The sequence below is a fragment of the Vulpes vulpes genome, chromosome 15 (assembly GCF_048418805.1).
Source record: "Vulpes vulpes isolate BD-2025 chromosome 15, VulVul3, whole genome shotgun sequence".
NCBI classification, from domain to species: domain Eukaryota; kingdom Metazoa; phylum Chordata; class Mammalia; order Carnivora; family Canidae; genus Vulpes; species Vulpes vulpes.
In genome coordinates this window covers 2,767,701-2,834,445 of record NC_132794.1, presented here as the reverse complement: position 1 = coordinate 2,834,445, position 66,745 = coordinate 2,767,701, and the positions used below count along the sequence as shown (strand labels likewise).

At 60.4% G+C, this 66,745-nt stretch overlaps 1 protein-coding gene and 1 long non-coding RNA gene across 3 annotated transcripts; both read left to right on the top strand.

The window, feature by feature from the left end:
• The first annotated feature begins 13,599 nt into the window (after positions 1–13,599).
• Positions 13,600–16,430, top strand: CRYAA (crystallin alpha A). The gene is made up of 3 exons (XM_025983385.2): positions 13,600–13,795; positions 14,802–14,924; positions 15,984–16,430. The coding sequence occupies exons 1-3, from the start codon at positions 13,607–13,609 to the stop codon at positions 16,191–16,193; spliced, it is 522 nt and encodes a 173-aa protein (XP_025839170.1). The 5' UTR covers positions 13,600–13,606; the 3' UTR covers positions 16,194–16,430.
• A 4,063-nt stretch (positions 16,431–20,493) lies between these two features.
• On the top strand, positions 20,494–62,351 carry LOC140595694 (uncharacterized). 2 transcript variants are annotated; one of them, XR_011997506.1, is made up of 3 exons: positions 20,494–20,606; positions 51,354–51,575; positions 58,074–62,351. It is a non-coding gene; the product is annotated as an uncharacterized lncRNA (long non-coding RNA). The 2 variants fall into 2 exon arrangements; XR_011997507.1 differs by lacking the exons at positions 51,354–51,575; positions 58,074–62,351 and adding exons at positions 34,825–35,139; positions 35,235–36,605 and having other exon boundaries at positions 20,524–20,606.
• Positions 62,352–66,745: the final 4,394 nt, after the last annotated feature.

Here is a 66,745-nt window from a genome sequence, read left to right as displayed (position 1 = left end):
TGTTTGGGTCGTCCACCTTTTTCAGGCTTTGTGCGTACTGCCGTGGGGAACATGGATGTGCATACGTCCCTGTTTCTAGAACACCGTAGAACAGGGGTGCTCAGGTGGCTCAGCGGTTGAGTGTCTGCCTTCAGCCCAGGGCGTGACCCCGGGGTCCTGGGATCGAGTCCCGCATCGGGCTCCCTCCAGGGATCCTGCTTCTCCCTCTCCCTGTGTCCCTGCCTCTCTGTGTCTCTCATGAATAAATAAATTAAAAAAAAAAAAACAAAAACAAAACCCCTGTAGAACATTCCGAGCAGCTGAGCCCAGTGTGCCTGCGGGCATTGGGGGGCCTCAGAGTTGTAGCCTCAGGAGCTGCAAAAGTCGGGTTTTCCAAACCCTGGCGTGACTGTCGCGGTGGACAGCAGGGGGCACAACGCTCCCATGTTTGGGCACAGAGAAGGCTCAAGGTTTTTTTTTTTAACCTTTCAAACTCCATTTATTTAATATATCTTTCTATTGTGACATGTAGATTCACATTATTTTATTTTATTTTATTTTATATTTTATTTTATTTTATTTTATTTTATTTTATTTTATTTTATTTTATTTTTTAAATAAATTTATTGTGGGAAATATCAGAAAGGGAGACAGAACATGAAGACTCCTAACTCTGGGAAACCAACTTAGGGGTGGTGGAAGGGGTGGAGGGGAGGGGGTGGGGGTGACTGGGTGACGGGCACTGAGGGGGGCACTTGACGGGATGAGCACTGGGTGTTACTCTGTATGTTGGCAAATTGAACACCAATAAAAAAATAAATTTATCAAGGTTTCCTTCTGCCGCTGCTCACTTGCATGACAGTGACCAGACTCTCCTACGAGATGACAAATCGGTGTCTCCTAAGGGGAGGCCACACGGAATCTGCTGATGAGGTTTCGGGTGGAGAACGAGTATGAAAGGTGGAAAGCAACATGGGGGGGCACTTAGGGACCTCTTTCCACGTCTGGCTCCCAGCCTGCCCTGCTCTTCAGCCTGGCCTCTCCCTGGGCGTCAGGTGCTGAGCCCACGGGCTGCCACCTGCATGTTCTTTTAAACAGGTGACGGCATATCTATTTGTCTCAACTCAGTGCACGGTGGCCTTGCTGCAGGGTGCACGTGGCCCCCGTCTCGTGCATTGACTGGGACTGGCACTCAGCCCCGCCTTGCTGCGGCTCCTGGCCTGGGTCCGGTGGGGACGTCCTACCTGGCGGGGACGTCCTCTGGGGGCCACAGCCCTGCAGGGAGGCTGCGGGAGGGGCAGCTTCTTCCTCCCCCGAGGTCACTAGGGGCCAGTGCAGGCTCTCTCCCGCTCCACCTGCCAACACGGGCAGGGGCCACCCTCCCACCCCAGGGCTCTGGGGCTCCTAGGTTTGGGGGTGTTTGGAGGAGCCCAGAGGGGGCCAAGGGGTGATGCCCAGGGGATGGGCTGGGTGGGGGTTGAGGGGTGAAGAGGCAGGGGTGGGGTGGGGCCTGCAGTGAGGATGACAGGGCTCCCTCCTGGCAGGGCTCCTGGGTGCCCGATCCCCCATCCACAGTCCGCCCTGTGCAAGGGTCCCAGGCAGTCCTCGCTCACCCAGGCATCCTGCCTCCCTGGTGTCCCCTCAGCACCAGTGTGCTTCTCCGCTTCTCGCCAGGACTCTGCAGAAGCCCGGCGCCAGTCACCGCTGCTGGACCAGCCGTCTTTAAGTTTTTGTTTTTTTTTTTTTAAAGATTTTATTTATTTATTTATTCATGAGAGACGCAGAGACACAGGCAGAGGGAGAAGCAGGCTCCCTGCGGGGACCTAGATGCAGGACTCGATCCCAGGACCTTGGGGTCATGCCCTGAGCCGGAGGCAGAGGCTCCACCGCTGAGACCCCAAGGTGTCCCCGTCTTTATGCCTTGATGCAGGTTTGCGTTTGTTGAAGCCAACCCCGCGGCTGCTCTGTCCCCGTCCTGCGGCCGGGCTGCTCTGTCCAGCAGGCTGCCTCCTGGCGGCCCAGTCTGCTCGCCCACCGCCCTCGCCAGGTGCCCAGGTGGCGCCCCCACCGGTGTGCTGCCCTCCCCATGCTGCAGGGACACCCCGCCTGGCGGACACGCAGCTGATCCCTGGCAACCCGGCTGCAGCACCCCAGCACCCACCGCACCACCACCCCTGCAGCCCCTACCTCCCCATTTGGGGGAAGGCACCCGAGTGGGCTGGTCCACCTGTGCTGACGGGGCAGGGCCGTGACGCACGGGTCCTTCGGCCTGAGCTGTGTTGTGATGTGGGTGCTCTCTGGGAAGGGAGGGGGGGCAGCGCTGCTGCGCTCAGAGCACAGAGGTGCAGGCCCTGCTCAGACCCGGGGACACGGATGGAAGGGCCCTCGAGCTGCCCATGTGGACCCTTGTTTTATGGAGAGAAGACAGAGACCCAGAGATGGGGATGGAGCCTGCGCAGGCCGCTGAGCTGCCACCTGGCGGTGCGGGCGGAGCTGTCCCCTCCGGGCCAGACGCACGTCTCACGGCAGTCACTCCCGGGGCAGAGGGGCTTCGGTGGGTGTTGGGGAGCCTAGCAAAGTGTCCCGGACTGGGAGGGGCGTCAAACAACAGACCCTGACTGTCTCACACACCTTCCCCCTGCCTGTGTCTCTGTGTCCGAATTTCTCCGTGAGGACAGCCGTGCCGAGGTCAGCGGCCCACCCCAACCCAGCACGGCCTCGCCTTAACACGATCACACCCGTAACCTCCCTATTTCCAAGTGAGCTCGCCCTCATGGGTTTTGGAGGGGAACCCATATATTTTGGGGGACCTGATTCAGCTCAGTACGGGGCCTCCATAAACTGAGCGGGTGGTGTAGACAGAGGCTCTCGGGAGCCGTCAGGCCTGGGGACGCAGAAATGGGAGCTTTGTGGAAGTTTCAGGGCGATCGTTTATCTGAGGTGCCTTTGTGGGTTCCCAGAAGGGTTTGGAGAGGTCGGAGGTGGCTGTCGAGTGTGTGGGCATCTGTCTGTGTGGTCACGAGTGGGGAGGAGGCTGATGTGGGCCTGCGGGTGGCGGGGGCGGCCTTCCCTAGCCACTCGCACATGGGGCATGGCCAGGGGAGCGCGGCACAGATTATGATGGGAGCTGTGGGACTTCGGAGTTAGCAAGGACGTGCCTGTGCCCCCCGCACCGCACCGTCCCTGCAAGCCTCTGGTTGGTAGATTGACAGGCACTGGCGGCTCTGCTCAAACAGCCCCCAAGGGTGAGCCTCTGGCAGAGGTGGGGCAGGTGGATAAAAGCAGAAATGACCCTCGCAAATTGTTGACCACGCCTGCTGGTGTCGGCCAGAGCCTCCTCTTCCGCACCCTCCGGGTTTTGTGGGAAGGCTGAGGTGTGAGCCTGGACTCAGAAGGGAAGGAAAATCATTCACTCATTCGCCAAGAATGGATTTACTGGACGCCTGCGGTGCGCCAGTCCTGGGGGGTGGAGGTGGGTGGAAGTCAGGCTCCAGTGAATTTCTCTGCCCAAACTTCTTTATTTTTAAAGACAGATTTATTTATTCATGAGAGACACAGAGAGAGGCAGAGACACAGGCAGAGGGAGAAGCAGGGTCCCTGCGGGGAGCCCAATGTGGGACTCCATCCTGGGACCCCGGGGTCAAGCCCTGGGTCGAAGGCAGATGCTCAACCACTGAGCCCCCCGGGCATCCCATCTCTGCCCAAACTTCTTAAATTTGCAAACATGGTGATGCGAGAGCACCTGCTCCCTAGGCTGCCCGGAGCACTGAAGACCTTGGTCAGCCCTTGGCTTTTGAGAGGGCTCGAGATAGAGGGAGAAAGTGTATTCATAAAGCCCTAAAACTTGTTTATTCATAAAGCCCTAAAACTGTGCCCTAGGGAGGGTCGAGGACTAGGGCTGGCCACCGCCTACCAGCCCAGATCTGTCCGCCGGGAGCTGTCAGAGCAGAACGAAGGTGCCAGCTTTGTGCTGCTGGCCATCGTGGGGCTTTCCTTTATTTCCCTTCTAATAGGGGAAGCGTCTTGGAAAACCCCACAAAAACCATTAGAGATAATCTCATCTATTTCAACGGGTGATGGACTCTTCATGCGTGCCTAACTAGATTTAGGGAAAGCCACGTTGTGCAATTTCCTCTGGAGGAACAAGAGGACATAAACATTGTACTGGTTGCCTGTATATCCGCCTTTATGCATTTATAGAGAGGAAGGAGCTGCAGCTCTCATCTCGGCGGGAATGTGGTGATTTGACCCGGCAACTTCACTTCTGGGAATTCACTTACAGAAATGCTCATACGGGAACGTGTGTGCAAAGTGTAAAGGCAGTTCCTGGGATGTGATTTGCAGTGAGCCCGACTGGACGCACCCGAGCGTGGCTCCCGAGGCAGTGCCTGGTCACATTCCCGCACACGCACAGAGTGGGGTCTCCACCGGCTCTTAGGAGGAGCAAGGGCCTGGCAGTGAAGAAGCAAGATGTTCTGCCGGGTGAGCTCTCCCCTCCGTGGGACCTGAAGTCACTGTAGCCTCACACACTCTGTCAGTGGTCGACGACGTGGCCACGTCCCTTCCTCTACCCCATTTCCCGGCACCCCTCAGCCCCAGTGTTTCAATCTGGATCTGCACATCACACCATCTCATTCCCCACATAGCTTTTTTTTTTTTTTTAAGATTTTATTTATTTATTCATGAGAGATGCAGAGAGAGGCAGAGACTCAGGCAGAGGGAGAAGCAGGCTCCCTGCGGGGAACCCAATGTGGGACTCGATCCTGGGTCTCCAGGACCATGCTCTGGGCTGAAGGCAGATGCTCAACCACGGAGCCCCCCAGGTGCCCTCCCCAACATAACTTCTTAACAACCTAATGGTCTGTGTTCAAATTTCCCCCATTGTCTCAAACATGTCTTTTTTTACAGAGAGTTTATCTAAGTTAGGATCTGCACCTTGGATTCGGTTGGCAGGGTTGGCAGGAAACGTCGTGCCGGGCACATCCGCGTCGCTTCCTGGCGGCTGCTGGGACAAGTTACCACGAACGCGGTGGCTTAAACCCACACAAACTGTCTTACGGTGGAGGTCAGCTGTCCAAAGTGCGTGTCGCGGGGCGCAGGTCACGGAGTTTGTAGACGTGCGCTCCTTCTGGAGGCTCTAGGGGACCATCCTCAGCTTCTCCAGCTTCCAGAGGGGGTCCCCATTCCTTAACTCACGGTCCTTCCGCTCTGACCTCTGTCTTCTTTCTCGGACCCTCCCGCCTCCCGCTTTTCCGTCTAAGGGCCCCAAGAGGGCACAGGGCACACCTGGGGGGTCTCCCCACTCCGGCTGCTTGACTCCATCGCATCTGCCAAGCCTCGTGCCGAATAAGCATATATACAGGTTCTCAGGATTAGGAGTCGGACATCCGGGGCGGGGGGCACAGTTTGGGGGGCGTCACTCTGCCCACCACAGTGGCTGATTAAAGCCCAGGAGGGAGAGTCACAGTGACCCTCGGACGGCCCTTTGAGCCTTGCAGCTGGAGTGGCAGCTGGTGCTGAGCTCGTGCTGGAGGGCAGGGGTGCCGCACGCATGGCCGAGGGCACGGGGCCGCGGGTCAGCCCGAACACAGCTCAGCTGCGGCCGCAAACCCCGCTTTGCCGACTGCAGCCTCTTCCAGCCACAGCATCCCTTGGTGGGGGTGTCTTCTGGGCCTCCGGGTGAAGTTTGTCACACGTCCTGGGTGGTCTCCAGGCCTGGGCATTCACACAGATCGGAGCCTTTGATGGTCAGGGATCTGTGCGCGTGCACGTGTGTGTGTGTGTAAATATATGTGACATAAAATGTCGTGTCTTTACTGGTTTAAGGGGCAGGCAGGTCTGTGGCACGTCCATTCCCATGGCTGAGCAGCCACATTATGGTCAGTTTTCTGGGTGACTGAGGCAGGCTACGGTCTCCGGGGATTCACTGGGACACCGAGGGAGGCGTTGGTGGGAAGGTGTTCTGTAGGGACACGTAACTTCCACCATTAGTTGGCTTTGAAGGAGACTGTTCTAGGGATCCCTGCGGTGGTGGTGGTGGGGGGGCTCAGCGGTTGAGCATCTGCCCTTGCCCCGGGGCATGATCCCGGGATCGAGCCCCGTGTCGGGCTCCCTGCATGGAGCCTGCTTCTCCCTCTGCCTGTGTCTCTGCCTCTCTCTCTCTCTCTGTCTCCCATGAATAAATAAATAAAATCTTAAAAATAAAAAAAGAAGGGGAGGGAGACTGTTCTAGATCATATCAATGGGCTTGTTCAGTTGAAGGGACTGCGGAGCAAACCGGAGGTTTTCTGGGGGGGTGGGGGGGAGAAATGCCGCCCGAATCCTGCAGCATCCCTTCTGCCTGGGTTTCTGCTCTTGGTTCCGGTCGAGAAGGTGAAGCAAAGGTTGGGGTGGGTGAGAGGTCTGACCTCTGATGATGGCGATTGGCAGTGAGGCGTGATTCATCCAGAAAAGCAGAGGTAGGCATTTTGCACAGAGCCCGAGAGACGCAGAGCAGCAAAATGACTGGGCCTGCCCTGCCTCGGCCTCTGCCCTGCAGCCTGTGGGGTTCTGCGGGTTCCCCGGTATTCCCCTCGCCCTGGCTGCCATCCCTGCAACCCCCGGGGATTAGGACTGCCCTGACCTCAGAGTTTTGTTTTTTAATTTTATTTATTTATTCATGAGAGAGTCTCCCTTACTGCCCCTCATCAGCGTGGGCTCAGGATGGGGAAAAAATAAGCACATAGCAACGTTCCCTCGAGCCTCAGGGTCTCACCACAGACTCGTCGGTGTGCAGCTTGGGGGGTGAACAGGGGCTTCCATCCCACCGTGCTCACATGAGACGCGAAGAAGACACCGAACAGCTAGGTAACCACATCAAAGAAAATAAAAATTAATAGTAGAGTAAATCCAGGAAACATGGAAGGGAGCACGTAACCACACGAGCAGAAATGCATGAAACAGAAAACAGTGTATCCTAGAGAGGGTCAGCAGAGCCCAGAGTTGAGTGGCAAAAAAAATGTGATGAGATTGAGAACGGCCCCAGATGAACCGAGGGAAAAGTCGAAGAGAAGGAAGGAGACGACGATGGGACCGGAGGAGAGCTCGTGAGCGTCTCTGCGTCCTGGCGCTCCGGGAGGTTAGAGCCGGCAGGTGCGGCGGGTGGCCTAGCCGAACGGTGTGCGGAAGAGCGGGAGCTGCAGCCCGCCATCGGCTCAGGCAGACGGAGACCCGAGTCCTAGAACCGCTACAGGAACGGAACTGGGGGGATCCCTGGGGGGCTCAGTGGTTTAGCGTCTGCCTTCGGCCCTGGGTGTGGTCCCGGGGTTCCGGGATCGAGTTCCACACTGGGCTCCCTGCAGGGAGCCTGCTTCTCCCTCTGCCTGTGTCTCTGTCTCTCAGGAATAAATAAATAGAATCTTAAAAAAAAAAAAAAGGAACAGAATGGGTAGGAAAAATGTCCCCAAATATGAAACTTCTGGCCTGGATGTTCACAGGCATTTTACTAACATTTAAACAATTATCTTAATTTTTTTGGAAGATTTTATTTGTTTATTTATTCCTGAGAGACACACAGAGAGAGGCAGAGACCCAGGCAGAGGGAGAAGCAGGCTCCATGAAGGGAGCCCGATGTGGGACTCCATCCCAGGACCCCGGGGTCACCACCTGGGCCAAAGGTAGACGCTCAACCCCTGAGCCACCCAGGCGTCCCAGCAATTTCAATTTCACAGAAACTCTTCCAGAGGAAAGAAAAATAGAAGCATGACCCCCTGCCCCCACCCCCCACCTGCCCTGCCCTGTTTTGTGAGGCGATCACAGCTCTGATAGCAAACCCGGGTGTGGACAGATCAAGAAAGAAAAGCTACAGGCAGGCCTGTTGCATTTGGAGAAGCGATGCAACATCCTAAATGGGACTGAGCCGCTAACACGGCCAGAAGTAGGGGGTCGTGGGCTCCCCCAGCGTGGTGTGGGTCGTGGGGGCACCTGCTGGGCCACCCTGCCTGGCCTCTAGGGGCTGTGCTTCTCCAGCGGCTGCCTGGAGGAGGGGGCACATAAAAGGCGGGTCTACTGGGTGGGGTGTCGGCAGGAAGGAACCCACCATTACATCGTGGCTCGGAGATGCACCTGCCGGGGCTGTGGCCAGTGGCAGATCGCGTCCGCCGCATCGCGTGGATTATTGCACGCTGTGTCCTGGGTTATTCACTCCCTGGATTGTATTTTTGATGCCTCCCCGGGTCACAGCCCCTAGCAGGACGTTGGGCCCTCGCTTTGCCCCGAGATGCTTTCTGAGAAGCCAGGGTGGACCCAGCCAGGTGGACCCCGGCCGCTGCGTGTGTGGGCGCGCGCTGTACCATCCTCTCCACTTTTCAGAGTGTATGAAAGATTTTTGCTGTAAAAATAATAAACTCCGAGAAATAGCCCTTTATTCCCAGGCAAAGATGACTGAAAATGCAGAGTGCTGGCGAGCAGACGTGCCACCACTGTCCCCGGCCCCACAGCCCGCTGAGCCAGGACGGCGTCTGCGTCCTGGTCACACGCAGTTTGGGGGGCTCTGCAGCGCCTTCCCTCCCTGCCCCGGGGCCGTGGTGGGGTCGACCCCGCGGAGAGTCGGCCGAGGGCTCAGCCCAGGTGCCTTCCCGCTGACGCATGGCCATGCCCGCGGGCCCGCAGCGTATGGATTTGCGGGTGGGCCCCGCTGGTCCCTGAAGTGGAAAATCGGGGTGCCAGGGCTTTGTGAGTGCGCCGGCAAACTGCTGGTGCGATGGGAATCCTGTAGATAAAGCAAATACCAGCCTTTGTGTGCGCCGGGCTGGCATTCAGCTCGAGTGCAGCGGAAAGCAGATTGCTGAGGACGGGCTTAGGCCGGCCGCCGACAATGGGGGGGGTCACCCCGCAGGCCGCGGCGGCGGGCAGCCCTGACAGCGCTCCCGACAGGGCCCACCGCGCTCGGGCGTCAGACACGGGGGATCTCGGGGCCCGTGGCTCATGCTCCCCCAAACACGAACACCGCACACGGAGACCCAGCACGCTCCTACGGTCACGCAGACGCCGACGTGTGCGAGCCTCTCCGGGGGGCCTGCCCGACACCCATGGACCCCACCCAGCCAGAGCCCAGGGCGTCGGCGCGCACTGCAGGCAAGCCCACCCTAGGGCGCCCCTCCCGCCCTGCCTCGGTGGCCGCCCAGTCCCGGCGTCAGCAGTTTCCCTGGGAGGTCTGGTCCCGGGCGGGACTGGGCCTCGGCAGACGTCCTGAAATAAAGAGAATCGTCTCAGAGTCCAGTTTCCTTCCTCGGCTTTAGCAGATACACACTTTTCCTTTCTTTGAATTTTAGAAATTATTTCTTTTTCTCTGCAATGTGGGTCCAGCCTACGGGAGACCCTTGGCTGAACAGGAGGAGCAGGGGCTCCCGGGCAGGGCCAGCCTGGGCCTCACTGGCTGGAGCCGGCCTGTGGGGGTCTGCGGGGGTCTGCTGGGGCCACCATGACTGTGCAGCGGGGCCATGACCCGGACTCCAGGCCTCTGGGCCTCCGTCTACTGGCTGAGCACCCGGGGGGTGCACGCTGCTCCTGGCCTGGCTGAGCCGCAGGGTGCACCTCATGGTCACCTGGTGCCCTCCGTCGGCTGCCCACCTGCCCTGGCTTTGCAGCCCCCTCCCCACCCCATGGCAAGGTTACCTGCCTCTTAGGCCAAGACGGGCCCCAGGCAGTGGGCGGTGGGCAGGGGACAGCCTTGGGCCAGTCGCACTCTCCTTAGAATCTAGTTTCTGGTGCACAGGTGGAGGTTGACACTGACTCTCCGGAAAGCTGAGGCTGGAGAGCCGTGGGCAGATCTGAGAGACGGCCAGGGGAGAAAGGCCACGGTCAGGCCCACGTGTGCCAGCCTTGCACAGGCTCCCGGGAGGAAAGCATGGCTCAGAGGCACCGAGTGTCAGCCTGGGGCCACCCATGAGTAAGCCCCTGTCCTGCTCACTCCTGCCCCTGCCCGGCGACCTGGGGCCTGGTCCCCCCCTCCTCCCCGGGAGCTCCAGCTCGGCCTCTGCCCCCGCCCTACACAGACTGGGCCCAGAAGTCAGAGCCACACACCCATGCACTTCCTCTTCTTTTCTCTCCTGGAGGCCATGGCTGGGCACACCTCTGCTGGGGTCTCCGGGACGGGCCAGAGGGACACAAACATCAGAGCACAGCCTGTCCTGGTCAGCAGGGCTTGCACAATGCCGCAGTCCAAGGCCTGGTGGCTGGGCGTGACTGGGGATGGTCTGACTCACTCCCGCTCAGTGCAAAGGCAGCGGGGCTCTCTGCCCGCCTCGGAGGCAGGGGCCTCTTTGTCACAGTGAGGATGGGTGGCTGTGCCTGATAGCTGGCACCCAGGACCCCCGCCTCCTGGTGGTCCTTGCCCTGGCCCACCCTCCACGGCTCCTGGTATTTTGTTGGAATTTCGTGGCTCATCTTTTGGGAACACCTTCTGGTTGGCTCCCAAGCCCCTGAGCACCAGCCCCCGAGCCAAACGGGAAAGACTGGCTATTTCCTCTCTACAAGTACTCGGAGTTTGCCAGGATGATGGGTGCTTCCCCCACTGTTGAATTTATTTATCCGTCCAGATTCTGAACAATGGCAGAGTCTTGCTTCTCTCAAGTAAGAGCATTATTTGAAACAAACAAAAAATAAAAATCAAAGTCCAATGGGCCCATCAGTGGTCTGTTGAAAGCTGGGTTCACAAAGAACTTTTTCAGAAAGCATCTCATCACGGAAGGCCTACTTTCAGGTCTGGGACTCGTGGGCTGTGCCGTCCCCAGGCTGGCTCATGCAGGTGGCTCTGCCTCCAGGACTCGGCACCTCGGCGCTGTGACATCCTAGAGCGGACTGTGGCCTTGTGCACGGTCTCTGGCGACCAGGCAGGTTGCAGCTTGGAGGCTCACAGAGGCAGGGCCCGAGAGCTCTGAGTGTCATGTCCACCTGTGGGGGGGGCGTGGGTGGGCTTCAGGTCTGCCCTGGTCAGTGATGGGGTCCAGTGCACTCTTGTAAAGTTTCGAGAAGCTTCTGGGATGCCCACTTGTAGCCCAGGGGAGCCCAAGGCCCGTGGGCCTAGGCAGGATGCTCAGAGCAGGTCTCTTTGTGAACGTTCCCTCTGCACAAAGAAGCACAACTTTGCTGCTTTGTTCTTTTTTTTATTTAAATATTTTATTATTTATTCAGGAGAGACAGAGAGAGAGAGGCAGAGACCCAGGCAGAGGGAGAAGCAGGCTCCCTGCAGGGATCCCGATGCGGGACTCGATCCCAGGACCCCGGGGTCACGACCTGAGCCAAAGGTAGATGCTCAACCGCTGAGCGACGCAGGTGCCCCACTGCTTTGTTCTTTAAAACAACTAACAACAAACAGGAAGACTATAGGTCCGTCTTAAAGATACTACTCAAATTCAGTGAAATATTTAATGTGCAAAGTGACACTTGCCCCGAAATATGACACCTTGCAGCTTATACAGGCCACCAGGGCACTGAGCCGTGCCCCAGAGAGACCGAAGTGACTCCAGGTCTGAGTCCACCTGTGGGCGGTCCCGACTGACTTGAGATCTTGCGGGTGTGGCCGTGGAGGTTGGCGCCAGTTCCCGGTCCTGGAAACCGGCTCCGGGACCTACGCGAGCCCGCAGTCGGCCGGCCGGGGGGCCAGGGGTCTCGGGGGCGGGGGGGGGGGCGGGGGTTCACACAGCAAATGTCTGCGAGGGAGTGAGAGCAATTCTGTGCTAATGTGAAGGCCACGTAAACACGGCCGCTCCTCGTTACTGGAGGGTTCTGCGTGGTGTCAGGGGGCACGGCTGGTGACCCGCCCGGCGTGGAGGCCTCCTCACTGCCCCGAGGCTGCAGCCCGAGGTCCGGCCTGGGCAGGGCTGCTCCCTCCTGAGGCCTCTCTCCTGGGCCCGTGGATGTCTTCTCCGTGGGTCCCTTGGTACGTGGCCAACCGCTCCTTCCACTGCCACCGTGGCTGTGAAGGGACCTCTTCGCTGTGATTCGAGGGGCCTCCCGGCCCGGAGGGAAAGGGTCTTCTTTTCCCAGAATCCAGGGCAGTGAGGGGTTGAGGTGGGGGTGAGTCTGCACACATGGGTGGGCAGCAGCCAGGCCCGTGGCTTCCTCTCCCTGCGGCCTCGGCTCATCGTGGAGGCCACGGAGCCCCTGCCCCTGCCGGCTGCTGCAGCACGTGGGATTCCGAACCCTGGAAGGGGCAGGCACGTGAGGGGGGTGAGTGCCCGGGCACCCCTGCGAGTCTGCAGGATGCGGGCAGACCCTTGGCGCTTAGCACCGGGTGGGCACGTCTGCCTCTGTCTCTGCCTGCCGTCGCTGGCTGCTTGAGCCACCCCACGGAGGCCCACGGCTGGTGAGCAGAGCAAGGCTCTCCGCTCGGTGACAATGCCAGGGGCACCAAAAACACGGCCATTGGGACAAATCCTTTTTCTTTTTTTTAAGATTTTTAATTTATTTACTCATGAGACACAGAGGGAGAGAGAGAGAGAGAGAGAGAGAGAGAGGCAGAGACACAGGCAGAGGGAGAAGCAGGCTTCCTACGGGGACCCCTGATATGGGACTCGATCCCAGGACCCTGGGGTCACACCCTGAGCTGAAGGCAGACCCTCAACCGCCTTGTTGCCTGATGCCTGGGGGTGGGTAATGGCTCCCCCAAATCATAAACTTGCAGAGCAGAGGTTGGCCCTTTAGCTTTCTCGGAGCCCTTTCCACCGGCTGGCGGTACGCACCTAGCAGGCGCTGAGAGGCTCGGGGAGGAAGGATTTGGTACAGGCCGTGTGTGCGGGGTGCTCTGAGTTCCCACTGCTAACACCGACTCCACCTTAGATGTGTGGGGTACGGCCCTACCCCAGTGCTCCTCCGTGACCGGCCGGGCCCAGGGGTGGGAGGGAAATGCCTAAAGAGGCCCGAGTGCTTTGAGGAGGCACTTAGCTCCACCAGCCTGCCGCGAACACCGGCTAGAGGCCGCACTGGGAAGCAGAGGCATAAAGACCAATAAGGGGGCGCCTGGGTGGCTCAGCGGTCGAGGGTCTGCCTTCAGCTCAAGGCGTGACCTCAGGGTCCTGGGATCTAGTATCGGGGTCCCCTGCATGGAGTCTGCTTCTCCTTCTGCCTGTGTCTCTGCCTCTCTCTGTGTCTCAGGAATAAATAAATAAAATCTTTAAAAAAAAAAAAGAAAGAAAACTGATGAACTGCCCCCCAGGAGCTGTGGGATTTGGGGATCCCATGCATAGCCTCTGAGCCCAGCATCTCATCTGGGGCATGGGGACAAGTGCCCACTCACGGCCATGGAAGCAGGTGGGAGCTGCCTTCCCCGGCCCCCAGGAGAGGGCAGGGGCAGAGCCCCGGGGAGAAGCTCCTTGGGAACGGCGTCCCCCTGGGGTCCAGGGCCCCATGCCGGTCAGCGCCCCAGGGCCCCGGGGTTGGGAGCGGCGGGCGCCCAGCGCAGGCCACATTTCTGCTGACCGGGCAGCCTTCCTCCTGAGCTCACGCTTTCTGGACAAATCCCCCTAATGCTTCCATTGTGTCGCGGCATATATAGGGAGGCCTCACCCCACAGCTCCCCAGTGCACTGCCCAGAGGCCCCTGCCCGACTCCCCACCAGCCCCGGGTCCCTGCATCGCCGACGCCCAACATGGACATCGCCATCCAGCACCCCTGGTTCAAACGTGCGCTGGGCCCCTTCTACCCCAGCCGGCTGTTTGACCAGTTCTTCGGCGAGGGCCTCTTCGAGTATGACCTGCTCCCCTTCCTGTCCTCCACCATCAGCCCCTACTACCGCCAGTCCCTCTTCCGCACTGTGCTGGATTCTGGCATCTCCGAGGTAAGACCGGCCGGGGGCGGAGGAGGGGACGAAGGTCCTCCAGGTGCCTGGTCCTCGGCGCGGGGTAGGGAGCTGCTTTCCTGCTGCGCCCTGCCTGGGCCCAGCTTGACCGTCTGGAGGGGGACCCCGAGCCCGACCACTGTCTTTTCCTCCAATGAGCTCACGACCCGCATGCGGTTTGTGATGCACCAACTGCGCTGTTGGGAACCCCAAGGGCAGCCCCACCGAGGCAGGTTTGAGGGCAGATGTCGGTTTTGGGTCCCCAGCTCTCCACACTCTTCCTCCTGCCGGGAAGCCTGGGTGGGCGGGCTGTGCCACCCCCCGGCCCCAGGGGGGGATCCCCGGGAACAGCCAGTGGAGCTGCAGAGTCGGCTCTTTGTAGGCCCATCCTGGTGTGCAGGGCCGGGCCCGAGGGGAAGCGAAGAGACCGCCGGCCTTCCGGCCTTCAGCCCTAGGGCAGACCCTGGGGTCCAAGGTCTGGAGCGGCTAAAAGCAGAGGCCAGCCGGGCTCGGGTGCAGGGCCGGTCAACTCCAGAAACGGAAGGAGCCCAGCTGAGCGTTCCCAGCGAGTGCAGCGAGGGCGGTGGGGAGGGACGGCCTGTGGGCACGGTGGGCAGCTCTGCAGGCCGCCGGGCACATCACGTCCACGGGGGCTGCTCATGGTGACGCTAGGCAGGCCAGGAGCTGTGACCTTCCCCGAAGTGCTAGGTCCAAGCAGCCAGCCAGCCGCCCCGGAGCCCCGTCCTGACTGTAGCCAGTCACCCCGCTAACCATAGCCAGCCTCAGTTCATCAGCAGCCGGGCAGTCGGGGGACGCACCACCGCCTTGGGGCTAGCGATCACATGGTCCCCCGTCAGGTCCCCCCTCAGGTCCCTGGGACTCTGTCCCCTGAGTGTGTGGAAGGCGTTTCTTCCCTGATAGTGGGGACCCAGGGGCTGGCCACCCCCAACTCCTCGGCCCCCCGCCCCCCACCGGGAGGCCCACATGACGAGCGTCTGGGTTTCAGGTCCGATCTGACCGGGACAAGTTCGTCATCTTCCTGGATGTGAAGCACTTCTCCCCGGAGGACCTCACCGTGAAAGTGCTGGAGGACTTTGTGGAGATCCACGGCAAGCACAACGAGAGGCAGGTGAGCCCGACGGGGAGATGCCGCCGTGCACCTGTCTTCTCGGGGCCCCGGAACCCCGGGAGGGGTGGACGGCCTCTGCCCTCGCCTGCCCGCTCTTCCCGGAGGACCCAAGCCAGCGGCCTCCCGGGACAGGAGGTCACAGCTCAGCCCCTGCAGTGCGGGGCCTGCGGGGAGCCCCCCTTGGGTCCTGCCCGCTGTCCCGGGCTCCCTCCAAACCTCTCGAGTGATGGAGGGGGGGTGTTCTAGGAGGGGGGATGCCAGGAAACGCCAGGCACCGACGCGGCGAGCTCTGAGCCAACTCAGATTTTCACAGGGTCCTACCTTGGGCGGGTGAGCCGTGACAGCAGGGCGGCTGGCCGTCAGCGGTGCCCCCAACACCGCGTGTGTTCACGCGTTCACCCCACAGGGGCCCCATTATCCTGATCTGGCAGGTGGCAGAGGCAGGCTCGGGGGCGGGGTGTCGGTGGCCTGGCTGGCCCACAGCTGGCACAAGGTGGGGTGGCCTCTCACCGGCAGTCGGAGACCGGGTTTTCCCGTAACAGTTGGAGAAGCGTGTGTGTGTGTGTGTGTGTGTGTGTGTGTGTGTGTGTGTGAGCCCCTGCCTCCGCGGCTCCTGCCCCTCCCATCCTGGGCCCCGTACGGTGGGGTGACCCCCAATACCGCATCGGCGTGGAGGAAGAGGTCCGGCCCGGGGGCCTGGGCCCAGGGCCGTCAGCCGAAGGGAGAGTTCTGCAGACCTGGCTTTCTGACCCTGCTCGGTGGACAGCAGACGCCCCGAGCCTGGGGGGGGTCACGGGTGGAGGCCAAGCCTGACCCAAGTGCAAAGCTGGGAAACAACCATTCGGGTGACTGTGGACTGAAGTGAGTCTGAGGAGCCAACCCCACGGCGCTGAAGGGCCCCAGGCTGGCCTGGATCCGCTGGGGGGGAGGCCCCGAGGCCAGGCGGTCACTCAGCCGGAGCCCTCCACGTGGCACTGTGCCTCCCCCCACTGCCGGGTGGGACCCTGGGAGGCCCCGAGGGCTGGCGTCCCCGACTGCAGCCCTCCCCGTGCCCCCCAGGACGACCACGGCTACATCTCCCGCGAGTTCCACCGCCGCTACCGCCTGCCTTCCAACGTGGACCAGTCTGCGCTCTCCTGCTCCCTGTCCGCGGACGGCATGCTGACCTTCTCTGGCCCCAAGGTCCCGTCTGGCGTGGACGCCGGCCACAGCGAGAGAGCCATCCCCGTGTCGCGGGAGGAGAAGCCCAGCTCTGCGCCCTCGTCCTAAGCTCGGCCCCGGCCTCGGCTGCCACCCGCTGCTGCCCCCACGGCCCACCGATCTGGGGGGAACCCTAGAACGTGGGGTGTGCGTCTCCCTTGGCCTTCCCTGTTTCCATTTTTCTCCTCCTCTCCGAGGGAACGAGGGTTTGAGAGGGCAGCCTGGAGGGCTTGGGGCCTCGGCCTGAGGTCCTGCGGCCTCGGGGGGACCCAGGTCCCCATGCCAGCCAGCTGGCGAGGGCCCTCGCCATCCCGGCAGCTTGAGACCACAGCCCCGGGCTCCCGGAGGATGCAGCCTCTGGGTGACCTCCGGGTGCACCTTGACCCTTGTTGGTGGGCGCCCGCATCGGGACCCGGCCGCGGGTCCCACCCACGTTTTCTGGGTGCCCCAAGGTCCGTCTGGCAGAGGCGCCTGTGTGCCCGGGCTCTCGGCAGCCTGCTCCTCCCAGACCACCTTCCCTCCACCCCTCCTCTCCGTAGTACCGCCCCCGGGGCACCCGGGCACCCTTGACAATGCAGCCTGTGGCAGTCAATAAAGAGCAGGTGACACAAGCAACTTGCTGACTGGTAGTCGTGCTGTCTCCTTTGGGGAGGTGTGGAGAGCCGGGGACTTGGACTGGGGGTGCGGGGGCAGCGCTGAGGGGTGGGAAGGACCCTGTGCTGCATAGGACGGAGGTTTGGGTGGAGAACACGGGCCTTGGGGGAGGACGGGAGGATGGAGAAGATGGGAGAGACTCGGGGCTCCCTTCTGCAGCCCGTGGGAGTCGGGGTGCAGGGGGCCTTGCCTCCTCTGGGGGGCTTCTGTCCTGGCTCCCCTGGGGTTGCAGGGCATGGACCCTGGCCCCGTTGCTTCCTAAGGCCTGAGGACGGGCAGTCAAGCGTGGTCAGAACATCTACCTCCCCCTCGCCGAGCGGGAGTCGCGGTGCTCAGGGGCCCCCCTCCCTGGAACAGACGCAGGTGCCCTCGGGGGGCTTCTGGTGACCGGGGCTGGTGTCCCGGCAGCCTGCCCCAGCCCGGGCGGACGGCCTTCTCCGCGTCTGTCCAGCCTCCTGCCAGTGGGGAAGGCGACCGGGTCTGGAGGTCCACTGCCTCCCGGGGCAGAGGCTCCCCCAGCGGCACCATGCAGAGGGTCCCCTGGGGGCTGGTGGGTCCCCAGATGCATCTCTAGGGGTGGACGGCGAGGCGATGGTGAGGCTGCGTCGGGGGACGTCTCCGGGGCAGTAGAGGTCGGGGATGCTGGGGACCCTGCTGGGGCCCCGTGCGATGGTTCTGGGGGGGCACCTGTACTCCTCCAAGAAGGGTGGACACACGGGAGAATTTCCTGGGATGTGGTCCGTGTTCACAGGCGGTGAAACACTGTGCCGCCACGTTAGGTGGCAGGCGGCAGGTGAGGGGTGCACACAGGTGTGCACACACTGGGCACTTATCACTCTGGGCTTGGCTCCATCTCAGGAAGTCTCACGCCGGCGGGAGGCTCCCAGACTGTCCCACCCCCACCCACCCGGCTCCTTCCTACAAGAGGCCCCCCCTGCTGTCCTGTCCCCTAATCCACATTTGTAAGGAACGTGGGGGTGCTCCGTGCTGGGTGGCAAGGATGGCCACTCCCCTTGGGGGCTGGGGCTGGGCATTTGGGAAAATCAGAGCCTCTGAGGCTCCCTCCACCTCCCGGTCCTGCCCGAGACTGGCCGTGCTCAGAAGGCGCCTGCGCTTTTGCCCCAGGTGGCGTGAGGTTGCCTGCCTGGTGGATTGGGGGGGCCTGTGACCTGTCAGGTGCCGGTGACCCTGTGTTCACTGCAGGCCTCGTAACGGGCTCAGCCGTGCCCCACCCCCCAGGGTCCCATGTTGAAGCCCAGGCCCCCTGTCGCCTCCGAGCGCGACTGTATTTGGAGATCAGGACTTTAACGAGGTCGCTAGTGTGGGCGCTGATCCCAAATGACCGGTGTCCCTGGAGAGATGAGGACACACGTGCACAGAGGGACGAGCACGGGAGGACACGGGGAGAAGACGGCCATCTCCACGCCCCAGAGAGAGGCTCGGGAGCAACCAGTCCTGCCCACGCCTGGACCCCAGTGGACGTCCAGCCTCCAGGATTGAGTGTTGTCCGGGCTGCCCAGCCTGTGGGACTTGTTGCGACCACCTGTGTGGACGACCGCGGCCTTGGACCGGGCCCTCTGGGGCGGAGGCTCACGCTCCTCGGGGCCGGGCAGGCGGCTCTGGGGCCCAGTCCAGGCCGGGGAGCTAAGAGGACGTGCCGGAGAACTCCCCAGCCTGGACTCTCTGGCAGCAGGCTCTCGGGGAGCACGCCTCCCCACCGGGGGCTCCGCTTGCGTGGCTCCCGAGACGGGCACTGTGGCCACCCCCTTCTCGGCTTTCCATCCTGCCTTGGCGTCGCTTGGCTGGGGGGCCCTGACGCTGCTGCTTCCTGAGCTGGCCCTGGGATCTGGGGTAGAACAGACGCCGGAGGCCGTTCACAGACGCCCCCCGCCCCCTCCCATCTGAAGCTGGCCGCATCAGCAGGTGTCCCGAGACCCCTCCTCCAGGGCCTGCTCTGGAGCAGCCTCCTGTGTCGGCCGCCCTGGGCGGTCTCTCGGCCGCTGTGGCCCCCTGTCCACCCCCACCGGTCAGGGAGCCTCTGTGGGCTGTCAGCCCCCTCCCAGAGCACAGAGGGCAGCCCCAGGGGCTGCGCTCTCCGCACTACGGGTTGCATCAGCGTGGCCTCCTTCCGGTCAGGCTTTGGGCAGGCCGGGCCTGGGCTCTAGGGAGACGGCGGTCGGCGGGGCCCTGCTCAGAGTCCCTGCAGGCTGACAGTGAGGGCTGCCGGGCTGCACCCCGGTCCTCCTGACCTCAGGGCAGGACCCTGTCTGCCGTGCTACCCACTGCGCGGGGCAACTGGGAGGCGCTGGGGAAGCCAGGGGGGTCCCGCTCTGTGGGGCGGCCTGCTGTGTGACCGGGGACGGACTTCCCAGCCCCTCCGAGGATTAGGCCACGGTCCTCGGTCTGGTCCTCGGCAGGGTGGTTGCTCAGGGTGCTGAGCCCCAGGATCCCTGTAGACCCCCCCACCCGCCGCCACCCCGCCCAGGCCGCCTGTAATTCTGAGGTGCATCGCCAGGTGGCAGCAGAGGCCTTGCGGGCCCCCAGACCGGGCTGGGCCCAGAGGTCACCTTCAGGCTTCCAGCCCCGGGAAGCAGCTGTCGCCGCACACCTCCGCAGAGGCCCGGCGCCAGCAGGCCGGGCTGGGCGGCTCGGAGCGTCAGGAGCCCCCACCCTGACCCCAGGCACCGATGTCCAGCAAGGGGGGCACGAAAGGCCGCACAGGGGGCCAGTGGTCTTTGTTTCATTGGCTTGTTTGTGAAATCATTTGAAGAAGGAGCAGCCCCTGGCGGGCGGGGGTCGGGGGGGCAGGGGGCAGAGGGGTCAGCCCTGGGCCGTGCGTCCCCTGAGGTCCTGGCGGGGTGGGTCTCCGCCCCTGCAGAATGACGCAGCGTATCAGCCCCCTCATCCTCCCTGCCAGCTCCTGTGGCCACTCCTAGGACGCCTTTCAGGAGGGGACGCGGCCCTGGCCGGCAGCCCAGAACCTGACCCAGGGGAGTGGGTCACGGGGCCCCAGATGTCGCCAGCCAGATGCCGCAGGCAGGGGTGGTGCATGCACTCAGGGAGCACAGCTGAAAGGGCAGAGGGCACACCAGAGCCTGGGAGCTAAGGGGTGAGGTCGGGACCTGCTTCCTAAGGGCAGGCGGCCTCTTCTCTGCAGCACAGGTGCCGCCATCCACGCCCCCGTGGCCTTCGGGGTGGGAGTGGGGCGTGGGCGGTGCCGGGGGGGGGGGGAAGGATGCGTTTGGGGGTGGCCTAGCTGAAGACTGCAGCTCCCACATGGCCCCCAGCAGGGCCAGCTCCCCAGCTGCGGGGCGACCGGGCTGGAGGCCTTGCTGCAGGATCTCCTCCAAGGGCTTGGGGTGGTTTGGGGGGGAGGGGGGAGGGGAGGAGGGCGAGCCCTGCACCCACATGGAGGCTGCTCTCATGAGAACAGAACCAATAGGAGATGCACGCACACACAGTCCCATGTGCACACACAAAACACACATGCACGCTCACACACAACATGGGCACACACAGACACACACGTGCTCAATGCACCACACACGCATGCACGTGTGCACGCAAGGCGCATCCCCACACGTACAGGCGCACAGGTGCACAACATCCACACACCCAAGCAGCGCGCACACACGTACACGTGTTCACGTGCACACAGAGCCGCCGGCAGCAGCCGCGGGCAACCTCCAGGCTTTGTTTCCCGCCTCTCATCTCCTCGGCGTCCCTCTGCGTCTGATTTGTACTTGAACTTGAAAGACACAATCGCACAAAGACACTTCCCGCCCGTGTCTCCGCCTTGAGGAAAAGCCTCCCCCCGTGCGTGTGCAGGTCAGCAGACCCTTTCCTATCAAGGAGCTTCTCGGGGGACCCGACAGCCTTTGTGCTGCTGGGAGCACCCGATTGCCTTCGGGTGCTGGAGATGGGCAAGAGAGAGGCTGGGCGGCGCTCAAGGGCACCCCAAGGGCACCAGGAAGGAGGGGCCGTGAGGAGCAGGGGCGGCTCGTTCTTCGTTCTTCCGTGGAGCTGTCAGCCACCCGGAGCCCGGGAGGGAGCGCTGTGCCTTTACCCCCACTGGGAGCAAGAAATCAATAAAAAAAATATAATCTGGCTCCGGAGCGCAGCTTTCCAAAGCCAGCGCAGGCCTCTCCAGAGCCCCGTAAACCTCGAAGGGTGGGCTTGCTGATCCCTAGCTGCTGGGTGCACGGGGCACCAGCAGGGGGAGGCCAGTCAGACCTGGAGGACCCAGGTGGGTGACAGGTCACCCCTACGTGTCTGAGAATATGGAGACTGCACGTGGGCCCCAGTGACCTTCTGATGCTGAGGACAGGGAGTGCCCCCACCCTGGCCCTGTCCCTAGAAGCCAATTTCTTTCTGGTGTTGGGATAGGCGAGCTTTGGGGTTCTCTGCTGGTCTGTGCCAGGTGTGGGCGCCCGGCTCACTCGTGGGGACGTACAGGGGCTGCTGCTCCTCTGCCTCTGGAGCCATCTGAGGACGTGTGGCCTCTTGGGGTGGGGGTGGGGGCTGGGGTGGGGGTGGGGGCTGGGATGGGAATCCCAGCTGTCTCCTGAGTCCTGTCCTGGCTCTCTTACCTGCCCATCCCACGGCTGTGGTGGGGACAGAACCTGTGTCCTGGGACCTGCCGCCGTGGTTGGGGTGGCTGAGTGGCTGGGTAGGTGGGTGGCTGGGTCGCTGGGTGGCTGCATAGGTGGGTGGTTGGGTGGCTGGGTAGGTGGGTGGCTGGGTGACAGGGTGGCTGGGTGGCTGCATAGGTGGGTGGTTGGGTGGCTGGGTAGGTGGGTAGGTGGGTGGCTGGGTGGCTGGGTAGGTGGGTCGCTGAGTGGCTGGGTAGGTTGGTGGCTGGGTGTCTGGGGTGGCTGGGTAGGTGGGTAGGTGGGTGGCTGGGTGGCTGGGTCGGTGGGTGGCTGAGCTACCATAGGGGAGGACCACACACTGCACAGCTCTGAACAACAGGAGGGTATTTGGAGGCCGGAAGTCAGAGACAGGTGTGGGCAGGTGTGCTCCCCTGAAGACTCCAGCGGGAGACCCTCCTGCTTCCTCCAGCAGCACCCCCACCGCTCGTGCTGCCGGCAACTCCTGGCCGTGCCCGTGTCACCACAGTCCCGGCCACCAGGGTCACGGGCCTGCCTCCCCGCGTGCATCTCCCTGTCTCTTCTCCTAGCGACACCACGCACCTGGATGATCCGGGATGACGTCATCTTGATACCTACCTTGGTTCTGTCTGTAAGGACTTTCTCCAAATAAGGTCACGTTTGCAGTTCTGGGGTTTACGTCCGACCTCTCTCCTGGGGGCCCTTCGAGGCAGGGCTTGCCCACCTCTGGCTCTCCTGGGGCGACCCGTGTTCACGCGCTCAGGCCTGTTTCTGTTTTGATGTCTCCATGGCGATCCACGGTCGGCCGCCCACGGATGACCCGATGTCTGGCGTCCATCAGTGATTCACCTCGTAACGGACGCTGACCCGGCCCAGACACCGCTGCCCAAGGGGCTCCGAAGTGTCCTGTTGCTGCGCGGGCGCCGCGGGTCACGGGTTCTGGCCCTTGCCTGCCCCCCCCCCCGCCCCCACCGCTGGCCCGGCCGGGCGCCCTCACTCACCTTTCCCTCCTCTCACTGGCGGATGTGATTTAGGGCAAACAGACGCACTCGTCCCCCGGAGGCGTCGGAGGCCCACTGGGTAGGAGGACTTCCGCTTTAGAAAACAGGGAGCCTCCAGTCCTCGCCCAGAGCCGTGCCTTCTCCCAGGCGGGCAGGTGAGCTCCCGGTGCCGGCGCACTGGCGGGGGCAGGAGGGGTGACGCAGCCCTGCGCCCGGCCTCCCCACACCCTGATGGAGCAGTCCTGCGCCCGGGGGCTGTGGGGTGCCGTTGACACCAGGTGGCTTTCAGGGGCACCTCCCACCCCCAGGGTGGGGGCGACAGGAGGGGGATGGAGACACAGGTGTGAGTGGATTGGGGCACGTGCCCCCAACCCCGGGGCTGCTTCCTGTGTCCTGTGTCCATGTCCTGCCACCTGAGCCAGACCCGGATGGAGGCCGCCCTTGGGGTGGAGACCTGCCTCCCCCTCCCCGTCTGGGGGCTGCTCCCCTGCAGCCCTGAGTGCAGAGCAGCGCCCGGGGGTGGCAGGTGGCCGCGGCAGGGTGCCAGGGCAGGCTGGGACCGCACTAGGCCGCCTCTCGGCCTCTCCTGCCGGCGCCCTCCTCACCCGTACTGCCCCGAGACTGCGCTCCGGGATCGGGCCCCCGCACCCTCCATCCGACAGGCTTTCTGGAACAGCGGTTCTCAAATGAGAATGTGCACGCAGTTGCGGGGCCCCTTCTTGTTGGTGGGTGCAGGTGGGGGTGTGACCTGCCTTTCCAACCAGCTTCCGGGGACGCGACGCTGCCTCAGGGGCACTTGAGCAGCCGGGGTGGCCTCTGTGAAGTGGCCGGTCCCTCCAGCTCCGAAACACCCAGTGCCTCGGGTTTCCCGACCATGCGGTTTGTGTTGGGGGGATGAGGGTGGTGTCCGTGGAGCAGCCTGGGGGCGGGGAGCTCATGCGTACCCTGTGGGGGGACTGGACACCCCTGCTCAATGTTGGTGATCCTCTGGCAGAGGGTGGGATGGGGCAGGGCAGGGAGCGAGGGCAGGGCAGGGCACGCCGAGGACGACGTGGGGGGGTCCCGGGCTGACCAGCTTCTGCTGTGGCCCCAGACGATGCTCTTCACGCCCAGGCCCCGGAAGCAGGTCATTGTCACTTACAGCCCCACCTTACTGACAGGTCTGGAGAGGGCAAGGAACCTTCTAGGCTGCATCCAGCTGGGGGCTGTTGGGGTGGCGGTGAGCCCTTGCTGCCCTGCCAAGCTCCCAGGGCTCCTTCTGAGGGGCCCGGTTTGACGGGCTGGGTATTTTGTCCTCTGAACGTGGGATGGCCGATGACTCAGTCCTGGTCTTGGAGAGAAATCCCCGAAGCCCCGAGCAGTGGGGGGGAGGGGGGGAGGTGGCACCCCAAGCTGCCCACTAGGAGGGCCCTGGGGACGTCACTCAGCGCTTTTGTCCCTGGGGGTGTCCCAGGGACATACAAGGAGCAGCTTCTCGTGGCCCTTGTGACCTGGGAGGGCAGCGGTCACACTACAGCCCTATTTCCTGCCTGGGCCTCCCCTCCCGCCTGCCCCTCCTGGGAGGAGCCCAGGGCTGAGCTTTGTGCCTGGGGGTGGTGGTGAGGGGACGGGGGTGGGGGGGAGGAAGCAGCCTTTCCCCAGCCCCCCAGCCCCCCAGCCCTGCCAGCAGCTGTCACGGGGGCTCCCTGTCACCCGGGGGACCGGGGGTGGTTCGAAGCTGGGCCAGTCTGTGCTGTCGGGACGAGCGCTGGGGGCCTGTGGGCAGGGACTGGGGTCCCTGCAGCGAGGTGATGGGGGGAGTGGGAGAGCCAGGGGCCCTGCTTTCAGGGCCGGCGGGTCTGGGCCAAGTCCCAGCTTGGAGCTTTGGGCTTCTCGCCTCAGTGTCCAAATCCGTCAAATGGGACACCGACAGTGACGTCTGGGGCCTCCTTCACCCTGGCCCTGCTGTCGCCTGTCTCCACCCAGCGGCTGGAGCGACTCCCCAGCAGCGCCGCGGGGTCCCTCACCGTCCACACGGCTAACACTCGGGCACCTGCGCCGCGCTCTCCAGTTGTGTCCCCCACAGTCTCGAGGTCAGGACGCAAGCCCAGGGCACGTCCAACAGAGAGGCTGGACGAGTTTCCGGAACACGGCCAGCACGGTCAGTGTTTGTTCAAGGAACCAGCCGGTCCTGCTCACCGTGAGTGGGCCCAGCATCTTCCGAGGCCCCATCTGATTCCAAGGAGGAAGCAAGCAGGTTCTCAGCCCTACAAGCCACCCGCCCGCCCGCCGCCTCCCCCACACACCAGTAGTTCTCGAGGCCAGAGGTGGCCCTACTGCCTCCTGCTCCAAGGGTGAGCCTTCCTGCCCACCCCGAGCTCCTTGAGGGGCCCTGGGCCCAGGCGCTCAGCCCCTCCCAGACTGTGGGATCGACATCCCCGAAGCTGCTTCTGACCCCAGAGACCCAGGGGAGCCCCAGCTCTCGCACGGCTCCATCTGCCACGCCCTCCCCACCCGCGAGTTGACCTTCCCAGTGACCCTCGCTGTTTCTCAAAGCGGATCCGTGCACCAGCAGGGCAGTTCCCGAATCCGGGGGCCGGGCTCCCTTGATACTGCAGGGGGGGGGGCCGGAGGCTCCGTGCCCACTGGTCTCAGCTCTGCGCCCCGGAAATGGGCACGAAGGCCTCACGTGAGCGGACATTTGATCTTTGATTCCTGGGTTCTTTCTCTCGGGGTTGGCTGACGGTGGTGGCGGGCATGCAGGGCTCTCCTGCCGCTGGGGGCCGGCCTGGGTGGAGGCGCTGGGCCCTGGGGCCCGTCCTCTGGGGGGAAGGCGGTGTGGCCCCGGCGGCGCCTGGGCTGGGATGGGAAAGAGCCTGTGCCCATGAGAACCACCGGAGCGGGGGCGCCTGGGTGGCCCAGCGGGTGAGCGTCTGCCTGCCTTTGGCCCAGGGTGTGATCCCGGGGTCCTGGGATCGAGTCCTGCGTTGGGCTCCCCGCATGGAGCCTGCTCCTCCCTCTGCCTGTGCCTCTGCCTCTCTCTTAGTGTCTCTCATGAATAAATAAGTAAAAGCTTAAAAAACAACAACAACCAACACTAGAAGGAACTCCCTCCAGGCCTGGATGGTGGTGAGCGCTTTGCTGCAGGCAGGGTGGGGACCTGCCTCCCCCATGCGCGGGCAGGGGTGCCGGGATCTCTAAGGTTCTACAGCTACTTCCCGCAGCAGGTCTGCGGGACCCCAGGGCACCCAGGCCACTGCAGGTGAATGCAGGCCTGGGGGTCAGGGGTGCCCGGATGGGGCAGGTGCAGACTTGGGGTCTGAGAGGGCCAGAGGGCATCTGGACGTCCGAGCTGTGCTCCTGCCTGGGGCGGGGGCGGGGGGACAGGGGGAGGTGGCAGGACAGGAGAAGGCGCTGAGCCCGCAGAGCAGCAGCAGGTGCTGGGAGCAGCTAGGAGGTAACGCGCATGAACCCGGAGCTGGGATGCGGGAATGTAATGTCCCACGTCTGGGAGAATCCCGCTGGGTGGACACATTTCACGGTGCTGGTGGAGGCATGGGGGTGGGGGGGAGCCGAGAGTGACCGGCCGGGGGCCTGGGGTGCAGGGCATTCTCTCTCTGCGCCCAGACCCACTTTTCCAGCAGCCCCGCAGTGGGGAGGCGTCAGGGTGGGGTGGGGTGGCCTTCCCCAGCTGGCGGGTGGCCTGGGTGGCGGCGTCAGTCACACTCTGTTTACTGATGTCTGTGCCTGGGTCGTGGCCAGCGGCAGGCTCTGGACTCTGGAGCCCCACCCCCCAGCGGGGACAGGTCGGGGGGGGGGCAGCCACCTGTCCTGTCACCACACACTCCGGCACCGGCAGGCCAGGACCCGGCCCCGTCCGGGGTCCCCACCCCCAGTGCCCCCCCTACATGAGCGGATTTCTTGCCTCCAGTCATGACTCCTGCAGGCTGGTCCTGTCCACCTGGGTCTCCCGAGCTGGGGCAAGGTTGCGACCCTGCTTGGAGGAAGCACCCCGCGTGGTGCCCACACAGTGACTCAGGCACATGCCAGTGAATGTCACCTCGATACTGACCCTCCTGGGGAGGTGACCCTGAAACCAGCCCAGCCTGGGTGCCCTTGGCGCTGGCACGTGGTCCACTCTTGTAGCTGCTTCAGAGTCAGGCTCTTCATCTGATACCGAGTCGTGGGGTTGTCAGGGGACCAGATGGATTGATTGCTTTCCCGGGGCCAGAACAGGAGGTGTAGACACCAGGCTGGCCGTCCTGGGCTCACCTGTGCTCTCACCTGCCACAGGGGGTGGAGCGGGGGTTAATGTCCACGGCCCTTCCTGTGATTTCTCTTGTCCTAGGACCCCCGGTGTCCCTGCCCATGTCGGTATGGATGACCCACAGCCCAGGAGACAGCATTTCTGAGGTCCTGGAGACTCAGTCCCTGGTTCCTACTCCGTCCTGCTCCTGTCAGCCCCACGCAGACCAGTTGGGCCAGTCCCGGAGATGCAGGGACGCACCGTGTATTGAAAACCAGATAGAGGGAGGCTCCCACTCGGGAGAGGCAAAGTCATCCCCACGCAGCCGCCTGTGCCGCAGGTTCCCCAGATCTGCGCCCACCGCTGCTCCGCAAAGTTGTCACAGATCCGCTTCTGGATTAACAAAGCGGGGGACGTCCGGGTGCCTCAGCGGTTTAGCGCCTCCATCGGCCCGGGGTGTGATCCCCGGGTCCTGGGATCGAGTCCCACATGGGGCTCCCTGCATGGAGCCTGCTTCTCCTTCTGTGTGTCTCTCATGAATACATAAATAAGATCTTAAAAAAAAAACAAAACAAGAAAAAACATAAGCGAGAGCTGACGGGGCCAGAGACTCACAGGCCGCGAACACACCCAGCAGTCTGCAGGGAGAGGCAGGGCCACGGCTTCCCGTCCACAGAGGTGCTCCCCTTGGGGCCTGGGATCCCGAGTGTGTGCACCTGCCCACAGACACTTGTGTGCGTCGCCTCTGTGCACTCGTGCACCCCTGCCCTGTATGCATGTGCGCACATGCACACGTCCCGTGGGTAGAAATATGCTCAGGACAGCGACCCAGCCTTGCTTCAGAGCTTGGTGCCAGGACTGGCTGCAGCCTGGTTTTCACCTGGAGCGGCCCTGACCTGTGGGTCCCCCCTGAAGCCAAGCCCGTGTTTCTGAGTATGCCGTGGGCCTGTGCACGCGAGGCTCCGTGTGCTCAGGGCGCGCAGGGCGTGGTCAGCTGGGGCACGTGCGTGTTGGTCACCTGTGCGCCTCCCACCGGGAACAGTGTGTTCGGCCCAAGGCGGTCTGGTGGACTCGTTCAGGGCTTGACCTGCCGGGTCGTGCATCTACGATTTATTTATTGGGCACTTGCTGCGTCCTGGGCTGGCCTGGGCTTGGGGCGGCTGTGCCTTGTCTTCAGGAAACGCTCTGCTGGGGAAGGGAAGGAGGGAGGGGGGACGGGGTAGGTGGGACACGGACGGGAACATACAGCAAGCGTCGTGGACACGGATGCCTCAGTGAGGCCTGGGGTGGGAGCGTCCAGGCCTCCCCAGCGTCCGTCTGTGCAGCTCGCAGGATAGACTGGTTTGTGCTGCATGACTCACGAGCTTCCATCCCAGTGGCCTGGCACAGCCTTGTCCCTGACCCCGGGGCCGTGGCTGGCTGACCTCACAGCGAGGCTTCCTGTTTGTGGCTTCATTTTTGCTGCCTCTTCCCGAGAAAGGGTCAGGCTGGTGAGTGACAAGGAGGGAAAGTGGCACCTGTTGAGCCCCTGCACAGCCTGGAGTCATGGGGGGCACTCGGATGTGCTCAGTCCCCAGGGTGCAAGTGGGGAGGGGACGCGGCCTGCACCCACGCCCTCGTTCAGGCTGAGCACCGAGCCGGCCGTCCTGGTCTCCCCGGAAGGCATTCATCCCGAAGTATTTACGGGGTTCGCCGTAGTCTGAGCCCACATCAGAGGCCCAGTAAGTGGCAGCTCTGGTTATTGGTAGAGCCGAGGGCTTGAGTAGGCCCAGCCTATAAGTTTGCACGGCCGCACTCGGGCCACGGACACGCGTGAACATCCCCGCCTTTCTGTCGGGAGGTTTGGACGGGTGGCAGCTCGGGTTCCGGACTTTTCGTTATGCTCTTTTTCTGCATCATCTTTCACTGGTGCCTCAACGGATTCCCAGGGACGCTGCTCGTGACAGTCAGCTATTGCCGTGCGACAAGCTAGACAAAGCAAACGCCAAAACAATTGAGTTAGCATGTGGTTGTGCAGGTCGGGAGCTGCGGCTGGACTCAGTTTGGCGGTTCTGCTGGTCTCAGGGGGGCTCCCCCACCTTCTGGGTCCCTCTGAGTCAGCCCTGTGGTCTCTCTTCCTCGCGCAGCCGGCAGGGCGTGTTCCCAGAGTGCAGGTGAGGACCAAGAAGGGGGAAGCGCTCAGTAGGGCAGTGGGGGGGTCTCTTAAGGTCGAGGCTTGGAGCTGGCGCGGTCCCTCTGGTGTCTTCTGCGGGCCGCAGGAAGCGGCGGGTGAGCACAGGCTCCAGAGGAGCTGCCCGGAGTGTGGGCCCGGGGGGCACGAGGGCACGGTGGGGCGGGCACGGGACACTGGGCTCCGTGTGCCCGCCACGCAGAGCACTGGGCCCTCAGCCCCGCCTCCCTCGGTTTTTGCGGCTGCCCAGGTAGCCTGGCCTTGCCGGACTTCCCCGGCCTCGGGGGCACCGTAACTCAGGGCTTTTTTTGTTTTTTGTTTTTTGTTTTTGACTCAGTTTGAGAGGAGTCCGTCAGGGGCCCTCCAGGCACCCACTCCCTTCCCTCCCTCACGCGCTCATTATACTAACAGGAGAGGCTTGTGTTTGGGGGATGCAGGTGGATTTTCCTTTTAATGTAATCAGTGGGGTGGGCCGGGGGACACCTGGGGGTTCAGTCGGTTGAACCTCTGACTCTTAATTTCGGCTCAGGTGGTGGTCTTGGGGTCGTGAGATCCAGCCCCGTGTCAGGCTCCCCGCTGAGCATGGTCTGCTTGGGATCCTCCTTCTCCCTCTGCCCCACCCCTGCTCGCTCGTGCTCTCTCTCTCTCTCTCTCTCTCTCTCAAAAGAATAGATGAATGGAGTCACCCGTGTGCATTGAGTGCAGCTGGATGGAGTGGCCCCCGGGCCCTGGCGGGGCTGGAGTCTGAAGCACGGCTCCGCTGGGTTCTGTTTATCCGCGCCTGTTGGCCAAGGGCCTCCGGGCGTCTCTACACAGAGGTCTGTGCTCACGGCACTTGGGGACAGTGCGGGGGGGCGGGGCGGGGAGAGGGCTCGGAGGTGGGGAGCATGGTTCCTGATGGGCTCTCCAGCCCCACCCGGTCGGATCGTGCTGAGCTTGACAACCTCCCTCCCGTCAAGCAGGTGCCTGGGGGCGCCTCTCCCAGTGGGTTCTTGGGTCGAGGCCTCCCGTCCTGGGCCCTGCCTCATGGTGGGGAGCCCTGGGAGCAGGAAGCTGGGTGGGGAGCATCTGAGCCCCCGATGCTAGCTCAGAGCCCTGGGCTGGCCCTGCTGTGGGAGAGTACCGAGAGTTGCCAGGTGGGGCAGATGGCGAGGCGGGTCCTGGGTGCCCGTCTGTCGGGGGCGGGGGGCCACATGGCTCAGGACAGGCTGCTGGGGAGGGGACGGCATCTCGGGTTCTGGATCTTGCAGCTTCTTTGCTTTAGACATAGGTTATGGTGATGGGGCCCTTGGTCCTGGGGGGTAAGGAGTCTATAGGAGGGATGTTCTGCTCTGTGGGCTGCACCATGACCCCTGTCACCCCGTACGACCCTGTCCCACGTCTAACCAGGGGGACCCCCTCACCACTGCCGGGACGCATGGTGGAGGGCGTGGGGTGGGAGAGGCAGGAGAGCCGAGAGCGGGGCTCTGCTCCTGGACTCCCTGGGCCGGGGGCTCCGCGAGGGCTGGGGCTGCTGGGCCACCGACCCCGGAGCCCTCCCTTGTCCTCCTCTTCAGGATGCAGAAACGGGCTGGAGGGAGCCGGCCTGCTGCGAGGGAGAAGGTGAGCGCAGCTGTGCCCCCGGGGGCGGCTCTGGGGGGCTGACTTGGGGGGGGCTGACAGCACAGGGCGGGGGTGGGCCTCGAGCCAGAGGTTGGAAGTGGCAGTGAGTCGTGGAGCTCTCACGCACAGCACGGTGATCGCCGTCAACACGGCGTCACAAACTTCGAAGTTGCTAAGAGACTAGATCTTAATTGTTCTCACCGCAAAACCGTGACAGTGACGTGCCACGATGGAGGTGTGGGCTGCCGCGCGGTGGTGATCGTACTGCGCCGTACAAGCGTGTCAGATCGACACTCGCACAGCCTGAACTTCACGGTGTTATAGGATGAGTGTGCCTCAATTTACAAAAAGTAAGCTGAGCGTGTCTGGGATGGGGACAAGGCAGGGTCTCCAGATCAAGCAGTTCCACTGGGACCCTGAGGTTCCGTGGGGTTTCCTCACATAGGGGCCTCTCAGCCCCCCACATTTCCCCAGGAGCGCGTTCCGGGGCTGCTCCTCTGGGTCCTCCAGGCCACATCCCGGCCTCTTTCCATGCAGCCGGGCAGGGGCGGCACTATGAGCATGAGCTTTGGGGGCAGACAGGCCGGGGTCCTGTCACTAGTTCTGGGGCTTCAGCAGGTGGTTGAAGTTCTGTCTTGATTTTCTCTTCTGTCAAATGGGTCTAATAATGTCTACCTTATCATTGTTTTAAAGATTAAAAGAAGAGGGGCACCTGGGTGGCAGAATTGGTAAAGTGTCTGCCTCCGGCTCAGGTCATGATCCTAGGACCCTGGGGTTGAGGCCCATGTTGGGTTCCCTGCTCAGTGGGGAGTCTGCTTCTCCTTCTCCCTCTGCCCCTCCCTGCCCCCACCCCACTGGTGCGCACGCTCTCTCTCTCTCTCAAAGAAATAAAAATCTTCAAAAAATAGATTAAAAGTAGACACTTAGCATATTTGCTACTTGATCCAGAGTAAGTTGTCAATAAATTGTAGTGACATCATGACCACTGTCACGATCATCATCACCATCACTGCTGTCATTACCATGATCGCCATCATTACCATCACCATCCTCACCATCACCATTCCCATCATCCCCATCATCCCCATCCCCATCATCACCATCCTCATCCTCACCATTACCATTTTCACCATCACCACCCCCATCCCCATCATCCCCATCCCCATCTTCACCATCACCATCCCCATCCCCATCCTCACCACCCCCATCCCCATCCTTACTACCCCCATCCCCGTCATCACCATCCCCATCCCATCCCCATCCTCACCACCCCCATCCCCATCATCACCGTCACTGCCATCACCACTGTCATTATGATCATCAGCAAAACCAGTACCATCACTGCTGGGTTGTCAGATTACCTGAATACTTCATACTCCCTTGGTGGTCTAGTCCAGGGTGCAAGAAGGAGACTGCAAAAGAGGGGGGGGAGAACCAAAAACTGCCCTCTACAAAATCTGACCTCAGACTGATCATGCAGTGGGGTGTGGGGTGGGTGGAGATGAGGAAGGAGGAGGTGGTAGTGTGACATGTAGGGTGGATTCTGAATTCCATCACCTAGCAGGGACCCATGGTGGCTTTTTAAATGTTAGGTGACAGCACATTCTGAGCAAGCCCATCAGAATCATGGTTCCCTGAGCTGGAACATGGTGAGTCAGCAGCACCAAGGAGGGCTGGGCTGCTCAGGGGTATTGCAGGTGGGAAAGACTCCTTTATGATGAAGTTCTCTGTTCAGAGTGTCAGCCTCAGAGCACAGTGAACTGGCTGTGTGTGTTTGTATGAGTGTGTGAATGTGTATACGTGTGACTGTGTGTCTTGGTGTGTGTATGTATGTGTACACGTGTGAGGGTCTGTCTCCCTGTGTGCAGGTGAGTGTGTATCTCTGTGTGTGGTGTGCATGTCTCAGGGGTAGGGTCTCGGGTTAAGCCCACAGAGAAAGGGACAGGGATTACAATGAAGCGAGGCAGTCAGAGGGATAAGGAGGCTGACCCAGGGGAATGGCCGAGTCAGGGCTGTGGGTCCTCAGTGGAAGGAAGGCTGGTCCAGGAGGCCTATGGGCAGAGCCAGGGGCTGGGCTGTGAGGAATGCCGACCGGAAGACAGAGGGATGGCCCGAGCTTGGGGGGGCAAGGACCCCAGGAGGGTGCAGGAGGGAGCTGGATGACACCTGTGCATCCAGTGCATGGTCCAGTAGCTGACCCTCCCTGTGGCCCAAGCTGCCTGCCTGATGTGAACATGTGGATGTGTGTGATTGTGCGAGAGCAGGTGTGTGATCATGTGTGTGCATGTGTCCATGAACGTGTGAATGCCTGTGATTGTGTGTGAGAGCAGGTGTGCAATCGTGTGTGTGTCCACGAGCACGTGAATGATCGTGTGTGCATGTGATCATGTGTGAGTGCATGTGTCCATAAGCATGTGAATGTGTGTGTGAGGGAGTTTGAGCGTGTGCGTATCTGTGAACGGACGGCAGGAAACAACCCAGGCTCTGGGTCCCTGCGGGGAAATCTCCACGTTCATGGGTCCCGGGTGGCAAATATGCAACAATGACAGAGGCAGCTGGGCCAGGGGCCATCTGGGAGGCTTTCTCAGGGGGTGCCCGTGGTGGGTCCTTTCCCCATAGGACACATCTGGGGGTGGGGCACATGTCGTGATGGGGCATCTGGTCCCCCGGTTCTGCATCAGTGCAGAAGGGCTGGCCTTGTCGCCCTGTGGGTCATCCACATGCAGATTTGCTGGGCGGTGAGGGCTCCTTCAGGGGCCGGCTGGTCTGGCAGGTGGGAAGGGAGTGGCAGGAGGGCACTGGGGCCCCGTGATGAGTGGGCCGCCGTGGACAGGCTCTCCTTGCTGCTGGTCGTTGGCACTGGTGCACGAAGTGTGGGCAGCGCTCGTGGAGGTTAAACATGGGGCAGGCGTGAGCAGGGGGTGCTGCAGCCGTGCGGCCAGTTGATTCACAGGTGCCAGCGCTAAGTTTGACTGTGGCGTCCGTCCTTGGGGTTGTGGGTTGAATTCCTAGGTTGTTCTGGTTCTCCTTTGGTGCTGACATGGGGGGGTCCCCTTGGGCCCTGGTGGGGTGTTGGGTAGGCTGCACCTGCTTCCAAGGCCTTGCTGGTGACTGCTCTGGTGTGGAGTCAGGGCGGTGGCCCCAGGGCCCCTGGGATGGCCCAGTGCCTGTGTGCCATGGCTCCGTGGCCAGCAGTGGCATCCAGGGAGTCTCAGCCCCGAGCTCATGGAGGGCAGAAGGCACCCCCCTGCACACTCATAGCCCCTCACTGGGTGCCCCGGGCCCGCTAGGTAAAGGTGATGATGGGGACAGCCCTGGTGGGGGGCGTGTTCTTGTGCCTCACGCTTCTATGTGTGGGTGGGCTTGCTGCACGATTTGTGCCAACCACAGACAGGCGGAGGCCCTTTAAATGAATTCCTGGGCACCCCATGGTGGGACCTGGCTGATGGGGCAGGTCGCTGCTGGAGTTGCACCTGTTCTAAATTGCCATCAGGCGAAATTAGATGGAAAAACATGCAAATGCACTAGGAGCTTTCTGGCAAATTAGCATGCAAATGGGCAGAGGTGAGGACGGCCTGGGAGGGCGCGCCTGGCACCGCCTGACTCATCGCTGAGGCGGTCAGACTTAGCGGGCTCCCCACGAGTGCGGTTTCTAAAGGGGGAATTATTTCAGCTACATTTCCTAGATTCCTGAGGTTGCCTAGAAAAGCCAAGAAAAGATGCTCTCCTGCTGTTTCCTCCCCTCACATCGAGTGGCTGAAGGCGAGCAAGCCTTTCCACACTCAACACTCTGTGCAGACCTGGCTTGGGCAGCCCTTGATTGCTCGCAGGGCACTGGATGCCAGTATGTGTTAAGCTGGGGTGGTGGTGGTGGGGTAGAGGTTATTTTGGCTAAACCTCTAGAAGACGGAGCTGTCAAGGCCTTGAATCCATGGTCATCGTGTTTGGGAAGCAGTCGTCAGGCTCCATTTGCATGCAGAGCCACCCTGGGTGCTGGAACCTGCCCACATTACCCCCATCCTCTGCGACCCCATCCTTCCTCTGATGTCCAGGGCACTCCATCCCCATCACCCACGTAGCACTGTGATTGTCCATCCTTATGGTTTTTAGTGTATTTTTCTAAGCTTCCCAGTGGAGGTACTTTGTCTTATGCCTTCCTGTGTTTTGACTTTCCCTTCTCTCCTCTTGGCCTCAAGGTCACCGCACACAGCAGTGCTGGAGGGGTGAGTTCGCCCTCGTGTGGTTCAGGGTGATTTCCAAGGGGAGGCACCCTCTGTTCTCTGAATGGCAGAGAGTGACCCACCCATTGTGGGAGACACAGGGACAGGACACCTGGTGGACCCGTGGTCAGTCTCCCAGTGGGTCCCACACATCACTGTGTGTCTGCCCTCTGACCTCAGAACTCAGCTAATCTCCTTTGACTCATGCTTGTTTCCAGACACAGCAATGGCAACGTTTCCTGAATCCCTGAGGATATGCACACCTGTGGCAGAGGGGCCGCCCAAGCAGGTGCCTTTGGGAAGACAGAGCCATCCGATAGTGACCTCCCCTGGCCTGGCCTGTACCTGTGCGTACCTGCTGCAAGCAGGGCCATGCAAGTTGGCGGTGTTCAGCATCTTGCTGGTGGAGGGGCAGGCTGAACCCAAGAAGCTTTTTGAAAAATTCTCTGGGATGGAATTTGGAGGTGGAAAAATCACATACAGATTAGTGTGGTGGATGGAAACAAGTGACCAGTTCCCATTATTTTCAGCAGGTGAGTAGAGGCTAAAGCAGCAGCAACAGTAACAACACACAGCCCAGACCCTGGTGACATGTCCTTCCTGTCCTCAAGAGCTTGACATTTTTTAGGTTGTCCTCCAGGGTTGCTGCCTGGTTGGAAAGATGCCCTATATCAACTATCAACTCTACAGCCAGCCTAGACAACTGGAAACCTGAGACTCGGGGGTGAGGCTGGAACCAAGACGTCTCCAATCCTTGATGATGATGATCCACTCACCCTGTGGGTCCCTTGTGGTGCTGGTGCACCCAGGTACCTTGTCTTGTTCTTGGGATGTTTTGGAGCTTTGAGCAGCGTCAACTGGGGATATGTTTTAGGATCTGTGTCTTTGAGGGTTTTGCTTCCTTTACATACAACACATCTTTTCCCGTTCCTCATTTCCTGGGGAACGCGCTAGTCCTTTCCCAGCACTGGGCATTGAGAAGAGAACAACGAGGAGCTGGAAGAAAAGACCTGGCGAAGTCTTCTTTGGGTCAGTTCTGAAGTTGTGCTGTTCCGGGCATTGCCCTGGGATTGCATAATCCACCCCAGTGCTGACGAAGTCTCACCTGGCACCACTTCAGGTTAAATAAACTTGGCCCAGGACTTCCAGCTTCCAGAGAAATTTTGTTTCACTAGTCTTCCTGCTGCTGAACTTCAGACAGAATTGAAACAATAATTATTTGAAGGCATTGGGAAGTGACCTGAAGCAGATGAAAAAAACCCTCGAGGTACATGAGCTTTGAGAGGAGTTTGAAAGAAAGCTTTTCCCCTGAGGGCTCCCTCCAGACCTCACAGTGGGATGGGCTCTAGCAGAAGGCCGCAGTATTGGGCAGAGAGGTCAGAGGCTAGAATTCCACATTGCCAGGATGCCTGGAAATCTAGGAAGAGATCTCCAGAAAAGCCCCATAGGGAGAAACCCCTTAACTTGGGCACAATATCTGCTCCAGTCTTTGAGGGATCCCCGAGGTGTGCATGTGCAGAGCAAGGCACCATAAAGCCTAGGAAGAAACAGCAGCTGGATGGGGGAAGAGCTCGTGGAGAGTCCGGCATCTGGCTGGTGCTGAGAAGACCAAGTTTGGAGTCATGTCTCCCCAGGGCAGAGGACCTTCTAAGTGCTGGAATAAAATGACTTCATTATGCAGCCAGAAGATAGAAAAATACTCTATTTGAACTGCTTGAGAAAACTATTAACCTAGAGTCCTATACCCAGCTAAACTGTCTTTCAAGAATGGTGGCAAAATAAAGACACCTCAGATACACGCAAACCATGAGATTACTAACAAGACTCTCATGGAAAGATTCTACTTGGTGGTTTCAAAAAAGATATAAGATGTTGGTCAGAAGGGATTGAAGTGGACCAGGTTTCTGTGCTACTCAGGAGCAGGGGAGAGAGGGGTACATGCTAAAATTTAAAAAAAGGTAACTCAAAATAGATGGAATAAAGGATGGATTTGTAAAAATCTTTTACTAGATTTCTACAAGATTTTTTTTTTAGATTTTAATTTCTTTATTCAGAGAGACACAGAGAGAGGGAGAGGCAGAGACACAGGCAGAGGGAGAAGCAGGCTCCCTGCAGGGATCCCATGTGGGACTTGATCCCAGGACCCTGGGATCAGGTCCTGAGCCAAAGGCAGATGCTCAACCGCTGAGCCACCCAGGCGCCCCTGATTTAACAAAACTTTTAACCCCAAAATGACATAGCAGAGAGTCAGAGAATAAAGGCACAGATTAAGAGGACAAATAAATCAGAAACATGATAGCTCTGAATTGGCCCAACTCTGCAATCTCATGGGGATCCAGGGCAAAGACCACGCCCCGGGGGGGATGAGGTCTCTCAAGCTGTCGCTGATATTGCCCACCAATGGTCCCCCGCAGAGGTACATTTTGGGTGGGGAGTGAGGGTTTTGGAGGCTTGTTTTGCCTGCAGAGGGGAGGGTGGGGGGAACTGGATTTGGAGATGGAGACGTGCTCAAGGCACTCTTGCTGGCACAACTGGGCGATCACCGCCGTGGAAGGCAGACAGAGCTCACATCAGATTCCCTCTAAGCATCCAGGCCTTCAGAGAGATCCCATTGCAGGTTTTCTAGATTCCTCCAGACACTCCCATCCCTGAAGGAAACTGAGGGAAAGGTCCATGCCCTCAGGTGTTACAGAGGGTGCAGGAGAAAAGCAGGGGCTGACACTGAGGTGCTCACAGGGGACCTGCACAAGCAGACAGCAGCATCCCAGGCCACGTGGGCCAAAGGGCTCACCACCCAAGGGCCCAGCCACCCTTGGAGCCACTTTGTGGAGGAGCAAGCCTTTTCCAAGGGCCGGGAGAGCATCTGTAAATGGGTAGGCCCAGGATTTGGGGATTTGGGCATCAGAGGGCAGATGGGCTTGCAGGCTGGTAACGTCTGGGACACTTGGGTCCAGGAATGTGGGAAGTCATCATTTGGTCTGTGTCCTGTGTCCTGATGTGGCACTGTGTTCCCAGCACTCCCCATCTCAATATTTACCCCATGGAGAGGTGGCTGTGTGGTTTTGGATCTCAGCCCCTGTGCTCTGGTTATGGGTTCAGGGCTGGCACCCTAAGCCAGGACCTGGCGTGTCCCTGCATTAAGCCTGGATCAGGACCAGGTAATCAGTCCAGGCCTGTGAGCTGTGGGGAGAGGTGTCCCCGGCTTCTTCTTGCCCTTGAAGGGCACGTCCAGAGGTGACCTTCTCCTTCCTCTTTAGACATCAGCACCTACGGCCTGGCTCATGGCAGCTGCCTGGCTCTCAGTGCGAGGACAGAGCCCACACACAGAAAAGGGGAGAGCTGGGGCCACCTTGGAGAAATGCCTGGCCTCCTCCTTCGCTCTTGATTTCCCTGGCCCGCATGAGCCAGGGGGTTGGCTTCTCTGTGACTCGCAGCTGAACACTTCCCACCAGGTGCTCGGACATGAACGCGTGCGTGTAGTCTATTGCTTGGGGCAGCCTGACCTTAGGTTCTCTGAGGGTTTCCCATTGTGACCTCTAGGAATTGTGATCAAAATAATTAAACTGGACCAGCCAGGTGGCAGGTCCATCACTTGCTTGGCCTCAGGTCCCTTTGCCATAATCCCGGTGGTCCCGCTGCAGGATCCTGCGTGGAGGAGGTGCGGTGAAGGTGGACAGGGGACTGACATATACTGATCCCGAGTGCTGGCGGGGTCAGGCCTTGAATGGGCCGGGTAGGTGTCAGTGTCGCCACACTGTGCCCCCAGACACAGGCTCCCAGAGGCTAAGGCCACTGCGCCAGGGCAGCGCTAGGGTTCGGCTCAGAGCTTCAGCAGGTGTTTGGGATGAGGGCAGCCCTCTGTGGCTGTTGGTCGTTAATCAGCCACTCCAGTGCGCAGGTGCTCGGGCTCAGGTAACCAGAGCTGTCCCTGTGAAGACCTGTTGAAATATTCATGCGCTTGGCCTGGGGCTTCTTGGACTGTGGGCCTCCTGTGACGTGCATGTGCCCTTGCCCCGCCAGTGTAACGGCTGCAGTCCTGTGTGCATGTACCCTGCCGCTTTACTTCTGGGGGCAGTCCTTTGACTCATCATCCTGCAGCTCCAGCTCCCGCTCCACCCCCAGACCGTCCCCAGGCTGGGGGTCCCACTCTCTGGGTCCTTTGAGGCGCTCTAGGCTGCTGTGTGAGGGTTGAGTTCCACGGAGAGTGTTCGGCGTGGGGCCAGCTTCTCGGTGCTTCCATGCGATGACGGCCTACGTGGAAGGTCCTCCCCGGCCCGGAGCTTGCCTGGAGCCGCTGGTCTGGCTGTCGCGCGGGGCCCCAGAGTCCGAGCAGCCTGGCGGGTGTGGTCTGCACGGGCAAAATGCAGGTTTTCTAAGGCAGACCCGTTTGGTCTGCCTCCCCCCACAGCACGGGTGGCCGTGCACTTGCTGGGCACCTCCTGGGAAGGGACAGGGCTCAGCCCTGGGCAGGAGTCGGAGGTGGGACTTCTGTCCCAGCAGGGACTGGACACGCTGTGGACCTCGGTGTCTTCGCCTGTGACACGGGGACTAGGGTGCGTTCAGAGGAAACGCAACTGAGAGTACGAACTTCTTTTCAGGAAAACTACACACACACTCAAGCTTGTGCACAGACCCAGACACAGACACAGAACAAGTGTTTGCACACATGCACACTCACATGCAAACACAACATGCATATCCATGTGCACAATGCTCACATGCACACTCAGACAAGCTTGTGCACATACACAGACCCAGACACACAACAGGTGCTCACACACAAGCAAAGACAACATGCACACACCCATGTGCACACACACTCATACACACACACTCCAGGGAACTTGGGCTCCCAGCTTGAAAACCCTGAGGAAGACCATATTTTTCAGTTGGGGTCACATGCTACTTGCAGGTCATGAAAGTAATGAGGTGAGTCGGCACCGGCATCTTTTGAAAAGAAATAGAGTGGCTGCAAGTGGCACGTACGTGACCCCGGCCAGGGTCAGCAGAGGCCGCACACGCTCACGTGGTGCACGCCGGATTGCTGTGTAAAATGCGTTTCTCCCTGGGTCATGGTCTCAGAGTTCAGCAAACACGAGCCAGGCCATCTGATTCTCGAGTCCCCCGGAGACCGGGCCCGCGGGGAAGAGCATGCGGCCTGTAGGGCTGGGCCATGAGCCGTCGGGGGCTCTCCTGGGGCCTGGGGCAGGGAACCCCCCTCGCAGAAAAGTGACTTTCATTCCCCGGTGTGTAAGGCACAGGCTGTCCTGCTCCCTTTTATCTAATTTTTTTCAATGAGGCGACTTTTGTGGGCTACCTCTGTCTCCCCTGTCCCCGCTCTGCTGACACGTTAGCCAGAGGGGCCCTCCCAGCCTCTCTGGTGACCACGCTAATTAGCACAGGTGCCTCCTTCGCTGTGGGTCAGGACTCCCCCTCGTTTCTTCACCCCCAGGACTGCAGGGACCCCGCATCTCCCTGAGGGCGCACGTGCCAACCACCCTCCGCCGGCCCACGGTGGTTCTTCTTCCCTTCTGCCAAAAACTGGAACAAAATCCAGCTGTGTTTCTTGAGCTCTTCTGGGACTCAGAAAAGAAAAATGTAATGATTCCATTATTTCTTTCCTTGGACTTTCTGGCCTCATTTTGTTCTGATAGATTTGTCTACATCTGCGCTAAAACCACAGTGTGTTATTCTATATCTCCAGTGTTCTGAGCAAACTTGCCCTTGCTACTATTTTTCCAAACATTTTTGCGATTTATTTATTTATTCTTTTAAAGATTTAAAAAAATTTATTCATGAGAAACAGAGAGAGAGAGAGGCAGAGACACAGGCAGAGGGAGAAGCAGGCTCCATGCAGGGAGCCTGACATGGGACTCGATCCCGGGTCCCCAGGATCACGCCCTGGGCCGAAGCCAGCGCTAAAATGCTGAACCACCCCAGGCTGCCCCATTTTTGTGATTTAAAACATTTTTATTATTATTATTGTTTTTAAAGATCTCATTTATTTATTTGAGAGAGAGAGCGAGAGAGAGACAGAGCACGAGTTGGGGAGAGGCAGAGGCAGAGGGAGAAGCAGATGAGCAAGGAGCTGAGCAGGGAGCCCAACGTGGGACTCGATCCAGGGCCCCGGGATCATGACCTGAGCCGTAGGCATCGCTTCACTGACGGAGCCACCTGGGCGCCTCACAACGATTTTATATTTTTATTGTGAGCTACGCAGGACGTGTAGAGGAATATACTCGCATGTACATTTTGAAGACTGTAGCCTCTTCCAGACTAAGAAGCAAAACGTGGCCAGAACCGTAGAAGCTGCCTGTGCATCCTCTGGGGTCATGTGTCATCCCCCTTCTGCGTCCTTGCTGTGTGTCCCGTGTCAGGCATGGTTCTGGGTGTCGGGGACCCGCAGTGAACAGCACATCACCCCCTGCCCCAAGGCCCTGACGCCTGCGCCTGCAGGAGGACATGTGTGACGCTCCCCACCTCACTTGGCCGTAGTGCCCGCTGACGGGCGTGCAGCCCTAGACCTCACGGTGCAGGGGTGCTGCCCGGCGAACGTCCCGCCAACCGGATGCTGCATGCGCCTTGAGGGCCTGGCTTCCCTGGTCCACCTGGTCTGTCCTCGTCGGCCTGCGTGGCTGTCGCCCGCTGCCGTGCGTGCCTGTGCGGTGTTGCGGGGTGTGACCCGTGAACTTGTCCCCCCATTCTGCAGCTGGGGGTTGCCTGAGTGGTTTCTGACTTGTGGCTCTTACAGCAAATGCTGCTGTGAGCAAGACCGTTGGTGTCCCTGGGGCCCCCAGGGATGGAGTCGCTGTGGCGGGGGGTGGGCCATGCTCAGCCGTGCCGGGCGCTGCGGCTCCAGCTGTGGTCCTGCCCGGGGGCGCCGGGGCCGGAGCGCTGCCCACTGGTCAGGGTTTCCCCGGCTGTTGGCGAGGTGACATCTCTCTCCTGGGCTCCGCGTCCTGCGGTCGTTGTCTCTGATCGTAGCCGCGTCCTTCGCATCCCGCGTTCTCTCTGGCTTCCTGCCTTCTTCGCTTGGCGGTTCTGAACGGGGGCAGCTGTGGCCCCTGGGGACACTTGGCAGAGCAGCCCTGATGGCCCCAGCCCCCTCAGGTTCCCAGGGCTGCAGCTGTTCTTGTGAGTGCTCACGTGCCCAGATGTCCCCAAGCGGGGCCCCCGGCAGCCCTTCCCCGGGGCATCCAGGCCATGGCCGCGGCCCCGGGTCACTGCTGGTCTTCTTCTGCGTGCTTACCCTCGACCGCAGGGGAGGGACTGGGGTCACTGGCGCATCCCCCTTCTCAGACCAGCTCAGCCTGCACAGGTGGGGGAGAGGCAGCCTCTGCCAGGCGACCTGTCATCCTGTCCCTCATCCCTCGGGTGCCTCTGCTGGGGCACAAAGGAGTGTCCCCCACCACCACCCACCGTGCCCACCCCCCAGAGGAGGGCTGGCAGCTTCCCAGGCCAGAGTCCTGGTTGGCCTCCCGGAAGGCCTGCACCCCAGTGATCTCCCCGTGGATTGGGGACTGCCGCCAAGGCCACGCCGGGGGCCCGTGGATGCCAGTACGGTACCCCGGAGAGCACGATCCTGCTTGGGCCCCATGGGGGGCGGCGTGGCTCTGACCGGAGATGCCGAGAAAGGGCGCTGGGGGCTGCAGTCCAGACCCACTCCTGTCCCCCAGACTGTCTTTGAAATGAGATGTGGGAGCTCACCAGCATGGGCATGTTCTTGGAGGCGTGGATTTCCCGATGTGGTTTTGCTGACAGTAGCGTTTACCTCGTAGCGATCCATGAGGGATGAGGGACAGGGAAGTGGCCAAAACATCTGTATCAGGTCCAAGGATGCGTAAGTCGATAGGAAGGAGCCGGGAAAGGAAGATGGGAGAGCATAGGGACTCTCCCCAGCCGGTTGGGGGGCTTCTGGCACCTGGGGGCAGGTGGCCTGGCCTCTGGTACGGGAAGCACCTGGGGCCCCTACTTCCTGGGCCACCCCGTAGCTGCAAGCATCAAAGGGAAGCTGGCAGGGGCATGGGGCAAACGGTGCATTTGTAAAACAGCAGCAGCAGAGTAAAGGTTTTCTTTTACACCTTTGAATCATTAGCCATAAATTTTCTCCCAACAGCAATTAGTTTTATGTTAGTGCAAGAAGTGTTAATTTTTGCACCGTATAAAACTGCCACCCAATTAAGTTTTGTGCAAAAGAGTAACAGCAGACAGCAGGACTGAGCGCTCACCCTCTCTTTTTGGAATGACCCCTGCCTCGGGCTTTCCAGAACCTTCCCGGCAGCCGTCCTGCAGGGCCCCGGGCCCCAGGGAGCCCAGGCATCTCTCCTCCCACCCACAGCTCACAGTCTCCCGAGAACCACCCCTGGGTTTGGGAGCTCACAGCTGCCGAGCCCAGCTGTGGCCCTGACACCATCTGCACCTTCCTGCACAGACCAAGGTCATCCCTCGCTTGGGGCTTCCCTGGGAACAGAGGTGAGGGTGAGTGCGGGAAGCAGCCCCTTGTCCGCAGGGTGATGGCGGGGACCCTCCTTCCATCCCCATCCTCGCAGCCTCGGTCTGCTCAGGCTCCCATCATGAGCACCACACGGGGCAGCCCGGGCAGTGTTTCTGCAGGTTCTGGAGGCGGGAAGTCTGAGATCAAGGTGCCCACTGACTCGGGGTCTGGGGGGGACCCGCCTCCTGGCTCGCTGTGTCCTCACCGTGTCCTCATCTCTCCCTCTTCTCCTAAGGCCCCATTAGCCTTTGTCACTCCTCATAGGCCCCGTCTGCCCTTCACCGCAGTGCCCTTCCCAGGTGGGGCAGGGTACCTGGCGGCCGGGCTCCTGGGAGACAGCTGTGGGTCCGTGAGGTCAAGCCTCGCTCCAGCCCTCCTGCCTGAAGGACCCCGCAATCACGCGCAGGGGGTGGGCATGGTCTCTGAAGTGGGGGCTCAAGCACTCTGCAAAATCGCAGAGCCTGGGGGCATCACGGGGGCGGCCACAGGCTGGAGTCCGGGCTTCAGGGGGAGGAGCTGGTGGGGCGGGGGGCCCCTGATGTTGCTCCACATCCCCCGAGGCAGGAGACCCGGGGAGAGCAGAAGCCCCGTGCGTGTGTCAGGTAGGAAGCACCTGCGGACTATGGTGAGACTCTATCGGAAGGGCGGGCAATGGGCAGGTGCCGGCAAGCACCTGCGAGGCCAGGCTTCTCTGTTGTGAGGAAGCGTACACGGAGTTAGAACCAGGCTGGGAACAGGGGAAGGGGGCGCCTGCCCCGAGGCCAGCTGGTTCGGGGCTCCCGCTGAGAGGAGGGGCTAGGAGCTCAGCCGAGTTTGGTTAAGGGCAATTTTGATCCTGTTGACCAGTGGGGACCGTGGGTCAGCTGATCCGTTATGAGGCAAAGAATGGGAATTTGGTGGGACTCTATGGGGTCTGTGCCTGGCCTCATCCTGAGTCCTAAGTGAGCAAGGGGGGGCCTTGGTGAGTCTCATCCGAATTGTGAGCCACTTCCAGAGCACAGGGTGTGGGGGTTTTGCTTTACCAGGGCTGTTTCCCAGGGTCCCGGGGCTGGAATCAAGCTGGAGATTGTCTGAGGGCTCTGTCTCCCCGGCACTGAGCCGGCCTGGAGGGTAGGTGACCGTTGAGGTCACACGCAAGCCTGAGGCAGAGCTGGTGCGGGAACCCAGGGCGCCGGCCCCCCACTCCGGTCTCTCTGCGAGGTCGGCTCAGGAATGTCGCCAGTGCAGGTGCGGAGTGGATTCCCCCTGAGTTGTGGGTCAGCTGCCGCGTGGGGGGCCCTCTGTGAGGGGTGGGGACCCAGCCACACTAACGGGGGTGCTGCCTCTCAGCTCCAGGTGACTGCTGTCTGGGGGTGTGAGCTCACAGGCTCGTGGCATCTTCTGGTTTCTCAAGGGGAACGAGACATCGGGATTTATTAGTTTACATTTTTAAATCACTGTACAAACGAAACAGAACGTGTCTGGGATTTGGATACAGCCGCTGGCCACTGGTCTGAGATTTCTGCCAGAGTCTTCCCGGCCCTGCACCCGCCAGACCAGGCCAGCATGGTCGGTCTCGGCATCCCTGCGAGCGATGATGATCATTTTGTTTTGCATTAGAGATCTCCGGGTGCAAATGAGCTCGGGACATGGGGGCTTATTATAAAGACAACACAGAAGCATACAGGTGGCAAAGCCTCCGGAGTCCGCGGTGGGAGCTGTGACAGCGAGACATCTCAGGGCGAGGGCAGCTCTGGGGCGCCCCCAGGGGCCTCCGCGGGAAGGCCGTGCAAGTTAGGGAGGCCCACGTCATCTCGTGGGCTTGCCCTGTCCCTGTGTGTCACCCACCCACAAACGGTTCTCGTTTTCTTGTCTTACAGCTGTCGTGTGCAACCTCAGGAGGTCTCTGAGGTCCCCTGTCATGTCCCTGTCCCTGCAGGGCCCCAGAGTTGCCTTGTGCCTCATCCCTTTAAGTGCTTCTTGAGTCTCTCACTACCTAGTGTCTTGTTCGTGTGGTGCTTATTAGTTCATTGTTCTTGAATGCAAAGGAATCTTCCTGGTGGGCCGCCCCCCAGGTCACTAGCAAGCATGTGGACTTGTTGCTCTGGTCAGGCGTCCCCTCGGATCCGGTCAGCTCAACTGCAGGAGAAGGGCCGGGCTCACCGGGTGCAGGACACGGGATCCCGAGGCCTGCCCACCCGGCAGTTCTGTGGGCCAGGCCGAGGCTGCAGGTGACCCTCCAACACAGTCCTCTGGACGGCTAACCCAACTTTCCTGCACGTTGGTTTTCCGAGGAGCTATGGACTCAGAGGAAAATCTTTCACCTGGAAATAGGAAGCCCCGTGGGCCAATGCTGGGGACGATGGCCCAAGGTCCCTGTACTCAGGCACGAGGCTCATCTGGGAGTATCACCAGCTGGAAATCCCAGCTCACCCCACTTTGAGTACAGCCCTGTGTTGGCAAATCATGCATTTGACTTTTTGGATGTTTGGAAGCACGAGACATACGTTCACGCCAAGATCAACACCACAGCTGTGGAACTAGCGGGGGCCCGGCTGGCACCCCTCGCTCCAGCTGCCCTGGACTCCACGTGGCCGCTGCTCCTGGGGGACCACGCCCTGGTGTGCCTCCCTCATCCCCAGTCTCGGGGACTCCCAGTTAATCCAATCAGCCTTCCCGGGGTCAGGCGCTGGCGGGTGTTTAGAACACATCTGTTGTGGTCTCTTAAATGGTCTGTTTGAATCTTCTCAAGCTCATTTTCTGAGGAGTCTCAAGGAAGGGAAATGGTTTCAAAGCACCAGAAACCGTTTGCAGACTTTCTGCAGCTGGTGATGGAGTAATCGGCGTGGAAGCTGTGCTAGCTCTTTTTCACCAAGAAGGACCTAGAAAGCTGGACAAAATATATGGAGCAGGTGCATTTGGACATCGGGACAAGAGCCAGCGTAGAAGAACGGGAACAGATGAAGTGAGTCGTCTGATCAGCTCGGTTTCTCTCCTGGAGGTGGTGTCCCTGCTCCGGCGGGGAGGGCATTGCCTGGGAGCCTGCAGGACTGAGGAGGCAGGGGCTGGGCTGTGCGCGCGGGAGATGCCTGGAGGCGGGCAGGGGATGGTGAGCTGGGGCCTGACAGCTGCTGGAACCCAGGCCGGGCGAGGAGATGGGCAGCAGAGCTCCGGAGCCCGGGGCCGTCGATGCGGACCGGAGGGCTCATGCCTGCGCAGGGGGGGTAAGTGAGCTCTGGAGGGAAGCCTACTTAGATGCTTCTCAGGACATAACCACGGACCTCAGACTCGAAAGTCAAGAAGGCCTCCCTGGATACAAATGTAACCAGTTCCCTTGTAGTTATAGGAAACATTGTTCCCTGAGGTCTTTAACGTTTTGCTCAAGGGTTTGATGTCTAGAGAACTACAGACACATGTCACCAACCTCTCGTTCACCCGGAGTGAATAAGGCCGGAAACTACCGCAGCTTTACCTCCTTCAATATCAGATGCGTGTAGCAACGAGACCGCACGCTGGTTTTTCCCGGGGAGGACTCTTTCTAAAATATATTTTATTATTTCTACCTGCCTTGAATCTTTGAGATCTGATCTTTTCTGGAATGCTCTTCATGGGCCACTGTTGTTTTTGTCTGCTTCCCCCTTAAATTCTGGTCCATGCCTGCCTTTCCCTCCTCCTGGGACTCACCCTGGGCCATGCTTCCAGTCGGAGCACCTGGCCTGCTCACAGGCACGGACATCTGGTCGGAGTCTGGCCCGTCACGGCACTCCATGCCCGCAGCCACAGAGGGTGATCCAGGGATGGGGTTCTGAGTCCTTCCTTTACTCTGTGGGCCACACACAAAAACATCACTATCCAGACATGTGTTTTCTGGAGGTGTTTACCTTCTGCAGTCTCGATGGCTCCAGGCTTCACACTGGTGGTGAGGGGAGAGGGGAGAGCTACAGATGGCTGCATTTGGTCAGGGTTCTGCAGAGAAACAGAACCAATAGGACGTATATATGAGGAGATTTATCACAGGATCGGCTCAGCAACAAGTCCCACGATCTACCACCTGCATGCTAAAGAGCCAGGAAAGCCGTTGGTGTGATTCAGTCCGAATCTGAAAGCCTGAGAACCAGGCGCTCTGGTGTCCAAGGGCAGGAGAAAGTGGACGTCTGAGCTCAAGCGGAGAGCGTGGAGTGGTCCTTCCTCCACCTTTTTGTTTTACTTGGGCCCTCGACAAATCGGGTGACTCCTACCTGCACTGGTGAAGGCAATCCTTACTCAGTCTGCAGACTCAAATGCTAATTTCTTCTGGAAACACCCCCACAGACACACCCAGAAATAACGTTTTACCAGGTGTCTGGGCCTCCTGGTTAAGTTAACACATGGAATTAACTTTCCCGTACACTGTATAAGCTCCCACTTAATCGCCGTTGCCAGGCTCCACTCCTGACCTCTGGACTTGATGTTCCTGGCTCCAGAGACTTGATGCTTTAGTCTTTCAGAAAATAAAACTCCAGATGTTTGTGGGGAAATGTCTGCTATGGGTCCTACAGGGAGACTTCCACACTTTATTTTTTATTTAATAGCTTTTTTTTTAATTAATAAAAGACACACAGAGAGAGAGACAGAGACACAGGCAGAGGAAGAAGCAGGCTTCCTGATGGGGGGCCCAATCCCAGGACCCTGGGGATCACGCCCTGAGCCGAAGGCAGATGCTCAACCACTGAGCTACCCAGGTGTCCTGACTTTCACACTTTTAACCAAATCCCCAGTTTTATCTCTCCTCCTCACCCCCGCCCTCCATGCTTTTGGTACGTCGAGTCCCTGAGCCATTCTGGGGTACATCTGAAGTACATTCCGAAGTAGTTCATTTGCTGAGTGTCTGTGAACGGCAAATGTACCTTGTCTTTGTTTTCCTGAAATTACTTTAGCTTTGCTCTGAAGGATAGTTCAGCTGGGTATTAAAAAAAAAATCCCGACTTGACAGTAATTCTTCTTCAGGGCGTGGTGGTGATCACTTCAACAGGCTTTGGTATATCTTATTCTTGATGAGTTCGTTGGCAACTTAGCTGTTTCTCCTTCGTAAGAAATCTGTGTTTCTTCCCCGAAGCTTTTAAGACTTTTGTTTGTTTTTATTTATCCTCTCAGGTGCTTGGTGTGCCCTGTTTGTCTGAGTGTTCATGGATTCAGTTCTGAAGATTCTGAGCCACTTCCTCATTGTTAACCTCAGAATCCCAGGGCCTAAGTGTAATTTCCTGTTTTCTACTATTGGAATTCTCAGTACATATGTGCCAACTTTTCTTTATCTGGCATCCATGACTCTCAACTTTTTTCTCATATTTCCCTTCTTTTGACATCTCTGAATTATTTTCTTGATATCTCGGTGTTATCTTCTTGGTCAGTGCTACATTGCCGATTTCTAATTCACAAACTGTTTCTTCTAGGTAGCATTTATTCTACTCATTGAGGTTTTTTAAAAAAATTCAAGGCCATATTTTTCATTTCTCATGTTTTTGAAAGATTTTATTTATTTATTTATTTGACACACAGAGAGTATACGAGCACACAGGCTGCAGGCAGAGGGAGGGGTAGAAGCAGGCTTCCCACTGAGCAAGGAGTCTGATGCAGGACTTGATCATGACCAGAGCAGAAGGCAGACACTTAACTGACTGAGCCACCTAGGTGCCCCTCACTTATATCATTTTAAATTGGTTCTTCCCTATATTCTTCTACTTTGTGTTGATTGTCTTCTTGGTTAGTTTACCGATGTCTGATGGTTTTAAACAAATATACTTTGTAATGTCTTCTTTGATTGATTTATTATTTCAATTTCTCCCATTTGTTGTTAAATTCATTGGCTGGGTTTCATGGCATTAGTTTCTCTAGTGTGTTTTCAGTTTACTTTCTAAAGTCATCTTGAGTTGATGTTTTCTGTTTTATTTTGTTCCCTTAACCCCTATAACTGCCTCTTTTGGGTTCACAATTCAGAACTAGGTCATACTTCAGCAGACTGGGATTGCCTCCCCTGCGGGGGATTGCATGAGGCTGATGCGGTCAAGGTTCTGGTTGTGTTGCTATCTGTCCCCTGCAGGTAAGAGCTTCTTTTCAGCCCTCGTTGACAGGGTGAGAAGCTCTCTGCCAGACCTGCTCTTGCCTCTGCAGGCTCCCTGGTCCATGCAGCAACTAACTCAGCCTGTCTCGCTGCCGAGGCTTCAACACCCAGTGCCCTGGCTGGGGAAGGGGTGTCTCTGGCTTCTCTGCCTTCTCTAGTCCTGAGTCTGGGGCTTCAATTTCTGATTCTTATTGGGAGTTCCTGTTCCCTTTGGAGATCCCCAAATGCTTGTCCTGCTTTAGGGCTCAGCTGTGCCCTTTTAAACATACACACCCCAGTGCTGACAGGAGTCAGGGTGGGGTGGCCCTGCATGAGCTAGCAGACAGGACCCTGATGTCATGCCTCACACCCCACTCCAGCTTGTCTGTGCTCGGTCCCTATAGCTCTGCTGCTTTCATGTAGCCTCTGCTTCTCCCTCTGTCTGCCTCCAGGCTGGTCCCCGCACGTCCACTCTTCACATTGTCAAGAGGTCCTGCCCTTGTTTGGAAGCTCAGAAACATGGCAAGGCTCGGTGGTCCTCAGGACAAAGCCCTAACCCTTTAGCAGGCTTAGCACCCCTCTGTTCTGGGGCAGCTGCTCTCGCTCCCCCACCCCCCCAATGCTCCCCTACTCTTCCTGTCCTCATGTGTGAGATTAGATGGTCTGGCTTGTGTGGCCAGCCCTGTCCTGGTGCTTGAGCAGCACGTCTCCCACCCCGGGCCATGAGGCAGGGACGGATGTGCCCCATTCCCCTGTGAGCACTCCGGGGCCAGGTGTTCCTTCTCTTGGCTCTGGGGCTGGGTGTGGGGAGGTGCTCAGTAGTGTTTATTCAATTAACGGAAGGAGGCTTAGTGATTTGGCCAGCACTGCCATCACGCACATGTGGTTTCTCAGCCCCACCACTAAGTTAATCTGCCTCTGGCAGGGGCAGGGGTGGGAACAGGCCATGGATCAAAGTCTTAACCCGGCACCTGCCACCAGCCAAGGGAAAAAACAGCTCTTCCCTGAAAGGGGAAAAAAAGATCAAAGGCACCAAATGTATTGACGGAAAAGCCATCTCTGTGAGAAGGCAGAGGCAGTGGGTTCTTAGCAGTTATCATAAGAAGAAAACGAAAGTCAATACCCACCCGGAGAAAGTCAAATCTTGCGCAGCCTCCAGTGGCTTCCCAATCAATGCAAACCTCTTCCCCGTTAATATTTCTCCCAGTTAAGAGCTTTCACTCCTCAGATCCTTATTCACAGATCCATTTGTCCGGGCCTGCCGCGTGCCCTGTTGTTCATAAAATATACGTGCATGCGGAAGGAGGAAAGCCCGGTGTTCATTCAGCATACCCTGGGGTCCCTGAATTACAAGAAAAACAATTTCCCCTACAAAATGAGGATATTACACTACAGGGTGATGCCAATTGCTCCCAAAAGAACTTCTAATGGGGGTGGGGGGCGTCTTTCCTTGCTCAGATGAAATCTCACCACCAACACATGGAAGGCATGTGGTCAAACTGTCGGTGAGCGAGTGGACAGCTGCCTGACAAAGGCCACACGTTGGCCCCCGTGGGGTCTCACACCAGCTGCTCTGTGTTCCCCGGTGTGAGTCTGGCCAGGGTGGGTGCATGTTAGAGGTCTCACCCAGCGTGCTCCTCTGCTGTGGTCCGGGGGCTCCCCAGGGCAGACAGGGTTGGCTCAGGTGGACTGTGCATAAGCACCCAGCTGACCGGCATCCACAGCCACACCAAAGGCTTTGCCTGCCAGGCTCTGCTGTCCTGCTGCCCCTGGGTGCATGGAGCACACAGTCACATTGGGGCTGCTTTCTGGGTGCATCCCCTCACACTCGCTGATGGGCTTGCCATGCACAGGTGTTTGCATCTGTCCCCAGGAGGGAGCTTGCTGGGACACCGAGTGTCCTTTGCCCCCATTCTGTGTCACGCCTACAGGGGTGGGGTGGGCAGGGAGCAGCTCACAAGCCTTCTGAGGGCCTGTGGTGGAAAACAGCACCCAGCACCCCCATCAAGGGGAATCGAGGTGGAGGGAACCTGTGCAGCAGCACACGGTGGGGTGGGCGTGGCCTCTGGGGAAAAGGAGACCTGCTGGTTTACAAGATTCAGGGAAAGACAGTTCAGGTCAATGAGGGGGGGAGGGGAGGAAATTAGGTGCCACTGTGGAAAGCTGGCCGTGTTTCTCTTTTCCTGCCCCTTGTACAGTTGCCCGAGCTCCCCACCAGCCCCCACGCCCTTGCTTCTGCGGTGTCACCTCCAAGTGGGGAGAGTGTTTCCTGCCACGCCAGCTGTTGGGACGACTGAGCGAAGACCCAGCACCCAGCTCCGGGAGGGGGTGAGCCCACCGTGCTGATCACCCTGCTGTGGCCTGTGGCAGTGGCCACCTACTGCTCCCCGACGGCTCTGCTGCCCCCCGTTGGAGCCAAGGTCAGGAAGGCGGGGTTGGCAGGGATGCTGGGTGGGTGGCAATCCCCGTCCCCAGAACCCACGGTACAGCTCCTTCGTCCGACTGCTCTCCGCTCCTGCTGACCAGACTGATTCCCTGGTCTTCGTAGGTGAGGAAGGCACCTCCCTGGACCTCTAGGACTGGGGCTCCCTTGGTGGACTTTGGAAGATTCAGGAAGCCTTGCCCTGGGTGTGTTACTTGTCAGGGCCCCATTCATTTCCCTGCAGACATGGCCAGTAAATCTGCTTAGAGGGGACAGGCTCATGGGCTTAGTTTGGGGGGGCCATTGGGGGCTGCTCAGAGTAGGTTCTGGGGACAATGAGGCGTCCTGCAAGGTGGGCGCCTGGCTGGTCTCCTGGAGACCCAGCTGCAGCCCTGGCCTCCTGCCTCCTCCTGTGGTGCTCAGATTTGCTTCTTGGGGGCTGCCAGGACCAGCCTGCCCCCTCCCCATTTCTGGCATCCAAGGCTCCTGAGGCCCTGGCTGCCTGTGACAGGAAGCCTCGTGATGGGAGGACATTCTAGGGCAGGTGTCCCTGCTGCAAGGCCTCCCTGGCCATTTGCAGACGATCCCATTTGCTGCAGCAGAGGGCCATGTGGGGGCCGTGGCCAGGATAGTGACGCTGAGTGCAGGGACCCCGTGGAGGAGGTTTCTCGGAGGGGAGGAGCCTCTCAGAGATCCATGGTGAGGTTTGCTCAGCTATAGTTTCTTTTTTCTCTTTTTAAAGATTTATTTATTTATTCATGAAAGACACAGAGAGAGGCAGAGACACAGGCAGAGGGAGAAGCAGGCTCCCTGAGGGGAGCCCGATGGGGGACTCGATCTTGGGACCCTGGGGTCACACCCTGGGCCAAAGGCTGAGCCACCTGGGCGTCCCTCAGCTACAGTTTCTACTTCATCTTGTGAGTGAAAGAAAACCATGAGTTCCCACAAGGTGCCAGGTGAGGGTTGCTGAGGGCTTTGCAGGGACGGCCCCAGGTTTCCTTGCGGGGGCTGCTGGTTAGGTGCCTTCGGGGGACCCCCTCTCCCAGGCAGCTGCTTATGGTGACATGTCTGTGGGGAGCGGGGTCTGCAGAGGGCTTGGGTGTGCAGGTTCCCGGAGGACCCCCACCAGCCACCTCGAGCTGTGACCTCCAGTCGTGTCGGGGGGTTGCATGGCGGGGAGCAGCTGGAGCCCCTGCTCCCTCACGGGCTACCGTGGGGCTGGGGTTTGCGGGGAGAGTCTGCATGTGACCCCTTCCAGGCCAGCAGCCTTCCAGAGCCGACCATTCAGGTTTCTTCCCTTCTAGTGGAGGGTGATCATCTCTGTGGAGTGAGATCAATTAAGCAGCAGAAAGGAATTACTTACGTCTTGGCACATAAGGAGGCTCGGGCGTGAGTGTGCAGCCGTTCCAGAGCCAACATGGGCCCAGCAGCGCGGGAACCAGCTCTCCTCAGGCAGGGACGGCGGAGCTTCCTAGTGGACCCAGTGTCTGGCCTCCCTTTCTGGATGCACCTTCCCGCCTTCCCTGGTGGACCGTGAGCCGCAGGCAGGAGTTCAAGTCCGGATGGGTCCCTGCCTCCCCTCCCCTTTGCCCCTTCAAACAGCCTGGAACGAAGATGAGAAGGCGGGAGCTGGAGCAGCCATCCTGGGCTGTGCGGGTAGCAGAGCGGCTGACGGAAGGATTCTGGGTGCCACGTGCCCTGGAGTCACACGGGGTGTGTGACTGAAGCTGTCCTGCTTGTGCTCCTGTGTTTGGGGTCCCTTTGTTACAGCAGCACGACTTGTGCCTTAGGGGCCCCCCTCTCTTGCATATGACCCCTGACCTCACCCTAAGGCTGACGTTACTTTAAAAACCTTTGCTTCCGACTCCGTTTTCCAAGGCCAGTTTACCAGACTCATTTGCTGAGACAGGACGGCGAAGGCGGCCAGTACTGAGCTCTTCTAACGACTCCCCCCATTTTACTTCCCTCTGCTGTCTGGCTTCTCTCTCTGCACTGGGGCTCACAGCAGGGCCTGTGCGAGGAGCCCCCCGAGACCGAGGCCCCCCAGGGCAGCAAGTTCCGGAGGAGGGCGTCGGGTGGAAGGTGCAGGGTGCTTGGGCTGCAGACGCCTCGGCCTGGCGAGCTCCGCGCCTTGTTGAGGAAACCAGGGCTGGCCCGGATTCCAGAGAATGAACCGGCGATCCCAAGGGGCATGGCCTTTATATTGTGCACTTTTGTTTTTAAAACATTACAGGCCTTAGATCCGCTGTTTCCCTTCACCTTTGGTCACTCTGGCTCCAGGCTGGAAACTCATCTCCCACCTCTGTTCCCGTCTGATGGATGTTTCTGCTCATCAGAATCATTTCCTGCTACGTGGCACCTCGCCCCTGTTCCAGGAACCAGTGAGGGCAGCAGGCGGGAGGCCGGCTCGGGTGACCCTTGCCGATCCGGCTTGGCTGGCCAACCGTTTGTGGGTGATCCCTCGCTCAGCCGCAGGCCTCCCAGAGACCCCGCTCTTTCCTGGTCACGGAACCAGCAGCTCAGTGACTGCTGTGGGGTTTGTGGGCGCCAGGGAACCATGTAGGTTCACCCGGACAGGCCCCCCCAGCTCGATCTGGCCTCTGCGGGCCTCCCCCCGTGAGGACCTTCACCTGGGTCACCTGCTAACGAGGATGGGAGGGGGCTCCGTGGACACCTCCCTGGCTGGGGGCGAAGTCTCGGGCTGGGGGCCCAGGGCAGTATGTGGGCTCCACTGTCTGGGGGCCGGCGCGAGGCTTGGGAGACAGTGGCTGACTCTCTCCCAGCTTGCTCTGGACCCTAGGACTTGGGAGACAGCCAGGGGGGTCTGAAAGGCCAAGGACCCCTGGGCAGGCATGGCCGTCCTTAGGGGAGCTGGTGGCAGTATATGGACGGAAAGGCGAGTGCCAGCTTCGGTGGGCCTCAGGTCATCAGGGCCACCCCTGAGGGTGATGGAGGAGTGGGTACTGTCCTGGTCTCCCCCGGGGCCCCAGTGGCCCGCGAGGTATCACGGACAGCACCGCTGACCCGGCAACGTCGGCAGACCCCTGAGACTTCCAAGACACGCAGGAATAAAGGCACGAACGCCTGAGTGGACTTTCGTCCGGCACGACCGGCTTCCCCTCGTGTCCCGCTCCTTCCACTCTGCTGGTTCCAAAAGCAAATGAGCACAACGTCTGTGAGCAAGGAAAGTGGAGACTCCTGGCTGGTTCAGGGTGCCTCCTCCCTGTGGCCCCACAGGCAGTCCCACCGTCGGGAGGCCCCCAAGAGATGCTGACCGACCGGGCCTCAGGGCCCCTGCCTCCCCCTGCCAGGGGCTCGGTGTCCTCGATGGTGCAGTGCTGGCATGAGTCACACGCAGCCAGACCCCAGGGGACAGGACCCCAGGAGCGGCTCAGCTCCCCAGGTGCTCCCTGTGTGGGTCCGTCTGGGTCCACGTCATGACGGAGAGCTGGAAGGTACAGGCAGCTCTCCCCAGAGATGAGAGGGCAGGTCCCCCCTCTCCGCAGCAGCAACTGCCCCCGCCACCCAGAGCCACTGGCCTCTCAGTCTCCCCTGCCCCGGGCCCATGCCCCTCGACACTGGAGGGGACAGATGGAGGGCACAGCCAGGGAGGCCGGGGCACGGCTCCCAGAGGCGGGCCGAGGGACAAACGTCACCCGTGGTCCTGGGATGCCCCTGCTCCAACCAGTCGCCTGCGCCTCCCCGAGGCCAGGTGTCCCTGCTGGCCTCCAGACCCCGTCCCGCAGGTCGCTTTGAGGGCGGCTGGTGGGAAAGCAGCCTGAAGAGCCACCCCAGTCCTGTTTGGGGAAAGCAGCTGTGTGGGCCTGAAGGCTCGCAGTTTGGATTCACTGGAAGGAAACCGGGCCATCTCCCCCTTCTCAGAAGTTGTCATTTATGCAGAGATTTCCTGGAACTGCCAGCACGTCCCCCTCGGGCAGATGGCCTCGTAATTACCCTCCGGTTGGTGGCCGCTTGGCCTCCCCTGGGTGCCTGCTGGCCGAGCAGGCGTCTGAGCGCTCCCGGCTTCCTGGAAGTCCCCCCCCCTCCCCGGGGAGGGGAGCCCGCAGCCCGGTTGGGACCCGCCCCGTCCAGACGGATGCTCGGATGCTCGGATGCTCGCGGTTTGGAATGTGACAGACGTGAGCGAGGCGTCTTTTTCTGCTTGTGGCAAAGGGGCTGCAAAGTGAAGAAACGTGCCAGCAAAACCCACGGGTGTCTATCCGACTGAGTTGGGAGGGAGGGCGCCTCCCTCTGCCAGCTGGTCGCCTCGGCCCTTGGGGTTGTCGGGCACACGGTCATCAAAGGACGGCCCGAGGGACGTCGGGAGCAGAGCGTCACACAGAACGAACGCACTAAGCCCAAAACAACCACGAAGGTCCAACGGTTTTAGTTTTTTTTTTTTTTTTAAATTTTTATTTATTTATGATAGGCACACAGTGAGAGAGAGAGAGAGAGGCAGAGACACAGGCAGAGGGAGAAGCAGGCTCCATGCACCGGGAGCCCGACGTGGGATTCGATCCCGGGTCTCCAGGATCGCGCCTTGGGCCAAAGGCAGGCGCCAAACCGCTGCGCCACCCAGGGATCCCCGGTTTTAGTTTTAAAAATGACCCCAGGACCCTCTGCCGTGGGGCACGGCCACGGCTTTTCTCTGCAGCCTTCGCGGCCGCCCTGGTGGTCCCGGTGCCAGTGTGAGCCCACCCTCATCCCCCACTCGTGCCCATCCCGGTTCTTCTAGATGCTCCACTGTGTTGGACAGACCCTGCCCTGTGGGTCCGACCCGGGGTCCCACTGCCTAGGGGACACCCGGGGCTGTCCCCCGCGTCCACCGCAGTGCGGGATGGCCCACGCAGGGTCCTGCTGACAGCCGTGGGCTCTCCGGAGATCTCTCCAGAACGCACTCCCGGGGTCGCCGAGGGTCCGACCCTGCTGGCCCCTTCCCGCCGTCTGAGAAACACCCCCGCTCACCGCTCAGACTGGAGGCTGCTCATTCCCCCCAGGCCAGGCCAGGCGCGTTGGGCTAATTTCATCACTTTTGTTAAATTCAGAGGTAGGGTAGGCCGGCCCCCTCACGGGCTGGTTTTGTCTATCGGAAGCAAAGCGTTTTCCTAAAAATCGGTTTAGATTTGCGGTTTGGGAGAGACAGGGCTCTCGGAAGATGCTTCTCTACTCATTCCCATGCAGATTCCCACAGCCTCTGCGCCCACAGTGTGGCTGCAAACCCGAGCCGCCCCCGCGGCTTCACCCCAGGCCTCTGCACCCTGTGGGGACGTGGTGGGGGGAGGAGCCCCCAGGTGAGCCGGCCCCAGGGCCCATCCTCATCCCCCTCCTGCACAGAGGTGCTGGTACCTAGAAGACCCAGCCCAGGACGACTCCCACCCAGGAGTCAAGAGGGGAGCCCCGTGTCTTCCCGGAGCTTGGAGGGGCTGTGTGCGCGCCTCCCGGGTCCAGGTGCGACCCTCCGGCCCTGCTCCGCACAAGGACATTTGAAGGTTGAGGCTCACTCCGGGATCAAGATCAGGGGGCTGCGTCTCATGATTTGAGGATTCCGTATTTGTGAATTCTCTTATGTGCTAAAGTCATTTGTCGCCCGAGCGTCACTACTTGGAGCTTTTGTGGACATCCTCGGACATTCGCAGGGAGGTGGCAAGTTGGATGTGCACGTTCCAAGGTCGAACGAGTGATGCTCGGCCTTCTTCAGGCCACTGTGAGCAAGCGTCCTATTTGGTGTAGCTAGTCCTGCGTTTCTAGCATTTTTGCTTCCTACAGAGTAGGAAGGGCCTCACCTAGAAAATCCGGGTGTAGCTAAGCCTCCGTCAGGGGTGAGTGACGGGGCCGTCGGCCGGGAGTTCAGCGTAGCGTGTGAAGTAGGGGGTCCTTAAGCAGAAGTGCCCATCGAACAAGGTCACGTAGGGGTCCACTGATGACGATGCGACCGGGGACTTTCTGCACGGAGCTGCCCTTCCCGGGGAGCAGCGGTTCAGGGTTCTCGAGTTCGGGCCCGGCAGCCACCTCACAGAGGCCCCTGCTGTGAGTATCGAGGACGGGCTCTACCTCAGAGAATACTAGAAAGCAGAGCCGGGGAAGCCAAACTGTGGCCCAGCTGCTGAGGAGCCCGCCTGTGTGTCGGAGCCTCGGGGGCTCCCCAGGTGAGCTGCCAGCAGAGACGGCTTTGCATTCGGGGTGTTTCAGTGGGTGGACGTGGTGGGTGGGGCCCCAAAGCCCCATCTGAGCCTCTTGCCTTGCCAGCACCAGCTGCAGGAGCTGACACCAATTATTTGCTTTTTCTGTCTCCCTTTTTGCTCATGGGGCTCTTGAGGCCGAGTCCTGGCCCAGGGGACATAAGCTGGTCCCTAAGGGGTTCCTTTGGTTCTCTAAGGTGGGGTCTCCAGCTGAGCCCCATCTCTTCCTGCCCAGCCTGGAGCTGAGAGCTGCTTTATTCACTTTAGTTTTTACTTTGCAAAGTTTTTTTTTTTTTTTTTGTCGATGCTTCTTCCAGATTGGCCCCAAGACCGCCCGTGGATGCCTGAAACCATAGTACCAAGCTCTGGATATATTGTTTCCTCCTATACATGCAGACCTATGGGATTAGCGACAATAATCACTACCACAATTGTAACGATATGTGTAATGAAAGTCTCTCTCTCAGCTCACCTGGTGGGGCTGTGCCCACTTTCTGCTGCTTATGCCCACGTGAGGTGATGAGGTGCCCACGCGATGAGGCGAAGCCAGGTGGGTGGCGCAGGCCACGCGCAGCTCAGGCCCTGCTTGTCGGTTCTGGCCACGGGATGCCGCAGCTGTCACCGATCTCCAAGGTCCCGATGGGCCTGCGCTGCCCCTTGCACAACCTGCCTTCTGGAGTCACTGGGTCCCGAGCAGCTGGACTCCTGGGTTCCGGTCCTGGCGCGGCCGCCCCGTCACTGTGCTGGAACGTGCGGGGTGCTGCACCCTGGCGCTGGGATTACTGCGGAAGCCCTGACACCGCAAATGCTGTTGGACACGAGCTTGGCGCTCGGTGAATATCTGGAGGGTAAAGGCTTGCCTCTGGCTGTCATCGTGCGTGTGCAGCGCCAGGGCCCGGGAAGGGCTTAGAGCTGAGTTGGTGGGAAATGCCCCATCAGGGTCCAGCGGGGGCCCGGATCTGCGGACGGGTGGGCCTGTGGTGGCCTGAGATGCCGCTTGGGTCTGATTGCTGCACCCAGAAACTTCCTCTCTGGCCCTGGCTTGCTCACCTCTTCCTTTCCCACCCTCACTGCTTTCTTTCAGCCCCAGGGAGCCACATCTTTTGAGCTGGAAGGAGTCACCTTCACTCTCCCTTTGGGGGGAGACGCAAAGGTCTGGTGGATCAGGCCTTGGCAGGTGGGTGGCCTTGGGCCTGCCCGATAGCCCTGCGGCGTTGGCTCTCGTCCAGGCCCTCGGCTGCCTCCCACCCTCTGGGGCTGGAGATCCAGTGGAGGAAATGAGGGCCAGAGGGACGGAGGGAGGGATGGAGGGAGAGAAGAGGCTTTGCCTTTGCGCTTCTGGAGCCTCGGGGGTCTCTTCCAGTTTTGTGAATTTGGAGCAGGGGAGGGCTCTGTGGGCCATTGTGCTCAGGGGCCCCAGGGCATCATGAGGCCCCCGCGAGGACCCCTGCTTGTAGCTGGTGGGGATGAGAAGCCGTGTTGAGGGTCTCCTGAAGACCCTTGGGTGCCGACCACCATCCCTCTCGGCCCCACATTGTCGGCCAGCACCCAGGATGACAGATTCAGGCCACAGCCCCCAGGGTGGCCCGACCTTGGGTCTTGAACCTCACCCCTCCTGGGGGGAGAGGGGTTAGCTGGGGGCAGGCCCGGGTTCCTCCCCACCAGTAAGTGGATGGGAGGGCGGGGAGCAGGGCACCTGCCACCAGAATCTCACCTCACGTGAGAGGCTTTGCAGGAGCTCAGGTCCACTGCCGGGACAGGTAGGGGCTTCATTTTTTGTCGCAAATGGAAGAAGTTCATAGAGACGCCCGTTACCTGCATGGCCCCGTAAACACACTCCTGACACCCTTGAACGAGCATCCTTTTGACTTTGGGGGAACCTCTCAGAGATGCCTGGCGAGGAGGCATCGGCCAGCACCTGCTGCGTGTGGGAGGGCAGGACTCCGAGGGACCCAGGGAGGCGGGAGCCGAGGCGGAGACCCCGTGTCCTGGTGACTGCGTGCTTGACCCCCTGTTCCACATCCGTTCCCACACCGAGCTTCTCAAGAGAGGGAGAGATCTCTGCACCCGGCTCACCCCGGGGTCGTCGTGTGCAAAAAGGCGCTCTGGAGGCGAGGCGCCACCTGCGGTGACAGGGGGCCTGGAGCTGGAGGAAGGGTCGGGATGGATGCACCCTGTAAGGCCTGTGCTCCCCTGAACCACCCGTCCCCCAAGTGTAGGGGCCCGGCTTTCCCGGCTCCTCCCCGTGAGTGCTCCACGGCGGCGTAGACGCTGCGTGCGCGGGAGGAAGATAAGGCGGGTGCCAGCAGAGCCGAGGTGGCCGGCCCCCCGGCTGCCAGGAAACGGGAGGCTCCAGCTTCGTCATCTTCGTGAGGGGGCTGTCCTCCCCTGGGCCTTGTATTCCTTCAGTGACGGAAGCAGAGCCCTTGGGGTGGAGTCTGGCCGGGCCTCTCAGAGGTGACGCCCCCGCTTTCGGGGCCCCTAGTGCACGTATACGTATGTGAGAAGCCAAAACGGGGTTTCAGAAGCTGTGGCACATCGTGTTTACATTTAACGAATTAGCTTTTAGCACATAACAATGAAATGCCACGTAGTCGTGCTATTCAAAATAAAGTCACAGGGTTTACGAAACACATCACTTCATGATGCATGTGGCTCACGGGGTCAAGCTTCCAGGCGCCAGGGGCCTCTCGTCTCCCTTCAGTCCTGATGGGAAGCTCCGAGGCTTCCTGGCAGAGGGGAGCCCCTGCCCGGCCCCAGGGGGCACCCATCCCTCTGTCTTCCTGCTGCTGACCAAGCTGCCGAGTTCCCGGGCCAGCAGTTGTGCCCCCGGTGAGCTGGCCGGCTGGACTCTTGCACCAGGCACAGCGGTCCTGCTGGTGCCCCCCGAGGAGCAGCGTGAGAACTGTAGGGGGCTGTGTCCCCGCGTCCACGTCCTCCCACCCAGAACTATTTAATACCTTATGCAGCAGAAGGCAGGATCACGTTAAGGATCTTGGGGGGCAGGAGGAGTCTATGGGGATTAACAGGTGGGCCCTACGTACCGTCACAGGTGCCGTTAGAGAAGGAGGCAAGAGGAGAGCAGAGAGAGATGGGGTCACAGCCGGGGTCACCAGGGGCCGCCAGGAGCTGGAAGAGGCAGGAGGGGGTGTCCCCCAGAGTCTCCGGAGGGAGCACGGCTGTGGCTAATACCTGGATGTCAGACTTCCGGCCTCCAGAACTGAGAGAGAAGAAATTCTTATTGTGGCAAGCCCTTTGTTCTGGAAGCCCCCAGGAAACGGACCCGGGCATTTTCATCTTTGTGCTTGTTTCCATACTTGGCTCGCCCCCTGCACCCCGGTGTCCTCCTGCTGGGCTGAGCGCATTCTCACGTGTCCCCTGTGACCTTGCCTTCCTGGGACCCCCGAGCCGTGGCTGGCAGGCCTGCTGCACACGGGGCACCTGCAGATCGGGTTGACGTGTCTGGGGCACAGCCTGGCCATTGGGCCTTGGAAAGCTCTCCTGCAGATCCCGGCTCAGTGGTTCAGGCCCAGGCGGTACGTCCTAGGGGTGGTGGCCCCTTCGCTGGGAGCAGAGGCGCCGAGCCCGCCTGGCCCGTGTTTGGCGCAGTGTCACTCTGTAGACAGCAAGTATCTATCGGGCAGACTGAGCGCACCTTGACGAGCGAGGCTGTGCTAACACCTGTATTTTAGTTTTTCTGGACTTCCTGGGACACGGCTGAGCCACCTTGAGCACACAAAGAGAGTAAAGGCTGTCCCTTTCTTCCCTATGTTTGGACTTCAAAAGTGGTAAAACCACCCAAAGAAGCTCAGGGGATGCAATTGCTTAATGATTCTTGTTTGCTTAGTCGCCTGACCGGGAGGATAGAATAGTGGCCAAGGTCCTGGCAGTATGGAACGGAGCTGCCCCAAAGCCTCGGCTCAGCAGCCGGCCATTCCCTCATTTTGATTTGGGAGTGGAGCTGTCAGCCCAAGGACTCAGACGCCCCGGGGAGCCTGCCCGGCGTGGCCACCTCGGCTGTGAACCGGGTAGCCGGTGAGACCATGAGCCTCTGTGCCCCGATGGGGTGCTCGGGGGTGGAAACCGCCACCCTGTCCCAGCAGGAAAGCCAGTGGTGTCTGCACGCTGCAGTCAGGGGCTCCCGTCCCCTAACATGTCTTGGCTGGAAGGGACCAAGTCTCCAAACAGCTTCTGGGTCAGGCCACAGTCCGCGAAAAATGCTCTCACCCCTCCTCCCTTTGGCGACCTGCCTTAGCTAAAGACGGGAACCACATTTGCGATTGTGCTCGAATCATCTTGGGTGCTGCTTCCCTGAGAACTCCCTCCTACCTGGCAGCCATTCAAGGAAAAGAAGAGAACATCCCTCTGCGCCGGCTTTATTAATTAAAAACGTTGATTTGGGGCACCCGGTGGCTCAGTGGTTGAGCGTCTGCCTTCAGCTCAGGGCCTGACCCCGGGGTCCTGGGATCGAGTCCCACATCCCAATCCCCTCAGGGATCCTGCTTCTCCCTCTGCCTGTCTCTCTCCCTCTCTTTCTCTCTCTTTCTGTGTCTCTTATGAATAAATAAATAAAATCTTAAAAAAAAAAAAGAAAAGTGGATCTTCTCACATCTGAGTGCTATGTTCACAGGCTCAAAACCCAGAAGGCACCTGACCCTACCACGTATGCACCTTGTCCAAAGTCTCACACCTGATACGAACACTAATTCCAAATGGATCGCAGGTTACCTGTTGAACACGATACCATAAAACTTCCAGGAAAAAATAGAAGGGCGTCACGATCTACGGCGAAGCGTTTTTTAGACTTGCCACAGCAAAAGCACATCCGTCAGAGGGAAGATTCTACGCCAGACTTCATTAAGATGAAAAACTTCTGCTCTGGGAAAGATCTCGTGTGGAGGCTGGAAAAGGCAAGTTACAGACAGCGACGCGGTGTTTGCAGACTGCGCGTCCCATGGAGGATTAGGGCCGAGGCCACGCCGAGAAGTCTCCACCGTCAAAGCAAACGGGTCAGGGCGTGGGTGGAAGGCGCGGGTGGAAGGCGTGGGCGGCCGCAGAGGGTCTGCAGAGGGCGAGCAGGGCTCGGCCCCTGAAGCGGGTACTGCGGGGGGGCGGGGTTCGCCGTCGGAGTGGCAGGCCCACGGCGGCGAGCACACCAGGTGTGGGGGCCGTGGGCGCACGGCCGGTGGGAGGGGACAGGGTGCGGCCTCTCTGGACAAGCCTCCCCGGGTTTCTTACGAAACCAACGTCGGCCTTTCTCCAGGAGGCCTGAGGGCCGTGTTCACCCAAACAGCGCACACGGTGCTCACAATCGCCCTAACCTGGAAGCACCCCAGAGGTGATGTCCTTCCACGGGGGTGGGCGGCTGAGCCGACCGCAGCCCTCAACCCCCGGCATCGTCCACGGACGTGGCGCAGCCTCGGCTCGTGCGACAGCTTGCCGGGTCCTCAGAGAACCGTCCTGGGAGAGGAGACCCGTGTCCAAGGCTTAGGGTCCGCGCCGCCCAGTTTCCAGCCATTCTGGAAGTGGAGCGATCGCCAGGCCGGGCCAGGGAGTGGTCTCCAGGGGTGTGGCGTGCGGGGCTACCGTGGGTCAGCGGGGTCGTCACGTGGAGCCTCACGTGTTCCAGAACTGCCTGGGACCAACGTCACGCACGAGTGTGAACGCAACTGGTGACATCTCTTGGGGTCTTGGGGCACAGATGCCTGCTCCCTGCCTGACCCGAGCCTCACGTTTACACTCAGGCTCCTGCACATAAAGGTGGTTATGAAAAATGTATCTTGACCGGGAAGGGCGGCCCGGTGCCGTGGCTGCGACGTGGGCCGAGAGGCACCAAGCACCCCGACCCCCGGGCCCGGGCGGGGAGCGCCTGACCGCTGGCCTCCGTCCACACCGCTGTCCACAGGCAGGGGCAGAAGGAGCACGGCCGGGGTGGAGCTGGGGGCCCGGACAAGTGACCTCCAGGCCGGCCCTTTCCACCCGATCCCGCTTCTCGTTGGCGTGGCTTTACTCCCTGGACACCCCCAAGGCCTTGGCCCTTGAGAGGGGAGCCGAGCCCTTATTCCTGGCAGGACGGGAGTCGACTCTGCCCTAAATAGAAATACCATTCATAGGGAAGCATTTACCATCAATGAATGGGAGAGGACGGTTACGTAACCCCTGTAAAAATAGACCGACGCTGAAATGTGCTCAAAGGGCCGGAGGGGAAATCTCCGGTTAAGCTCCTGATGAAACAGACTGGCTTCTGTCCCCGGGGATCCTCGGGGCCGTCGGGACAGGGACGATTCGGCTTGTTTCCCTCTGGCCGGAGAAGGCGGCTGGTTGTGTCGCGCAGCAGCGGCCGGCTAAGCCTGTCCCCGGTGGAAGGAAGGCCGGCTCGGCGACCCGGCCGCTCCGGGACGGTGACGCTGTCCGTTGGCGGTTGCTGTCTCTGCTCCGGGATGCCCTGTGTCGCCCGCTGATCCAGATCCCCTCCGCGCACCTGTGCGGACGCCCCCTTTCGGGGCTGCAGGGCAGGGAGGGGAAGGGTGAGCACGCTGAGCAGGGGTGCGACTGACCAACTCGGGTCCCGGTGGGGTGGGTTTGTGGGGCACCAGCCTCCCCACTCTCTTGGGTGACCCTTGAGCCTCCTGCCACCCGCCCACTGTCTCATGTCCCCTCCCCACCTGGCTTGTGTAATGCCGACGACAATGCACCAGGGGCTTTTGGGCCTTTGCAGCTGGGACCCCCGGATGCTCATGCGGCCCCACGAGGAGGCTGCTATTACTACACCCATCTTACCGAGGGGGACACTGAGGCGTGGAGAGGCTAAGTGGGTCACTGTGGGTCACCCCCAGCTGGGGTCTGAGCCCCAGCAGACTGGTTCCAGAGTCCAGCTCTTCAGATGAGCGCCCCTTACCTGGGGAAGGTCGAATGTGCCCCGGGACCCAGGCTGGGTGCTGGCAAATGCAAACTCCTCCCCTGTCCCCACCCCACCCCACCGCACCCGCATGGCACTCTGAGCTGCTCCTTCCGCGTGTCTGTTTTCACGCGTGTGCACCGGCTGCCTGGGGTGCTCACAAGCCTCCCGCCTGCCTGCCTGGTGGAGGCGGCGAGCTGAAATGCTGCTTCCGGGCAGCAAACCCAGAGCTCACCCACAGGGGCAAGGTTGTGTGAAGCGGGGATGCCAGGAAATAAGGCAAAGATGGAGTGTGGGGACGCGGGGTGACCTCGTGACCCGGGAAGGGGAGGGCCTCCCCGAGAGCAGTGTGGCATGTGAACACAGACCCGAGGGAGGTGGGGAGGCAGCCACCCGAGGAGGAGCCCTCGAGTGAAGGGAACAGCACGTGCAGAGGCACGTGCACACCCCCAGCAAGGGCAAGTTTCCTGGGGGCAGGGTGGGGGTGGGAGGAAATCCATGGCAAAGGGCCACCAGGAAACTCAGGGGTGCTGGAGGCATCCTACATCTCGATCGTGGTGGTGGCTGCGTGGGTTTAGACATCTGTCAGACACGTGGATTTGCGGTTTACGTGGGTGTGGTTCATCGTACGCAGATTGTACCTCAGTTTACCACGCACAGAAGAGGACATTCCTGAGGGTCACTGAGCTGTGGGCAGCAGGAGCAGGTGACCACGCCAGCCCTGGGTGCCGGCTCCTGGTGCAGCACCTCCAGCCAAAGCCCACTCTGTGGGGACATTTCCAAGGAGCCGGGGACGCAGCCCTGCGACGATGGCCAGTGCCCCGGGATGCGGCAGGTCCAGGCCGGGAGGCAGGCTGCCCCTCACCTGCACTTACAGGTGAGCATCGAGGGGAGGGTATGGGTGTGTGCGTGTGTGTGTGTGCATGGATCCCCGGGGAAGGGGCCCCTTCTTCTGGGGCTCGGACCCTGAGCAGGTGCGGTGCAGGGGCTGCTGGGAGAGAAAGTCTGGGGAAACTGGAGCCTAGACGCAGCTGGAAATGGGGGTGCTGTGGCTGGAAGGAGCCCCTTGTCCCGGAGCGCTCCTCAGAGGACACAGAAGTATAGGAGAGGGTGCCCACTGTGGGCTTGCCGGGGGGCGGGGGCAGTGCCCCGTCTGCCCCTTGAGCCCCCCCCCACTCCACACAGAGACCAGGATGCTGGCACCAGCACGCCATCATCTGCCAGGAGACGGCCCAGGAGGGGCGTCTGCCAGCAACTCGGGCCCGGGGTACCGGTGACGCCCCCCCCGCCCCCACCCCAGCCACCACCGCCCCCCAAGAGCCCCGAGTTTCATGCTCAGGTATCACTATTACCTAACCTGGGGTCGAGTTGCACAGACGGTTTTACAACGGGCGTATTTCCCAGGATACGACCCTAGGAGCCTTGCCTCACGCGCTGTGTCTGTCCCTCCTCCAAATCGCTGAAGAATAATCCAGCAGGTGGACCAGCAGGTCACTGGAGTGACCAGGGTACACAGTGTGCTTCGGGGTGGATTCTTTCAGCAGCCACGTCCGTGTGTCAGCTGCGTGGCACGCGGCTGGCCCGGTGCTGGGTCACCGACAAGGAGCAAGTCCCCAGATGCGCCCGTCTATCACGCGCTGCCGCTGCCGGGTGCTGCGGGGGGGCCGCGTGACGTCTGGCTGCGCCTGGGCCCCCGGCAGGAACGTGCCGGTAGGTTCAGGGAGGGTGTCCGCAGCCTTGGGCCCTGGTGGAGCCGGGTGGGGGTGCTGGCTGTGCATGGCCTGTCTGGGGCACGTCTACGTCTAATCATTGGCCTATTCCAGCAACGCTGGGCCCCCTTCCCCGCTCACCGCTGCGCACAGTGCAGGGGGCGGGGGGGGGGGGTGTCTTTGTACGTGAGACGGCTTTGCGCCCAGCGCCGACGCGCTTACCTGAGACCCCTAGGGCTGAGGCGGCTCCTGCTGAATGCCGCCTGCCTGCATTCGAAAGGTCTCGATGCGGTTCTCTGCCGACGTGACCGTCGTCACGTTCTGGACTCAGATGTTCACGAGGACCCTCTCTAGACCACGGTGCCGGGAGCGTCTCAGCGGG

Excerpts from the sequence above, each read along its gene's own strand:
- CRYAA (XM_025983385.2), top strand. The coding sequence starts at position 13,607 with ATGGACATCGCCATCCAGCACCCCTGGTTCAAACGTGCGCTGGGCCCC. Across the intron at positions 13,796-14,801 it reads TGGATTCTGGCATCTCCGAG|GTCCGATCTGACCGGGACAA; the intron begins GTAAGACCGGCC and ends TCTGGGTTTCAG. Across the intron at positions 14,925-15,983 it reads GCAAGCACAACGAGAGGCAG|GACGACCACGGCTACATCTC; the intron begins GTGAGCCCGACG and ends CGTGCCCCCCAG.